Genomic DNA, 72,089 nt, shown 5'->3' with positions numbered 1-72,089 from the left:
ATATATATATATATATAAAATAAATACTTGAATTTCAGTGTTCATTTATTTACACATATACACACACATAACACTCATCTACTCATTGTTGAGTTAAGGGTTGAATTGTCAATCCTTGTTCTATTCTCTGTCACTATTTTTCGAACCATGCTGAACACCCTCTCTGATGATGCATTGCTGTGTGGCACGCACAAAAGTGCTTTCATCAAATGCACTAGATGGCAGTATTGTCCTGTTTAAGAGTGTCACAACATTGCTGTTTACGGCAGACAAACTACTTTGCGGTAGACAAAAACGTGACTGCTGTTGTTGTGTGTTGTTGCCGCGCTGGGAGGACGTTAATGAAACTGCCTAACAATAAACCCACATAAGAAACCAAGAACTCGCCCTCCATCATTCTACAGTTATGACATGATTGGGCAGGTACGCTGTTTATATTGTGGGTTAGAATTTCGGGAGATTTTCGGGACAAAATTTGTCCCGGGAGGTTTTCGGGAGAGGCGCTGAATTTCGGGAGTCTCCCGGAAAATCCTGGAGGGTTGGCAAGTATGACGTAAACAAACTATGATGAGTTCAAGGATCGCTGAAATTAGTAGGACAAAACGGTGCTTGCCAAATATTCTCAGCAGTGAAGCATGTATAACATAAACAGTGGGATTTTTAACAATTAGGAAGGTTGGTGTCATGTTTGTTCTCCTACAGAAAAGTATAATAAAACAAAAAATATATATTTTTCTTCATCTTTTTATATTTTTGCACATCTCTAAAAGAGGTCCAGGGAGCCACTAGGGCGCCGCTAAAGAGCCGCGGGTTGCATTAGAGAAACAAAACAGTTACAACATAAGCTTCCTGCAAACAAAACATAGATAAATAGATAGCCTGAGGGTTGTCTGTAACAAGATCATTCACTCATTACTCATTTTACGATTGCTTTTACTGATGCTACTTTTCATGTTCAAACAAATGGGGCGCCTCCTTCTTGCCACGTCTTGTGTACCCTTTTAAGGCACTAAATCTCATCTTAACTGACACTGTAATTACATCCATCCGTTCAGTTCCTGTCCTCATTAGGGTCACGGGTAAGTGACTTTGGTGAAGGGGAACATGTAGATAAATAACTGCATTACCATTAAGCAGGGACTTATTTTTTCATCTAAAAAGCTGTAATATCTATCTATTTATTACTGGACAATTGCAGGCTTATAATTGTTCATGATTATTAATGATATTACACCATGCCTGTTTATCTGGACAGGATAAGGCAGTGTTTTTCAACCACTGTGCCGCGGCACACTAGTGTGCCGTGAGATACAGTCTGGTGTGCCGTGAGAGATTGTCTAATTTCACCTATTTGGGTTAAAATAATTTTTTTGCAAACCAGTAATTATAGTCTGCAAATGATGTGTTGTTGTTGAGTGTCGGTGCTGTCTAGAGCTCGGCAGAGTAACCGTGTAATACGCTTCCATATCAGTAGGTGGCAGCCGGTGCTAATTGCTTTGTAGATGTGGGAAACAGCGGGAGGCAGTGTGCAGGTAAAAAGGTGTCTAATGCTTTAACCAAAAATAAACAAAAGGTGAGTGCCCCTAAGAAAAGGCATTGAAGCTTAGGGAAGGCTATGCAGAACGAAACTAAGACTGAACTGGCTGCAAAGTAAAGAAAAACAGAATGCTGGACGACAGCAAAGACTTACTGTGGGGCAAAGACGGCGTCTACAATGTACATCCGAACATGACATGACAATCAACAATGTCCCCACAAAGAAGGATAAAAACAACTGAATTATTCTTGATTGCTAAAACAAAGTAGATGCGGGAAATATCGCTCAAACGAAGACATGAAACTGCTACAGGAAAATACCAAAAAAAGAGAAAAAGCCATTAAAATAGGAGCGCAAGACAAGAACTAAAACACTACACACAGGAAAACAGCAAAAAACTCCAAATAAGTCAGGGTGTGATGTGACAGGTGGTGACAGTACACCTACTTTGAGACAAGAGCTATATTGATGCATGCTTGGTTATGCTTTAAAGTCATATCCAACAATTCCAAGAATTACTTTTTACTGTCAATATCGGCTACTGAATTTAATTTTTTTATGTTTTCTGCTGGTGGTGTGCCTCCGCATTTGGTCAATGAAAAAAATGTGCCTTGGCTCAAAAAAGGTTGAAAAACACTGGGATAAGGATTTGTCACATTTAATCAATCTACTTTTATAAAGGGTAGCGTAATCACTTTTGACATAAAATATGTACGTTACAGTGATCTCTTGGACCGACAATAACCTATTTACATTGTCAATGTTAATATATATTGCTAATATAAAACCCAAAACCAGTGAAGTTGGCACGTTGTGTAAATCGTAAATAAAAACAGAATACAATGATTTGCTAATCCTTTTCAACCTATATTCAATTGAATAGACTACAAAAACAAGATATTTAACGTTCGCACTAGAAAACTTTGTTATTTTTTGCAAATATTGGCTCCTTTGGAAATTGATGCCTGCAACATGTTTCGAAAAAGCTGGCACAAGTGGCAAAAACGACTGATAAAGTTGAGGAATGCTCATAAAACACTTATTAAGAACATCCCACAGGTGAACAGGCTAATTGGGAACAGGTGGGTGCCATGATTGGGTATTAAAGCAGCTTCCATGAAATGCTCAGTCATTCACAAACAAGGATGGGGGCGAGGGTCACCACTTTGTGAACAAAAGCGTGATCAAATTGTCAAACAGCTTAAGAACAATATTTCTCAACGAGCTATTGCAAGGAATTTAGGGATTTCACCATCCACGTCCCATAATATCATCAAAAGGTTCAGAGAATCTGGAGAAATCCCTGCATGTAAGCGATGATATTACGGACCTTCGATCCCTCAGGTGGTACTGCATCAAAAACCGACATCAGTGTGTAAAGGATACCACCACATGGGCTCAGGAACACTTCATAAAACCACTGTCAGTAACTACAGTTTGTCGCTACATCTGTAAGTGCAAGTTAAAATTCTACTATGAAAAGCGAAAGCCATTTATCAACAACACCCAGAAACGCCGCCGGCTTCGCTGGGCCTGAGCTCATCTAAGATAGACTGATGCAAAGTAGAAAAGTGTTCTGTGGTCTGACGAGTCCACATTTCAAATAGTTTTAGGAAACTGTGGACGTCTTGTCAACACAGAGGAATAGAACCATCTAGATTGTTATAGGCACAAAGTTCAAAAGCCAGCATCTGTGATGGTATGGGGGTGTATTAGTGCCCAAGGCATGGGTAACTTACACATTTGTGAAGGCACCATTAATGCTGAAAGGTACATACAGATTTTGGAGCAACATATGTTGCCATCCAAGCAACGTTATCATGGACGCCCCTGCTTATTTCAGCAAGACAATGCTAAGCCACGTGTTACAACAGCGTGGCTTCATAGTAAAAGAGTGCGGGTACTCGACTGGCCTGCCTGTAGTCCAGACATGTCTCCCATTGAAAATGTGTGGCTGATTTGAAGCCTAAAATACCACAACGGAGACCCCCGGACTGTTGAACAACTTAAGCTGTACATCAAGCAAGAATGGGAAAGAATTCCACCTGAAAAAAGCTTTAAAAATGTGTTTTCTCAGTTCCCAAACGTTTACTGAGTGTTGTTACAAGGAAAGGCCATGTAACACAGTGGTAAAATTCCTTTCTGCCAACTTTTTGCAATGTATTGCTGCCATTAAATTCTATGTTAATGATTATTTGCAAAAAAAAACAAACATGTTTCTCAGTTCGAACATTAAATAAATTGTCTTTGCAGTCTAATCATTGTATTCTCTTTTTATTTACGAATTACACATCGTGCCAACTTTACTAGTTTTGTAATAATTTACAATATTGCTTTGTTTTTTTTTTATAAATGAATAAAAGAGAATAATAATCAGAAAATTAATTATCATAATATTAATCATACAATCAAAATAAGATTGAAAGGCTCTTTATTGTTTCTTGCTGTCATGACTTGGACTATGGCTTGGTTTGTTCTCCCGTGGTGCAAATGAACTGGACTGGTCAAGGCTTGAAGGTGGGTACATGATTTATTTTAAACTATCAAAAAAGGAATAAACAAAAAGCGCGCACAGTGGCGGAGAATAAAACTAGACTTTAAACACAAAACTTGCACATTGGCAGAAACTATGAACAATTAAACAAAACACTAACTGTGGCTTAACAAACAAAAACTTACTTGGCATGGAACCGGCATGAAAAAAAGAGTAGCAATGGTCATCCGGGTGTGGAGAAAGTGCAGGAGCATAAATGTGGTGATGTCGTCAGAACGAACAACAGAAAATGAATGAACTTAAATACTATGGACATGATTAGTGAAAGCAGGTGCGTGACTCGAAACGTGAAACAGGTGCGTGACGTGACAGGTGAAAACTAATGGTTGCTATGGTGACAAGAGTGCACAATGAGTCCAAACGTGGAACAGGTGCGTGACGTGACAGGTGAAACTAATGGTTGCTATGGTGACAAAACAAAAAGTGCACAAAAAGTCCAAAATTTAAACCGAACATTACTAAAACAAAACATGATCACACAGACATGACACTTGCATTGCCAACACCACTGAACGAGCGAGAGGGCCGGAATCAGCAAGCTCAAAAGCGACATGAAGATGGCGGATCGTAGAGTGTCTTTGACAGACGCAGTAAAGGTGATCATTCATACGATCACCTTTTAAACATATCTGTTTAGTGAGATATGTTTTTATGTAGCAATGTTTTTTTTCATTTATTTTCTAATTAAGGTATCAATCCTAGTCTCAGTAAAAATAAAAAAAAAGGGAAACATACGTACTGTTATGAAATAAAAAATAAAAAAAACAACCGAAAGGTTGATACTACACTAATTACCAATAATAATAGGTTTTTGTCAAATTGTCAATTATGACCCAAAGCTGACACATTTTTTTCATTTATCATGTGTGTCACGGTAAGTTTTTTACATAATAAAACTATATTCAAATGGTTTCCAACATACTTTGACTTCTCAGTATCCGACCCTTGGTGGCTGTAATGTTTTACATCATCATCAGACTTTATTCCGGACACAAACATGGCCCATAATAGACTAAAACGACGGACATCAATAAAACAACACCATCATTTTTTTTTTTAAAAGGACGCAGAAAATGCTCGTCTCCAGTAATGCTGCAACAAGCAAAGGTGCCAGTGTTTCCAAAAACTGGAGAAGTGCCTAACTGAGCTTTGAACAGGGTTGGTCAGAGTGTGTATAATGAGGTGACTGGGGACTGCAGCACAGGTTGGCACAGCACCATTGACAAACAGCTGACTGGCACCACTCCAGCGGGGCATTAAGCGGCATCCTCATGCCATCGGTGTATGCAACCTGAAGTTAATGCATTTTTTGTGTGTGTGTGTGTGTTTCCACCACAAGTGGGCAGTATAATGGGTAGAAACTGCTTTAAAAAAGTGCAGTTTTGACAGGCACTGAGCACATGAAAAACTTAGGAGCAAGCACATTGGCGTGTGCATATTGCATACAACACTGCCTGTACATGTCTCTGGATGCATGGTGTAGTGCAGTGTTTTTCAACCACTGTGTCGCGGTACAATAGCATACCGTGAGATAATGTCAAATTAGTTGTTAGTTGCAGCCCTAATATATATATATATATATATATATATATATATATATATATATATATATATATATATATATATATATATATATATATATATATATATATATATATATACATACATATATATATATATATATATATATGTATATATATATATATATATATACATATATATATATATATATATATATATATAAATATATATATATATATATATATATATATATATATATATATATATATATATATATATATATATATATATATATATATATATATATATAAATATATAAATATATATATATATATATATATATATATATGTATGTGTGGGAAAAAATCACAAGACTATTTCATCTCTACAGTCCTGTTTCATGAGGGGGGGTACCCTCAATCGTCAGGAGATTTTAATGGGAGCATTCGCATACCATGGTTTATATAGGGCACAGAGTGGGTGGGTACAGGCTGGCCTAGGGGCGTGGTGATTGGCTCATGTGTTACCTAGGAGGTGTTTCCGTCTATGGCGGCATGTTGTTACAATTTCGCTGCGCTTGTTGAGGGATGACAGGTCTGGACGGTAAATAATAAACAGTTTGTCTTTCAAGCATAGGTTGCATCTTTTATTACCACTATTGTAAGGTGTGCTGGATGCAAGAATTTGCCATGTTATTGAATATTCAACATCATTGTCTTTGAGGTCCCAAATGTGTTTGCTGAGTTCTGTGGTATTTCGCAGGTTTTTGTTCCTGAAAGAAGCCTTGTGATTGTTCCATCTGGTTTTGAATTCTCCCTCGGTTAATCCTACATAAGTGTCGGATGTGTTAATGTCCTTGCGTATTACCTTAGATTGGTAGACAACTGATGTTTGTAAGCACCCCCCGTTGAGAGGGCAATCAGGTTTCTTTCGACAATTACATCCTTTGTTGGTTTTGGAGTCGTTCTGTCTGAGGGCCGACGGCTCATTTACAATTGTTTTGTTGTGCTTTGAGATGATTTGTCGTATATTGTTCATGCAGCTGTAGCTCAATTTAATGTTGTTCTTGTTGAATACTTTTCTTAGGATGTTGTCTTTGGGAAAGTGTTTGTCAATCAGATTGAGGAATTTGTGTCCAATGTATATATATATATATATATATATATATATATATATATATATATATATATATATATATATATATATATATATATATTAGGGCTGCAACTAACAACTAATTTGTTAATCGATTAATCTGTCGATTATTACTTCGATTGATGGATTAATAATTGGATAAAAGAGACAAACTACATTTCTATTCTTTCCAGTATTTTATTGAAAGAAAACAGCATACTGGCACCATACGTATTTTGATTATTGTTTCTCAGCTGTTTGTAAATGTTGCAGTTTGTAAATTAAGGTTTATAAAAAATTAAAATAAATAAATAAATACAATTTAAAAAAAGCAGCCTCTGCGCATGCGCATAGCATAGATCCAACGAATCGATGACAAAATTAATCGCCAACTATTTATATAATCGATTTTAATCGATTAGTTTTTGCAGCCCTAATATATATATATATATATATATATATATATATATATATATATATATATATATATATATATATATATATATATATATATATATATATATATATATGCATCCATCCATCCATGTTCTACTGCTTGCCCCTTTTGGGGTCGTGGGGGTGCTGGAGCCTATCTCAGCTGCATTTGGGCGGAAGGCGGTGTACACCCTGGACAAGTCGCCACCTCATCGCAGGGCTATATATATATATATATATATATATATATATATATATATATATATATATATATATATATATATATATATATATATATATATATGTATGTGTGGGGGAAAAAAATCACAAGACTATTTCATCTCTACAGGCCTGTTTCATGAGGGGGTTCCCTCAATCATCAGGAGATTTTAATGGGAGCATTCGCATACCATGGTTTATATAGGGCACAGAGTGGGTGGGTACAGGCTGGCGTAGGGGCGTGGTGATTGGCTCATGTGTTACCTTACAAAAATCAGTTGTCTACCAATCTAAGGTAACACGCAAGGACATTAACACATCCGACACATATGTAGGATTAACCGAGGGAGAGTTCAAAACCAGATGGAACAATCACAAGGCTTCTTTCAGGAACCAAAACCTGCGGAAAACCACAGAACTCAGCAAACACATTTGGGACCTCAAAGACAATAATGTTGAATATTCAATAACATGGCAAATTCTTGCATCCAGCACACCTTACAATAGTGGTAATAAAAGATGCCACCTATGCTTGAAAGAGAAACTGTTTATTATTTACCGTCCAGACCTGTCATCCCTCAACAAGCGCAGCGAAATTGTAACAGCATGCCGCCACAGACGGAAACACCTCCTAGGTAACACATGAGCCAATCACCACACCCCTACGCCAGCCTGTACCCACCCACTCTGTGCCCTATATAAACCATGGTATGTGAATGCTCCCATTAAAATCTCCTGATGATTGAGGGAACCCCCTCATGAAACAGGCCTGTAAAGATGAAATAGTCTTGTGATTTTTTTTCCCACACATACATATATTGCGCTCTACTACGGTTTCGAGCACTATTTTTTGGATAACCTTATTAAGACATATATATATATATATATATATATATATATATATATATATATATATATATATATATATATATATATATATATATATATATATATATATATATATATATATATATATATATATACATATATATATATATATATGTATATATATACATATATATATATATATATATATATGTATATATATATATATATATATATATATATATATATATATATATACACACATATATATATATATATATATATATATATATATATATATATATATATATACATACATATATATATATATATATATATATATATATACATACATATATATATATATATATATATATATATATATATATATATATATATATATATATATATATATATATATATAGTACATACATACAAAAAGTTTGGGGACCCCTAACTTAGATTAATCATCCATATAAATATTAAAAATACGAGGCAAAATACTACCTTGCTGCACATCATTGCTAACATAAATGGGAGATGATACAAAGTTTCCCATTTTACACACACAGATTGCTGAGCATACCAAAACACTAAAATTCTCCATATTTTGGAACTTCTTTATTGAGCATGATCTTTTCATAAAGTTGTATTATTTTATTCCTTCAGAAGATCTATAGCCTAAAAACAACTTCGTATGTCCAACTTAAAAAAATACTATTTAGGGGGTTGTGACTTGTATTAAGTTTGTTTCGGTATTTTGACGACACATTAGAAATGTATACTTGTTGAGACTGTGGGTTTTTCCTGTTTATATATTTCGACAGCGGAACCGGAAGTTGCTAACCAAAGTCAAAACTACGAATTTTTTGAATTTAAGAAACATCTGTTTCAGTACCGGTATGTCTTTTTGTGTCTTAAGAATTCTTGACTTAAGACATTATATTCATTTTTTTAAACTTAAAATTGATCTTCAAATTAGCAATTAAACGTTATATTAGCTGTACTTACTACTAGTAATGTGACGTGTCTTATAACAAAACTTGCGATGCTCAAAAGTATATATTTTTTTTATTCCTTCAGAAGATCTATAGCCTAAAAACAACTTCGTATGTCCAACTAAAAAATACTATTTAGGGGGTTGTGACTTGTATTAAGTTTGTTTCGGTATTTTGACGACAAATTAGAAATATATACTTGTTGAGACTGTGTGTTTTTCCTGTTTATATATTCCGACAGCGGAACCGGAAGTTGCTAACCAAAGGCAAAACTACACATTTTTTGAATTTGAGAAACCTTAAAGTTAAATGTTAAAAACTCTACATTAAAACACTCTCTACCTCTTACAACCAAAAAGCTGTGAAACGATGATGCTGTGTTCCAAATTTAAGTTATTTACTGAAATTGAGTGAGCCTATGGCTTTGCACTTTGTTTACTATATATATATATATATATATATATATATATATATATATATATATATATATATATATATATATATATATATATTAGAGATGCGCGGATAGGCAATTATTTCATCCGCAACCGCATCACAAAAGTCGTCAACCATCCGCCATCCACCCGAACTAACATTTAATCAAAACCGCACCCGCCCGCCATCCGCCCGTTGTTATATATCTAATATAGACGATGCAAGGCATTAGTGAGGTTATAAAGCTTTTGCCTGTTAAAGAAAGGAGACTGATCCAATGTAGCAGAGACATTCAATGCGTGCCACGCTGTCACGGCCCAGACGCACACCAGTGCGCAATCATCTGGGAGCCGCGCTGAGCGCACCTCCAAGCGCGCTCGCGCCACTCAAACTGCTGCAGGCAGCTGCGTTCACACATGCATCTGTAAGCTTTGTTTTAACATCCTGTGGCACTCTTCTGGGATCACGGCGGACGAAACTGCTCATGCTCAGGGTGTTTGTGGAGGTTCGGGGTTTTGCACAAATGTGATGCACCATGTTAGATGTCCCGGTTTTGTGACTGTCGTAGACATAAACAGCGTCGCAGCTCTTGCAAATCACGTAGCCAGCATTACTATCATCCTGATTTACAACCTCATAAAAACGAGTCCACGCTGAACTTTTCTGGCCTTTTTTTCCCCTGGTCTTTAGTATTCCCTTTTTTAGTTTGTCGCATACCACGTTTGCTGCCGGCGTTGCCATCTCTTTTTTTTTTCTTCTTCTGTTGTGGCGTGCTGCAGGTGCCTGCTCATTTTTCGTATGTGGGTAACAACATTTAACTATGTATATATATTTCCGAATTGGTTTAACTGCCACCCGCCTGAATCTATTTAAAATCTAATTTTTTTTTATTTCAACCGCCCGACCCGACCCGCGGATAAAATCAAATTTTTTTTTATTTCAACCGCCCGACCCGCGGATAATCTGAGGACTCCGCGGTTGTGTCCGCAAACCGCGCATCTCTAATATATATATATATATATATATATATATATATATATATATATATATATATATATATATATATATATATATATATACAGTATATATATATGTATATATATATATGCACCTGGGGATAAGGTGATTGGCTACACTAAATTGGCCCTAGTGTGTGGATGTGAGTGTGAATGTTGTCTGTCTATCTGTGTTGGCCCTGCGATGAGGTGGAGACTTGTCCAGGGTGTACCCCGCCTTCCGCCCAATTGTAGCTGAGATAGGCTCCAGCGCCCCCCGCGACCCCAAAGGGAATAAGCGGTAGAAAAAAATAGAAAATGTATATATATATATATATATATATATATATATATATATATATTGTATTCTATTTTAGTTACTTTGAATTTACAACCCCCTGGCGCTGCTTTGTACTGTTTGTACTGTTTTTGTATTTACTTTGATTATTATTTTCAACTGTTTGTAAATGTTGAAATTTATACATAAAGGTTTATTAAAAAGAAAAGAAAAAAAAGCGACTATAACATAAATAAATAAAAAGTTTAATGTTAAAGATAAAAGTTAAAGTTAAAAACTAAAGTTAAAGAGAATAATTTCGCCACACATAGTGTGCGTGTGACAATCATTGGTACTTTAACTTTAATTTAACAAACTTGTGATGATCAAAAGTAGTATTTTTGGTATTCCTTCAGAAGATCTATCGCCTAAAAACAACTTCATATGTCTAACTAAAAAAATACTATTTAGGGGGTGACTTGTGTTAAGTTTGTTTCGGTATTTTGACGACACATTAGAAATATATACTGTGGGTTTTTCTTATTTATATATTCCGACAGCGGAACCGGAAGTTGCTAACCAAAGTCAAAACTACGATTTTTTTTTTTTAGAATTTGAGAAACGTCTGTTTCAGTATGTCTTTTCGTGTCTGTTGATTGGTTATTATTAGTATTTTGTGTTATATGAAAAAAAAAATGTTCATTTCGTAAGTGTTGCGTGGAGTCTGCGGTAGCACTGTCGGAACACACGGTGACGGTACTACAATAGTTGCGACTCACGAAGAAGAAGAAGCCGTCGGCTGTCTTCGCCATTTTTCGGGGCCTCTCGGTATTCTTCGACCATTTCCGGATGTGCAGTCGTTCGCTTCCCAAATGAGCCGAGGCTCGGCTGTCGTCGTCCTCCTCTCCGTGTTGTTGTTCTCGGTGACGCGACGGAGGTGTAGCCTGACGCGGTCTCTTACGTGTCGGTCTGAATAAAAGTGGAGCTCCGTAGACCCGGGAGTGACGAAGCGAGTCTGTGTTGGTAAGAGGATACGCTTCCGATCTTTGCTAGACAAGTTAGATGGCTACTCGCAACGGTTTATTTGCGGCTTTTATCCGCACAACGCCAACAAAGAAATCATGGCGGCGGCATTGCAGAGGCTCTCTAAAACGAGTCCGTGCTGCAATGCTCGCAACAAAAAACGGAGACCTAGATGAGACTGGGTTGCATTATTTTTTTCCCCTTTTTAATAGCATTGCCTTGTGAAGTCACAGAAGCAGTTCGGCGTCTACATTTTAAGCCATATGCACATTGTTGGAAATAAAAAAATGGAGGATATAAACTTCAAAGGGGCCACACTTACTGACATTTTCCCTCGCAAATGCCAAAAGCCCGCAACTTTCAGATGAAACGGCAAATTAAGCCATGCTATATTCATCAAATAATGTACTTTTTAATCGGAATATATCACAATTGATACACGAGTGAGAACGCAAGGGGAATTAATTTAAACCAAGTTTTAATTTTAACGCGTTGCTATTAGCCTGTTAGCATGCTAGTGTTAGCCACGGTGGCTAACGACATTCTGCATGTCTACACCAAGCGAGCAAGACTTAAACAAGAGGGTTTTTTTTGCAAATCCAGCTCAACGTGCATGGTTAATTATTTACACTTTTGTTGGAACATTTAACTACAAGCATGCGTGTTAAGGAAAGCCACGCCCAAAAAGTTGCTGAGATGAAGCATCTCCTCTTTGACATTGACTCACAAATGACTTACTATCATGCATATGCGTTCACTTGCTTTCATTGTGCAGAATTTAAATGACAATGGAAGCTTGTGCTGATACACAGCAAAGTGGTGAAACTGGTGTGAAGCAGGAGTCGGAGATTACCTTGGCCCAGGTAACGCACGGCCAGGATGGCTGAACATTTCCTATTGTAAAAGGACACACATAAGTGGGGGGTTGTACCGGTAATGTTTGCAGGCCACCATAGCAGCAGGTCAAGTGTCATCCAGCGGTCCCACAGTAGCCCTGGTCCAGCTGCCCAACGGCCAGACGGTTCAAGTGCACGGAGTGATCCAAGCAGCCCAACCCTCGGTCATCCAACCGCCTCAGGTCCAAGCCGTTCAGGTGTGCACCAAGACACGTGTGCCACGTTATGTTCCTGGAATACAAGTGCATTCAACTTGGGTTTGTTTTTGTCCTTGCAAAGATCTCGACAGTCGGTGAGAGCGAGGACTCCCAGGAGTCTGTCGACAGCGTCACAGATTGTCAGAAGAGGAGAGAGATCCTGTCCAGGCGACCATCATACAGGTCTGTTGTTAACAGTGTTGCCAATTCCTCAGCAAGGATAGTAGCTACTGGCTGTCCTAGAAGTCGCTCGACAAGGGATTTTTAACCTTTTTCACCGCGGTGCCCCGCGTACGATTATCTTTTTCACTAGTAGCACCAGTGCTATTAAATGGAAAAAATAGTAGCACAGAAAAAATGTATGAGCAATACTCTGCAAAAACTGAAATCTAAGTAAGATTAAATATCTCAAATAAGGGTGATATTTGCTTGTTTTCTGTTTGATAAAATACTTCTTCTCACTAAGCAGATTTTATGTTAGTGTTTCACTTGTTTTAAGGGTTTTGGTCCTAAATGATCTCAGTAAGATATATTTTTTTAATTTTTTATTATTATTATTCTTCGGTCAATGGTCAACAAAATAAACAAACAGTTGTACATTCATAGATTGAAAATGAAAATGTTGCAGACCGAAAGGGTTTAGGCTGAAGTTGAACACTTATAGCGCCTAACCCTATAAACAATGTCAAGTATAAGATGAACTTCCGAAAATTATGAAATGTCTTTTGTACAACATATTATAAATACACCGTCCATCCATCCATCCATCCATCTTCTTCCGCTTATCCGAGGTTGGGTCGCGGGGGCAGCAGCCTAAGCAGGGAAGCCCAGACTTCCCTCTCCCCAGCCACTTCGTCCAGCTCCTCCCGGGGGATCCCGAGGCGTTCCCAGGCCAGCCGGGAGACATAGTCTTCCCAACGTGTCCTGGGTCTTCCTCGTGGCCTCCTACCGGTCGGACATGCCCTAAACACCTCCTTAGGGAGGCGCTCGGGTGGCATCCTGACCAGATGCCCGAACCACCTCATCTGGCTCCTCTCGATGCGGAGGAGCAGCGGCTTTACTTTGAGCTCCCCCCGGATGACAGAGCTTCTCACCCTATCTCTAAGGGAGAGCCCCGCCACCCGGCGGAGGAAACTCATTTCGGCCGCTTGTACCCGTGATCTTGTCCTTTCGGTCATAACCCAAAGCTCATGACCATAGGTGAGGATGGGAACGTAGATCGACCGGTAAATTGAGAGCTTTGCCTTCCGGCTCAGCTCCTTCTTCACCACAACGGATCGATACAGCGTCCGCATTACTGAAGACGCCGCACCGATCCGCCTGTCGATCTCACGATCCACTCTTCCCTCACTCGTGAACAAGACTCCGAGGTACTTGAACTCCTCCACTTGGGGCAAGATCTCCTCCCCAACCCGGAGATGGCACTCCACCCTTTTCCGGGCGAGAACCATGGACTCGGACTTGGAGGTGCTGATTCTCATCCCAGTCGCTTCACACTCAGCTGCGAACCGATCCAGTGAGAGCTGAAGATCCTGGCCAGATGAAGCCATCAGGACCAAATCATCTGCAAAAAGTAGAGACCTAATCCTGCAGCCACCAAACCGGATCCCCTCAACGCCTTGACTGCGCCTAGAAATTCTGTCCATAAAAGTTATGAACAGAATCGGTGACAAAGGGCAGCCTTGGCGGAGTCCAACCCTCACCGGAAACGTGTCCGACTTACTGCCGGCAATGCGAACCAAGCTCTGACACTGATCATACAGGGAGCGGACCGCCACAATCAGACAGTCCGAAACCCCATACTCTCTGAGCACTCCCCACAGGACTTCCCGAGGGACACGGTCGAATGCCTTCTCCAAGTCCACAAAGCACATGTAGACTGGTTGGGCAAACTCCCATGCACCCTCAAGGACCCTGCCGAGAGTATAGAGCTGGTCCACAGTTCCACGACCAGGACGAAAACCACACTGTTCCTCCTGAATCCGAGGTTCGACTATCCGGCGTAGCCTCCTCTCCAGTACACCTGAATAGACCTTACCGGGAAGGCTGAGGAGTGTGATCCCACGATAGTTAGAACACACCCTCCGGTTCCCCTTTTTAAAGAGAGGAACCACCACCCCGGTCTGCCAATCCAGAGGTACTGCCCCCGATGTCCACGCGATGCTGCAGAGTCTTGTCAACCAAGACAGCCCTACAGCATCCAGAGCCTTAAGGAACTCCGGGCGGATCTCATCCACCCCCGGGGCCTTGCCACCGAGGAGCTTTTTAACTACCTCAGCAACCTCAGCCCCAGAAATAGGAGAGCCCACCACAGATTCCTCAGGCACTGCTTCCTCATAGGAAGACGTGTTGGTGGGATTGAGGAGGTCTTCGAAGTATTCCCTCCACCGATCCACAACTTCCGCAGTCGAGGTCAGCAGAACACCATCCGCACCATACACGGTGTTGGTAGTGCACTGCTTCCCCTTCCTGAGGCGGTGGATGGTGGTCCAGAATCGCTTCGAAGCCGTCCGGAAGTCGTTTTCCATGGCTTCCCCGAACTCCTCCCATGTCCGAGTTTTTGCCTCCGCGACCGCTGAAGCCGCACACCGCTTGGCCTGTCGGTACCTGTCCGCTGCCTCAGGAGTCCCATGAGCCAAAAGAACCCGATAGGACTCCTTCTTCAGCTTGACGGCATCCCTCATATAAATACACATTATACACAATATGAACACTGTTCAATTATATACACAGTAAAGGCATGTGAAATATCCTTATACGCGTGTTAAACCTCTGTACCAATTTATATACTATATACAAACAATTATACTTCCATTATTATTTATATCCCACATTTAGTATTTTAATTAACATTTATATTACAGCTTGTTGCTGAGATTTTATGACCTATATTGAGTAAAACATGCTTGAAACTAGAATATCAACTGTTGCAAAGCTGTGTCATCAACACTCACAAGTATAAAACTACTTTTTTAAAGTAGTAATTTCTTATTTCAAGCAAGAAAAAAATAAATCATGACTTTGACACAATTGTGTCTCATAATTAAAACGGATGACCGCCAAATGGACTTTGCTGTTTTATTTTCAATGAAACAATAGAAAATACGCACTTATATTGTAGTACAGTTGGCACAGTACAGTAAACGGACAGTTAATATACAAACATTTCACATGTGACATTTCTAACTATTTTGAACAGAAATAGTTCATGCACATTCAGATGAATTCTTCAAAATTACAATTACCCGGTACTTCCGTACCTATAAAAATTTATCATTTCAACATTGGCGGTAACTTATTAAAAACTGAGAAGGGCTGAACAAAAATGGCACCGAAAAGGAAATCATATGCTGCAGGTTACAAGCTGGAAGTAGTAAAATATGCAGCATAAAACGGCAATCGAGCAGCAGAAAGAAAGTTTGGATTAAGCGAGAAACTTGTAAGGGACTGGCGAAAAGCGGAGGCTACTCTTACTGAAATGAAGAAAACTAGTTGTTTAGAAGCGACACAGAGGAAGAAGATTTCATCGGATTTAGTGATAAGGAGTAACAGATTGTTTGGTAAACGTATAGCATGTTCTATTTGTTATAATTATTTGAATGACTCTTACCATAATATGTTACGTTAACATACCATGCACGTTCTCAGTTGGTTATTTATGCGTCATATAACGTACACTTATTCAGCCTGTTGTTCACTATTCTTTATGTATTTTAAATTGCCTTTCAAATGTCTAATCTTGGTGTTGGATTTTATCAAATAAATTCCCCCAAAAATGCGACTTATACTTTAGTGCCACTTATGTATGTTTTTTTCCTTCTTTATTATGCATTTTCGGCTGGTGCGATTTATACTCCGGAGCGACTTATAATCCGAAAAATACGGTACTTGACAACATTTGGAAAAATGTATGCGACTCTGGATAAAACAATTCCCAACACATTCATTTGAGTTATTTACCATGTAAGCCCAAATCAAAACTGCTCTCGACATGGAAGATGTGGAATACACATGATTGTCGCAGACATGTGATGACTTTTGCTACAGTATCGCCTGTCTAAATGCCAAATTTAATTTTCATTGGTGTTTTAGAACAAGACAGTAGCTGACATTTTGTCCATTAATTCTACTGTTTATATTTTGACATTGAATAATCGAATCATTTTGAAATATAAACAACATGACTGCAAGATATTTGTTATTCCATGCTAAAAATCACAAATGCCTATTCAGATAAAGGATGCTAGCTATTTGAATAAACATTGTACTCTTTATGATTTTTGCATTTGGAGCAGTTAGAAGTGGAGAGGGAGTCGAAGAGACAGAAATTTGCAACATAAATCAAGGCAGAATCTACTAAAGCAGAAACAAAAAGGAAAATGCAAGATTTGCCAGGAAGGCTCATGTCAGAGCCATCAAAGCAAAAATGCCAAAGTATTGTGTGAATGAACCAAAGTAATATGTAAATAATGTAAATAACTAGATGAACCGTCTGTGGCTGTGAAGTGAACACTAGTAAGGTTGTCAATACTGTATAGAATAGGCTAAACCATGTGGTTCCTGTGGATGTGAACACAAGTTGTGATTATTGTAGTGACTAAATAACATAGTGACTGAAACAGATATAGTGATACATTTGAATGAATGGGGTATGTATTTATGTAAACTCTGTTAAAGGGGAACATTATCAACAGACCTATGTAAGCGTCAATAAATACCTTGATGTTGCAGAAAAAAGACCATATATTTTTTTAACCGATTTCCGAACTCTAAATGGGTGAATTTTGGCGAATTAAACGCCTTTCTATTATTCGCTCTCGGATCGATGACGTCACAACGTGACGTCACATCGGGAAGCAATCCTCCATTTTCTCAAACACATTACAAACACCAAGTCAAATCAGCTCTGTTATTTTCCGTTTTTTCGACTGTTTTCCGTACGTTGGAGACATCATGCCTCGTCGGTGTGTTGTCGGAGGGTGTAACAACACGAACAGGGACGGATTCAAGTTGCACCAGTGGCCCAAAGATGCAAAAGTGGCAAGAAATTGGACGTTTGTTCCGCACACTTTACTGACGAAAGCTATGTTACGACAGAGATGGCAAGAATTTGTGGATATCCTGCGACACTCAAAGCAGATGCATTTCAATCAATCAATCAATGTTTATTTATATAGCCCTAAATCACAAATGTCTCAAAGGGCTGCACAAGCCACAACGACATCCTCGGTACAAAGCCCACATAAGGGCAAGGAAAAACTCACCCCAGTGGGACGTCGATGTGAATGACTATGAGAAACCTTGGAGAGGACCGCATATGTGGAAGACCGAAAGCAATGGATGTCGAGTGGGTCTGACATAATATTGTGAGAGTCCAGTCCATAGAGGATCCAACATAATAGTAAGAGTCCAGTCCATAGTGGGGCCAGCAGGACACCATCCCGAGGGTAGACGGGTCAGCAGCGCAGAGATGTTCCCAGCCGATGCACAGGCGAGCGGTCCACCCCGGGTCCCGACTCTGGACAGCCAGCACTTCATCCATGGCCACCGGACCTGTGCCTCCCCCCCCTCCACAAGGAAAAGGGGAGCAGAGGTGAAAAGAAAAGAAACGGCAGATCAACTGGTCCAACAGGGGGGCTATTTAAAGGCTAGAGTATACAAATGAGTTTTAAGATGGGACTTAAATGCTTCTACTGAGGTAGCATCTCTAATTGTTACCGGGAGGGCATTCCATAGTACTGGAGCCCGAATAGAAAACGCTCTATAGCCCGCAGACTTTTTTTGGGCTCTGGGAATCACTAATAAGCCGGAGTTCTTTGAACGCAGATTTCTTGCCGGGACATATGGTACAATGCAATCGACAAGATAGGACGGAGCTAGACCGTGTAGTATTTTATACGTAAGTAGTAAAACCTTAAAGTCACATCTTAAGTGCACAGGAAGCCAGTGCAGGTGAGCCAGTATAGGCGTAATATGATCAAACTTTCTTGTTCTTGTCAAAAGTCTAGCAACCGCATTTTGTACCAATTGTAGTCTTTTAATGCTAGACATAGGGAGACCCGAAAATAATACGTTACAGTAGTCGAGACGAGACGTAACGAACGCATGAATAATGATCTCAGCGTCGCTAGTGGATAAAATAGAACGAATTTTAGCGATATTACGAAGATGAAAGAAGGCCGTTTTAGTAACACTCTTAATGTGTGACTCAAAGGAGAGAGTTGGGTCGAAAATAATACCCAGATTCTTTACTGATTCGCCTTGTGTAATTGTTTGGTTGTCAAATGTTAAGGTGGTATTATTAAATAAATGTCGGTGTTTAGCAGGACCGATAATCAGCATTTCCGTTTTCCAACGATAAAGTCAAAGAAATCTGCCGCCAGACCCCCAGGAAAAGAGTGCGGATGAGGGTATGTCTACAGAATATATTAATTGATGAAAACTGGGCTGTCTGCACTCTCAAAGTGCAAGTTGTTGCCAAATGTATTTCATATGCTGTAAACCTAGTTCATAGTTGTTAGTTTCCTTTAATGCCAAACAAACACATACCAATTGTTGGTTAGAAGGCGATCGCCGAATTCGTCCTCGCTTTCTCCCGTGTCGCTGGCTGTCGTGTCGTTTTCGTCGGTTCCGCTTGCATACGGTTCAAACCGATATGGCTCAATAGCTTCAGTTTCTTCTTCAATTTCGTTTTCGCTACCTGCCTCCACACTACAACCATCCGTTTCAATACATGCGTAATCTGTTGAATCGCTTAAACCGCTGAAATCCGAGTCTGAATCCGAGCTAATGTCGCTATAAACTTGCTGTTCTATCCGCCATGTTTGTTTGTATTGGCATCACTGTGTGACGTCACAGGAAAATGGACGGGTGTATATAACGATGGTTAAAATCAGGCACTTTGAAGCTTTTTTTAGGGATATTGCGTGATGGGTAAAATTTTGAAAAAAACTTCTGAAACCCTTCTGAAATTGTGATAATGTTCCCCTTTAATAATTTTTCAGTTCTTTAAACACCAAAACATCTTTAAATGGTGCTTTTTTTTCATATTTTTGCATGTTCAATCAGCTTATTTTCAGTCTTAAAATCACAAGCCTTTCTCTAGAACACCCTCGTACTGAAATAAATATCAAAATACAGTTTTTAAAGACTAAATGAAAATGTACTTAAAAGTCAAATAAAACTGTACTGTTAAGTAAAAAAAATACTCCACTTGTACTTGAAAAGAAATCAAAACAGGCTATGCATAAATGTAGTTCTTGCCATTGTTGTGTGTTGATTGGCTGGGAGGCTGGGAAACGGCAGACTTAAGCGGAGAATGTGGAGAACATTCAGTTCCCACGTGTGTTGAGTGATACAAATGACAGTTCTGTTTGTGTATTGTCATACTTGCCAACCCTCCCGAATTTTCCGGGAGACTCCCGAAATTCAGCGCCTCTCCCGAAAACCTCCCGGGACAAATATTCTCCGGAAAATCTCCCGATTTTCAGCCGGAGATGGAGGCCACGCCCCCTCCAGCTCCATGCGGACCTGAATGGGGACAGCATTTTGTCATGTCTGCTTTCCCACGATATAAACAGCGTGCCTGCCCAATCACGTTATTCCATACGAGGCTTCCGGCATACCGCCGATGAGCATGGTGCAGATGGAGAAGATCTTCTCAGCGTCTGTGTTGGCGCACACGTTGCCAAAGCCGACGCTGGTCAGGCTGCTGAGGGTGAAGTAGAGGGCGGCGACCGCGTTGTTGACACAGGGCATCTCCAGGCGTTTGCCCAGCTCATGGAGCCATCCTTGGGGAAGAGACAACAGGGTGACAAGAACTAAATCATCCAGACTACAGATAAATTATATTATTATGTTTATCTTACCTAAAAATAAATATATTTATTAATTAAAAAAAAAAAAAAAACTAAATACATTTTTACTATATTTTGTTAAAAACATCAAAATTAATTGTATTTTTATTTGTATTTTTTCTGACTCCTTATTACATCCAGCCATAGAATTATACATTAAAATAAACATAATTGAAATAATTAATTTTAAATGATCATAATAATTCATTTAAAATGACCATATTTAATTATTAAAATAATTGCTTGTTTATCAACAACTTTAGCATTTTATTTATTACATTTTGAAGCTCTCAGAAGCCAAGTTATGTTCCTTAAGATTTATTTATGCAAGTTTGAAGTATCAATTATCTAAACACAATTTTGTTTGCATATTTTCAGGATGTATATATATATATATATATATATATATATATATATATATATATATGAAATACTTGACTTCGTGAATTCAAGCTGTAAATATACTCCTCCCCTCGTAACCACGCCCCCTGCCCCACCCCCGACCACACCCCCCACCTCCCGAAATCGTAGGTCTCATGGTTGGCAAGTATGGTATTGTTTACTTTGGCGTCGACTACAACCTACAGTAGTCACATTGTAACGACTGCCATTAAAAATTGATAAACCTTTTGATAACGGCTCGAGTCACATCATTACAATATTTAAGTGATTCTTTGGCCTACCACTAGAAGGAGCCCGTGTACCACAAACGGTACACATACTAGAATTTGAAAATCACCTTGCCAGAGTATCAAATTTGATCAAAAGAAAAGAGGGTTGTTTTATTCACAAACGAACCGGATCTATTGACTTGCTCATTAACATGAACAGTCATTTTATTTTAGCATGACACGACAGTGAAGAAAATTTTCGTTTCTTTATTTTACACATACCTGCCAACTACTCCGGTTTTCCCGTAATTAGTACGGTTTTCATCAACCTATTCCGGGTTACGGTTGCAGTGATAAAAAATACGGTTTTTCATTAATTACATTTTTTTTTTTTTTTAAGTTTTATTCACGAAATCGCGTAAAAACAATGACAATCGACACTGCTTCCCGTAACTTCCTATCGAGCCATTCCGAATGCCATGCGCGAGGCTATTTATAAAGGGTTTATACTTTTTATACTTTCAATTAACAAATTGAAGTCTTGTGAAAGGTTGACAGGATAACTGGCATTAACTGTCAAAATAATTTCAAACTATTGAAGTTAGCTTACAGAATAAACATGTCAATCAACCCATATGATTTTTGCTGTAATATTTTTGTTTTGAAAAGTCACTGTGACTGATAGAAAAGTGATGGTTTTAGCAACATTTTAACCTGTCTGAATGCAATCAATCATTTTGCGTCGGGGGGCCTGAACCCCCCACCAGGACTTTGTCCTGGACCTACCGGGGCCTGCGGCCCCTGGACCCTGGCTACTAGGTTTTTCTGATTTCAAAAGTTGGCAGGTATGTTTACATCATGCACTGTAAACCAAGGTGGAAACAATGGCAGCTGTCACTACTCAATGAAGACATTCACTGCAGAGTGAGATATGCTTTCATGTCTCTAAAAAAACACCCGGAAAAAGTAATTAGATTTGTTGCTAGTCGCTTTTGAGGAAAAAAAGTTGCTGAGAGGAGTTCGAAAGTCAGCAGATTTGGTGAGAAAGTCGCCGAGTTGGCAACACTGGTTGTTTAATGATTTACACATGCGTATGTCTTGCATGCATGAAACACTTGACAATAAAGAATGTTTGAAATCTTTGAATCCTTTTAAGACTTTGGAAGTGCAGTAGTACTTCAGTTTTTGTTTTTCGTTGGCGCTACTTTTCAAATGATTCAGTTATCGCCAAATATATTTGCTTTGGTTGTCGTTTACGGTCTCGGTTATACAGCTAAACATTAAACAAACTAGTCCGTTTTGCCAAATCGAGTGCCCGAACAAAGAATACCACATTTTGGTTTTTTTCTTTTTTTATATATAATTGAGTAAAACTGCAAAATGAGACACCAGAGTACAAAGAAAGTTGCATGTGCCAGCACTTTGATAAAGAAGGTGAGGAACATTATTAACCCATCTGGGGACATAGAATTTAAAAAGTGCTTAAAGGGGCTGTTTGCGACTGGTTCACAGTTACATTGTTTGAAAACTAAGAAATAATATATTTGGACTAGCTTCTAACTTGTGTTACCGTTAGTGGTTTAACAGATCATGTATGTATTTTCAAATGTCTATATTTTTCACAAATACTAATTATACTGTATACAAACGTCGGCCTGAGAAATTTGGTGTTTAGCCAGCTTGTCACTCCCCTGTCTCGTCAACACGTTGACGCAGTCCAAGAGAAGGAACCATTTGTTGTGTTATGATAAAATAAAGTAACAATGATACCTTTCATTGGCTATCCAAATTGTTGTCATTAGCTAACAACTAACACGTTTCTTGTAGTGTGCGTCATTATGTCATAAAGGGCGCCAGTGGGTGGGATATAAGGCTTAAAATACATTGGAAAGTGAGCGTAGTCCGGTGGAGCTGTGTAGAGGTTGCAAACAGCCCTTTCAGGTTTTTGAAGAGTGTAGAACATTTTAGATTATTTATTGTTTTTGCTCAATTTTCTTAATAAACTTCAGTTCTGAACAAAAATATCAAACATGTTCCGGTAACGTTTTTAACATTTAACAAGGCCTTTTGATCAGATAATTCAAATGAATGAAATTACTCATGTTGTGCAAATGTGTACTAATTGAAAACTGAAATCATTAAATAAATTAAAGTATCTTTGTTTTTGACTGGAGTCAATTGAGAGATTTGAGCAAAAAAAGTTCAAAATGTTTTTTTGCACTTTGAAAAATAAAGGGCTTTTATGTCCTTATTAGCTATGGGGTACTGTGAAATAACTGCCAGTGTATCGTACACCTGCAAAAAATTGGACATTAAAATTAAAAAAATTGACATAAAAAGAAATATGTGTACTGGAATAGAGATGTAACAATTATGATAACATTTCTGATGTTTAGTATTGCTGTTTTAAATATCCTAAAATGGTGATTGATTACAACACTTTGAAAACTCAAGGTGATACAGCCACATTTCCAATAGAAGCAGCTAGTTTAGATGTGATTATAAATAGGTCTAGGTTTATTTATTTTATAGCACAATTTAAAACAGCCACCACTGCCACAAAGTGTTGTACAAAATAAAAACAAAGCCAAAAGATTTACAAAACAATAATAGTAATAATAATGATAATACAAATCACAATAAGTACAGAACATTCTATATATAAAACACAAACACTAAACAAACCAGACAATATGGCAAAATCTAAATAAGCACGACACAAAAACAACTAAAAGGCACTAAAAGCAAAATGTGCATGAGGAATATTCATAAACATTGTAAAACATAGAGAAAAAAACAAGACAGATTAACGTTTAAAAACAAAACTTATTTAAAAGATTTCAGTGTGTGTGTATGCTGTAAGTACTTTTTGAATACATTCAATACTCTAGTGCTGATAATGAACCGTGGTAATTTTAGTCACAATAACAGTGATATACATTTCTTATACCGTTATATCCCAACAAATGGCCATCATAGCTAAAATGTACGGAAAGGACAAAAAGTCAGCCTTATGTCCCTTGAGGGTTAGATTCAAGAACTCATATTAAGACTTAGACTTCCTTTTTATTGTCATTCAAATTTGAACTTTACAGCACATATAAGAATGACATTTCGTTACATAAGCTCATGGTAGTGCAGGATAAAAAAGCAATAAGGTACATATATAAATATATATACATATAAATAATATATAAATATATATCTAAAATAAAAAAATATATATAAGTAAATAAATAGATTACTGTACAGATAAATATATTTCACTTTTTCACATGCGTCCACGTTTATGGATGTATGTTATATTGTCTTTTTTTATTCCAGCGAGTTAATCCATTTTGGGAGGAGTTGAGGGGATAATTTAATTATGATGCGTTCAAGAGTCTTACGGCCTGAGGGAAGAAGCTGTTACAGAACCTGGAGGTTCTGCTTCGGAGGCTGCAAAACCTCTTTCTAGAGTCTAGCAGTGAAAACAGTCCTTGGTGGGGGTGGGAGAAGTCTTTGCAGATTTTCTGAGCCCTGGTCAGGCAGCGGCTTTTTGCGACTTTAAAGTATTAAAATGGCATCCGCGTGGCTCTCCTCGTCCCTCTCTGCTCATTGCCATTTAACAAAGGTAAAAGTGACATTAAATGTTCTTTTTATATGGATTCTGCATTGTTTTCTGCATGTAAAATATAATTATTCTCTATGAAAGGTTGTCATACAATTTGGTCTTCGTCAGACCTTTTGGAAGGGATTATCAATGAAAACCGAGATACATCACTTTTTCAAAATTGATCGTTTATCTGTAGCTAATTTTTGTGCGCTTTTTTAATTGCAGGAAAATCCTAAACGACTTATCATCTGACGCTCCAGCCGTTCCGTGTATTGAGGAAGAAAAATCCGAAGACGACACAGCCCCGGCCATCACCACAGTTACCATGCCTACGCCAATCTACCAGACCAGCACCGGCCAGTACAGTACGAATGGCGCCCGCTGTCGTTATTGCAATGTGGATTTTGAGAGAATGTAAAGCATACTTCCCATCATAATCTCCCTTCTGCAGTCGCCATCACCCAAGGAGGTGCGATTCAGTTGGCCAATAACGGCACAGATGGCATTCAGGGCCTGCAAACGCTCACCATGGCCAACGCTGGCGGGGCGCAACCTGGCGCCACCATTCTGCAGTACGCCCAGACCAGTGATGGCCAGCAGATCTTGTTACCTAGCAACCAGGTGGTTGTACAAGGTAAGGGGAGCACGTATGTTGGAAGTTAGCACCGTTGTTTGGGATTTTTTCTTCTCAATTAAAATGTTTACCCCCTCCATTCAGCGGCCTCTGGAGATGTCCAGGCCTATCAGATCCGCACAACGCCGACCAGCGCCATCACCTCAGGGGTTGTCATGGCGACCTCGCCTGCATTGGGCACCGGGACGGGCACCGAGGAAGTCACGCGTAAAAGGGAAGTGCGCCTCATGAAAAACAGGTAATGATATTCCCTTCAAACATCACAATACAGTACTAGCTCTTAAATTAAAACACTTGTACCTCTAATCAACATTTATTGAAATGCATTGAAATCTATATAATTGGTGCTTGCCATTTTAACATGCAACATGCCTTAAAAATTAAAATAAAAATTTGATTAGAAATATTGCATGAAAAGAAATACGACATAATTTACATCAGGGTTTCCCCTAGATTGCCAATGACATTGTATAATTTGCTAAAATAATATGATTTCCTTTAAAAAAGCGAAATATATTTTTGCATACATTTAAATGCATTAAACAATGTAACTTTACCATGAATTGATTAACGTGAACCCCGACTTAAAAACAAGTTGAAAAACTTATTCGGGTGTTACCATTTAGTAGTCAATTGTACGGAATATGTACTGTACTGTGCAATCTGCTAATACAAGTTTCAATCAGTCAATCAAAATCAAGGTTTTCCAAAATAAGAGAACAACTTCAACTCCAGCTATGGAAAAAAATGCCAACATGGCACTGCCATATTTATTATTGAAGTCACAAAGTGCATTATTTTTTTTAACATGCCTCAAAACAGCAGCTTGGAATTTGGGACATGCTCTCCCTGAGATAATCCTGATACCCATTACAACTATGGGAAATACTATACTTTGACTTTCACAAAGTGCATTATTTAAAAAAAAAATTAAACATGCCTCAAAACAACAGCTACAAAAACAAATGAAGGCACACAGCTTCAGTCCAGAGTATACTAGAGCATACTTGCCAACCTTGAGACCTCCGAATTCGGGAGATGGGGGGGGGGGGTTGAGGTGGTAGCGGGGTGTGTATATTGAAGCGTTAGTGCTGCAAGGGGTTCTGGGTATTTGTTCTGTTGTGTTACGGTGCGGATGTTCTCCCAAAATGTGTTTGTCATTCTTGTTTGGTGTGGGTTCACAGTGTGGCGCATATTTGTAACAGTGTTAAAGTTGTTTATACGGCCACCCTCAGTGTGACCTGTATGGCTGTTGATCAAATATGCCTTGCATTCACTTATGTGTGTGTAAAAGCCGCATATATTATGTGACTGGGCCGGCACGCTGTTTGTATGGAGGAAAAGCGGACGTGACGACAGGTTGTAGAGGACGCTAAAGGCAGTGCCTTTAAAGCACGCCCCCAATATTGTTGTCCGGGTGGAAATCGGGAGAATGGTTGCCCCTGGAGATTTTCGGGAGGGGCACTGAAATTCGGGAGTCTCCCGGGAAAATCAGGAGGGTTGGCAAGTATGCCCTACGTCCGTGTTTGACCGGATATGTACCGCTCCGTACAGCAGCGTTTTAAAAAGTCATTAATTTTACTTTTTGAAACCGATACCGACACTTTCCGATATTACATTTTAAAGCATTTATCGGCCGATATTATCGGACATCTCTAAGTGCAAACACACTGTCCGTGCCTGAAAGGTGATTGGCGGAAAATGAGGAAGTGTTGTTGTTTGGACTCTGGAGAAGCGTGGACTCACGACACGAAAGGTAAAACCTTGGAATCGTGCTGTTGTGTGTTATCATAAGATTGGTAATAAAAGTAAAAAATAGCTTTGGATTTTGTGTGATTTATTTTTGGGGCTACTACTTTATTTCGTTTTTCAATTTTTAAAAAAGCCCTTATTTTCAAGGTGTGTGCAAAAATGCGGTGGCGGCACGCCACATTCAGTTACATCAAAGGGAAACCCCGCATTTACTAAAGAGGAATTCCATTCGTAATTCTATTACTTCTTTGGTAAAGTAACTATAATTAATTAAATGTAATAATCATGTACAGCAGTGATTCGGGATCTATCTAGTGCCTATGTGTCAAAGTCAAGGCCTGCGTGCCAGATCCGGCCCGCGGATGAATTATCTATGGATGATATTTGATTAGTATTGGAACCGGCCCGCAGGCCACGGCTACCTGCTGCTGTTTTGCACGCACCAATTCTCCATCAGTGTAGTACTAGGAATTTTAATTTTTTTTTAACCCTTTTGAAAACAGATGATAAATATATGCATTATCCTGTTATACTGTATTTCACATTCTATATTGTGTTTTGGAAAAAGTTTGTCATAAATGTTACTAAATTCATTAACAAAAATTAAACAAAATAAAACCAATTGTTATGCATATTTACATTTATTCAGTTATAAACATTCATTCACTTTCTTCATTCCTTCATGGATCTAAACTTTACCGCTGCCCGGATTGTTTTCTATATTTTTATTGTACTATTTTCAGAATGTCTTTGTTCTATCATTGGCCAAAGTAAGACAAAGGAAACAATCTGAAGTTGTCTTTAATTTTTAGTTTTAATGCCATGATTTCAATAGTCCGGCCCGCGTGTGCACAGATTTTCCTCCACGCGGCCCCTGAGCTAAAAATTAGTTTGACACCCCTGATCTAGTGGTACACACAATGTCAGTCAATCACATTATCAGCTGCTTTTCCATGTTTTCATGGATAAATGTCCGTTTAGATATTATTTTAATTTCCTTAGATGGTATTCATTATGGTGGAGAATAGCATTGATACACTCGCTTTGCCAAGTCATGTTTTGATGATTTCTTTTTTGATTCAATGAAGACAAACAGTATAAAAAGGAAGGATGGATATGATCTAGGGCTGGGCGATATATCGAATATACTCGATATATCGCGGGTTTGTCTGTGCGATATAGAAAATGACTATATCGTGATATTCGAGTATACGTTCCCACGCAGTTGCTTTTAGCTGCGGGCATTACACTACAGGCTTTTTTCACTCTTTCTTGTCTCTCCTTCTCACAGAGACTTAAAACAAGCGCACCTTCTTACATACGTCACATACTGTCACGGCATACGCCCTCGCTGAGCAGAGAGGTAGGAGCATAGGTACCATTAGCAGTGGTGGTAACGGAGCGGTGTGAGTGACAATACGAGAGAAAGAAGGTGCAAATCTGGTAACAAATGAAGGAAGAATGAATTTCCAAGAAAAACAGCACGGGGTCCATCGTCTAGCGGTGGTTTGGCTTCAAGCGGGAAGATGTCGAACAAGTATGCGGCAAAAGCGTTGCTACAAAAAGTAGCACCTACTGCTAATTTGTAGCATCATTTGAAAAGTCACCCGCTAGAGAATGAAGAGTGCTTGAAACTCCGCATGTCAACATCTCCGTTCGGTGCCATACCCACAAAATGCTGAAGCAACCATTTCCAGATCAACGTCATATGAAAAAATTAGTCAACAACAACAGGAGATAACGTCCGCAGGAACCTACCACATAGCGAAGGACATAAACCATTTGATTTCATATTATGCAGCTCATTTTTATTTGACAGTTATTGAAATATCTTGTGTGACATCATGCACAAAAGTGGACTTTAATTTAGTGTTGTTTTGATATGTCATCTTAGTGACATCATGCACAAAAGTGCACTAATAGCTTGTTTTAAAATGTCTCTGACAATCTTGCACTTTCTGTTTTGAAATGACATGAATGTTTGTGCCACTGCTTAATAACTGTTTAATAAATACACTTTTGGTCAATTGACTTAATTGTGGTTTCCCTCTCTGCATGAAAGTTTAAAATGAGCATATATTAATGCAGTAGGAAGAAGAATGTTTTAATGTAGACACATAGAATCATACTGCTGTGATTATATGCATCAGGTGTTAATTCAAGGCTAAAGCAAAATATCGAGATATATATCGTGTATTGTGACATGGCTTAAAAATATCGAGATATTAATAAAAGGCCATATCGCCCAGCCCTAATATGATCTGTTCTTTCTTCTTAGCACTGTCCTTGAAACTCACTTTCTTCTTTCCCATGGTTGGAAAAGAAACGTATGACGCTCTCCAACTATAAGCTAATGCTTTGACATCACTTTGATATTTGCTATACCAACTAATTGTGGGGATGCTTGTAACTCAAAATTTTGCTTGCATCTTAAAGCATAACAATTACCGTATTTTTCGGACTATAAGTCGCAGTTTTTTTCATAGTGCGACTTCTACTCAGGAGCGACTTATGTGTGAAATTATTAACACATTACCGTAAAATATCAAATAATATTATTTAGCTCATTCACGTAAGAGACTAGACGTATAAGATTTCATGGGATTTAGCGATTAGGAGTGACAGATTGTTTGGTAAACGTAAAGCATGTTCTATATGATATAGTTATTTGAATGACTCTTACATTATATGTTACGTTAACATACCAGGCACGTTCTCAGTTGGTTATTTATGCCTCATATGATTGGCAACACTAAATTGGCCCTGGTGTGTGAATGTGAGTGTGAATGTTGTCTGTCTATCTGTGTTGGCCCTGCGATGAGGTGGCGACTTGTCCAGGGTGTACACCGCCTTCCGCCCGATTGTAGCTGAGATAGGCTCCAGCGACCCCGGAGGGAATAAGCGGTAGAAAATGGATGGATGGATGGATAACGTACACTTATTCAGCCTGTTGTTCACTATTCTTTATTTGTTTTAAATTGCCTTTCAAATGTCTATTCTTGGTGTTGGCTTTTATCAAATAAATTTCCCCCAAAAATGCGACTTATACCGTATTTTCCGCACCCTAAGGCGCCCTGGGTTAAAAGCCGCGCCTTCAATGAACGGCATATTTCAAAACTTTGTCCACCTATAAGCCGCCCGGTGTTGTAAGCCGCATCTAACTGCGCTAAAGGAATGTCAAAAAAACAGTCAGATAGGTCAGTCAAACTTTAATAATATATTAAAAACCAGCGTTCTAACAACTCTGTTCACTCCCAAAATGTACGCAAATGTGCAATCACAAACATACGTATATCAACATGGACAGAGCTGCGTGAAAAAAGCCACCCGGCCTCTTCGCGTAAACTTAAACTTACCTTAACCACTCGCTCATCTTTTCTTCAACCATCCCTTCGAGTTAGCTTTTATGATGACGCCGGCTGGAAAGTTCTCTTTTGGCAAGGTCTTCCTTTTGAATATCACCATGGGTGGAAGTTTCTGGCCATTAGCATGGCAAGCTAGAACCACAGTGAAGGATGACTTCTCATTCCCTGTGGTGCGAATATTCACCGTACATGCTCCCGTTCCACAGTGCGGTTCACAGGAATATCAGTTGCTGTGAAATACGGTAGTAATCCGTGTGCGGATGGAGAGATTGCGTCTTTTCATGAACCGGATCCTTGTCGCTTTGTAGGAGCCATTTTGTGGTCTTTACAGATGTAAACACACAAAGGAAATGAAACGTACGGTGATATCCGCGCGCTTTTTCTTCTTCTACGCGGGCGGGTGGTTGCTTACAGTAGAAGAAGAAGCGCTTCCTGTTCTATGGGGGTGGGTGCTTACCTTGGCGGTTGCTTGCGTAGAAGAAGAAGCGCTTCCTGTTCTACCGGGAAAAAAGATGGCGGCTGTTTACCGAAGTTGCGAGATCGAAACTTTATGAAAATGAATCTTAATATTTATCCATATATAAAGCGCACCGGGTTAAAAGCCGCACTGTCAGCTTTTGAGTAAATTTGTGGTTTTTAGGTGCGGCTAATAGTGCGGAAAATACGGTACTCCAGTGTGACTTATATGTTTTTTCCTTCTTTATTATCTATTTCCGGCAGGTGCGACTTATACTCCGGTGCGACTTATACTCCGAAAAATACGGTATATCGTGTATCGTGACATGGCCTAAAAATATCGAGATATTAATAAAAGGCCATATCGCCCAGCCCTAATATGATCTGTTCTTTCTTCTTAGCACTGTCCTTGAAACTCACTTTCTTCTTTCCCATGGTTGGAAAAGAAACGTATGACGCTCTCCAACTATAAGCTAATTCTTTGACATCACTTTGATATTTGCTATACCAACTAATTGTGGGGATGCTTGTAACTCAAAATTTTGCTTGCAACTTAAAGCATAACAATTACCATATTTTTCTGAGTACAAGTCGCTCTGGTGTATAAGTCGCACCGGCCGAAAATGCATATTAAAGAAGGAAAAAAACGTATATAAGCCGCTCTGGAGTAGGGATGTCCCGATCCGATATTTGGATCGGATCGGCCGCCGATATTTGCAAAAAAATGCGTATCGGCAAGGCATGGGAAAATGCCGATCCAGATCCAGTTTAAAAAAAACTCCGGTCCGTGTTTTCCAACGCACCGATTTAAATAATACATTCCACTTTTCTGCTGCCCCCTAATTTCCGTTCCGCATTTTCCAGCACACCTTCAACACATCCACAGGTCTGTGGATTCTCACGCAGTTGCTTTCAGCTGCTGGCATTACACGACAGGCTCTTCTCACTCTTTCCTGTGTCTCCCTCTCACAGACAGCAAGGGCACCTTCTTACACACGTCACATACTGTCACGTCATACGTCACATACTGTCACGTCATACGTCACATACGTATACGCCCTCCCCGAGCAGAGAGGTAGCGGCATGGCTAACGTTAGCTGTGATGCTAGCGCAGCCGCTAAGGTGCGCGCCTGCTCAAGCGTCCTCTGCGCACGGCAAATCTATGCCACGCACAAAATCAAATAAAAAAATAAGCGCATAACAATTTTCGACACACGGACACGACAGAGAAAACAGTTTTCGTCATCATTGTTCAAATATTGTAACGTCTGTCGAGACGCCTATCTCCGTTCGGTGCCACACGTCCACACCATCAAAATGCAGAGGCAAACATTTCCAGATCAACAGCGTATGAAAAAAATACTGATTTTTTTTTAGTTGTGATTTCCCTCTCTGCATGAAAGTTTAAAAGTAGCCTATATTAATGCAGTATGAAGAAGAATGTTTTAATGTAGACACATAGAATCATCATACTGCTGTGATTATATGCATCAAGTGTTCATTCAAGGCTAAGGCAAAATATCGAGATATATATCGTGTATCGCAATATGGCCTTAAAATATCGCAATATTAAAAAAAGGCCATATCGCCCAGCCCTAGTTCAATGATGCCATTTCTGTTTGTCATGTATAATTTTGTCTATTTTGTGTTTATCCTTGAATAAACAGGTCAGTTTCTTGTTACCAACCATTGTGTATTATTCAAACTCCCCTAATTCAGCTGGCTAGTTGTTATCAAGAGTACTAAAACCCTTTTCAACATGATTCTGACAACTAAGTAGGCTAAATAACTTTAAACTTTAATACATGCTCGGATAGGCCAGTATCGGTATCGGTCAGTATCGGTATCGGATCGGAAGTGCAAAAACAATGTCGGTATCTGATCGGAAGTGCAAAAACCTGGATCGGGACAGCCCTACACTGGAGTATAAGTCGCATTTTTTGGGGAAATGTATTTGATAAAACCCAACACCAAGAATAGAGATTTGAAAGGCAATTTAAAATAAATAAAGAATAGTGAACAACAGGCTGAATAAGTGTACGTTATATGAGGCATAAATAACCAACGGGTATGTCAACGTAACATATTATGGTAAGAGTCATTCAAATAACTATAACATATAGAACATGCTATACGTTTACCAAACAATCTGTCACTCCTAATCGCTAAATCCCATGAAATCTTATACGTCTAGTCTCTTACGTGAATGAGCTAAATAATATTAATTGATATTTTACGGTAATGTGTTAATAATTTCACACATAAGTCGCTCCGGAGTTTAAGTCGCACCCCCGGCCAATCTATGAAAAAAACTGCGACTTATAGTCCGAAAAATACGGTAGTATTATCTCAAAACATTGTCATATTGAGGTACCGCTGTAATCCCCAACTTCTAAAAACCTAATGAACATTGTTTTCCCCCCGCAGAGAGGCTGCCCGTGAGTGTCGCAGGAAGAAGAAGGAGTATGTGAAGTGTTTGGAGAACCGAGTGGCTGTGCTGGAGAACCAGAACAAAACCCTCATTGAGGAACTTAAAGCCCTAAAAGACTTGTACTGCCACAAATCTGAGTAAAGCACTCGTCGCCCAACAGCCCCCATGTACAGAGACTCCGCAAAGAGCCATGCACATGGATGCTGGTCTCCCTTTTTCTACTTGTTTTGCTTTCTGTTTTTAAAAAAAACTGAAAGTAATCATGTGACCCATTAGGAAAAAAAAACCAACCTCCCGCTCTTAAGTTAGCATTCTGTTCCCGTGGCAACTTTAGGGATTTGTCCTCTAAGGAGCACGTATCAACACACATGATCCATGTGGTGGCGTGGCCAAAGGGAAGCATCCTGTCACCGATTCTGGTTTGAACTTGGAGCTGTGGATGAAGATGTCACGGAGCTAACGAGTAAACGGTTACCACCCAACCAAAACCCCCGCCGTCGAGGCGCACGGCACACTTGGAGATTTCACGTCATCCAAACTTGGCTTTAACACGAGCTGCGTCACAGGGTGTCGACAATGCATTCTGGAACTTTTTATCTTTAAACTGTGTTTGTGTTCCTCAAATGCCATTTCACCTGTTCACTATCTTTTGCAACAACAAAATTATTAACCTTTTAAATTTGGGTTGCCATGTTTAACGCAACAGAAAAACACGAGCTATCTTTTTTAACTGGCGCGGCGTCTCCAACCTTATTACTGCAGGGCCATTATTTTTTGTTTTGTTTTTCTAGTTATCACCAATTTAAAAAAAAAATAAAAAATTCAGAAAAACCGGAACTGCACACACATTCGCAATAAACAAGGTCCTGTCTTGGCCCTAGGAGTGAAGAGATGGGAAATAACATGAGGAAAATGAACAGCCACAAAGTGGTTAGCGTGTGTGAGATCCAAGTATATTGTGAGGAATAAAAACTTTTTGTATGGTGGCTTTTAATCCAATCCGTCACTGCTGATGCCATTATTTTTACAAATAAAAACCAAAAATAATGAGCCCTGCTTACAACTTGTTATGCAATAGAAGAAATACACGCTGACAGACCGCCTGTTGTGACGTATTTCAACTTTTAAGACTTTTTCGCAAAGTTTGTAACGTTCTAATAAGATGAGGTGATTGTGCACTTTTCCTTGCTGAAACAATCCAGATACATTTCACGTTATTTACGAGCTAAGTCTCAGGCAGCAGCTGATTATTACATGTTTTTGGGAATGCTTCTGCTTTTTCACAATTGTGGCATTTTTGCAAAAAGGATTGTAAAAGTGCAGCCAAAGCAAGGAGACTTGATGGGATGCCATATTGTATTTTTAGGTATTGTGTAAAGTCATTATTTTTATGTTATGTGGGCTTTTTATTCATTTCCAGTGAGAAAATGTATGTCAGCGCCAAGCTATATGATGCATTGTTACAGCTGTTACATTTTACCAGCTGGTAATAAATGTGTTTCTGCTAATATTGGATTCCAAAAAAAATTATGTAGCCAGGGAATCACAAACCGCTCCTGGATGGTTGTTTCCTGGCTTTATATATATAAATATCCCTTTCTTTGTCGTAGTAGACCTCCGTGACAGTGAAGCGTTGCCTCAGCATGCCCAAGAAGTTGGTATCTCGCTCGTAGCGGATCTTGCACGCCAGCAACACGACGGTGGTGTCCGCACACAGGTGCTGCAGTGTCTCCATCAGTGGCACAAACGTGTCCTCCAGGTAAACTATGTCGGCTCCGAGCACCAGGTCGTATCCCTCTGCTGGGTAGCGGTCGAGGTCGTCCCCCCAAGACAGCTCGGAGACCACCGCCGACTCTTGGAGGTCAGGGGGAAGGTTGCTTTTCACGTTGGCAGACAGGAAGTCCAGGGCGGGCTTCCTGTCTGTGATTGTCACCTTGGCACCTGTGAAGACCAGAATGACCAACATTAAAGTACAGTAGCGCAGTAGGCCTAAGTATTTACTAAAAACAAGGCAGGATTAATTAAACAGGTACATATTAATATTGTTGGCCAATTACACACAGTTCGAACAGTAGCACTGTGAATATTTAGTTGATTCTTTGGCATACCACGAGATAGAGCCCGGTGAACCCTGCAAGAGCCTCCCACAACAGCTGGTCTTACTCACTAGCACAGGGGTCGGCAACCCGCGGCTCCGGAGCCGCATGCGGCTATTTGATCACTCTGATGCGGCTCAGCAGCTTACTTGCTGAACCCCCCAATTTTCCCGTGAGACTTCCCGATTTCAGTGCCTCTCACAGAAAACTCCCGGGATTAATATTCACCGATTTTCACCCTTACGGCTATAATAAGGGCGTGCCATGATGGTACAACATTTGGCGCCCTCTAAAATCTGTATTAACAGCGTGCCTGCCCAACACTTGTTATACAATATACATCTTCTGCCTGCACACGTAAGTGACAGCAAGGCACACTTAGTCAACAGCCACACAGGTTACACTGACGGTGGTCATATAAAACAAGTTTAACACTCTTACTAATAATGCGCCACACTTTGAACCAAAACCAAACAAGAATGACAAACACATTTCGGGAGAACATCTGCACCTTAACACAATAGAACAAACACCCAGAATCCCATGCAGCCCTGACTCTTCCGGGCTACATTATACACCCCGGCTACCACCAAACCCCAACCCTGCTCCCTCACACCTCTGTGCGTCGGTTGAGGTGGGCGGGGATTGGTAGCGCGGGGGAGGTGTATAATGTATCCCGGAAGAGTTAGGGCTGCATGGGATTCTGGGTATTTGTCCTGTTGTGTTACGGTGCAGATGTTCTCCCGAAATGTGTTTGTCATTCTTGTTTGGTGTGGGTTCACAGTGTGGCGCATTATTAGTAAGAGTGTTAAAAGTTTTTTGTTTTTTTTATACTGTCACCGTCAGTGTAACCTGTGTGGTTGTTGACCACGTATGCCTTGCTGTCACCTACTGAGGAAGCGGAAGCCCCTTACATCGTGTGGCCGATCAGACACGCTAGCTGTAGTGGGTGCTATATGCTGTACCATCACGGCACGCATGACGCTGAGCCATTCATTTAAAACCCGCGTGCCGCACCAGCTTTCAAATTCCACATAAATGTGTGGGCAGCGTGTCTGAGACCCCTGGTTTATACATAGCACAAAGCAAAAAAAACAACTAAGAATGCAGTGTTTTTTCATTTAAAATTCCCCAAAAATTTTGCGGCTCCCATTGTTTTCTATAATTTGTGAAACTGGTCAAAATGGCTCTTTGACTGGTAAAGGTTGCCGACCCCTGCACTAGCATAAGCTCATTGCTAAAAAAAAATTGACATAACTTTGTTTTCCTAAGGAAGGAATAAAGTGAGTGTGAAGGACAGTGCTGAGAAGAAGAAACAGGCGATATAATCAAAAACATGACTCGGCACTGCTAGTTTGTACCATACTGATGCAGAACGAGTCCAACACCGGCCAGTAATTGTGCAAATAACATCTAAACGGCGGACATTTGTCGATTAAAAGATGTAAAAGCTGCTGATGGTGTGTTTGACGGGAAAAGCAGCTGGATGGAGATACCGTAGAATTCCTCTCTATACATTATTATTACATTACTTAATAAAGCTACTGTAGTTGTTTGTAGTTTATTCTATTGTTTTAATAGAATATTTTTTATCTAATTTTCTTTTCATAAGGCACGTTGATTTTTAAAAAGTACCAATGATTGTCACACACACACTAGGTGGAAATTTGTCCTCTGCATTTGACCCATCCCCTTGTTCACCTCCCGGGAGGTGAGGGGAGCAATGGGCAGCAGCGGTGGCCGTGCCCGGGAATCACTTTTGGTGATTTAACCCCCAATTCCAACCCTTGATGCCAAGCAGGGAGGTAATGGGTCCCATTTTTATAGTCTTTGGTATGACTCGGCCGGGGTTTGAACTCACAACCTACCGATCTCAGGGCAGACACTCTAACCACTAGGCCACTGAGTAGGCTACTATTTTTTTTTCAGACTATAAGCGCACTGCACTTCAAATTAAAAAGCCAATTTTATTTTGTACATGGTGTAGAGATAAGTTTGACCAGCAGATGGCAGTCACACAAGAGGCACGCGTGGAATGCGGGTTGACGCCAGTTAAAAAAATAACGCCAACAAGTACCCGTAAGCAAGCGACACCAAAATGTTGATGTTTCATTGAGAATATACAGGTAAAAGCCAGTAAATTAGAATATTTTGAAAAACTTGATTTATTTCAGTAATTGCATTCAAAAGGTGTAACTTGTACATTATATTTATTCATTGCACACAGACTGATGCATTCAAATGTTTATTTCATTTAATTTTGATGATTTGAAGTGGCAACAAATGAAAATCCAAAATTCCGTGTGTCACAAAATTAGAATATTACTTAAGGCTAATACAAAAAAGGGATTTTTAGAAATGTTGGCCAACTGAAAAGTATGAAAATGAAAAATATGAGCATGTACAATACTCAATACTTGGTTGGAGCTCCTTTTGCCTCAATTACTGCGTTAATGCGGCGTGGCATGGAGTCGATGAGTTTCTGGCACTGCTCAGGTGTTATGAGAGCCCAGGTTGCTCTGATAGTGGCCTTCAACTCTTCTGCGTTTTTGGGTCTGGCATTCTGCATCTTCCTTTTCACAATACCCCACAGATTTTCTATGGGGCTAAGGTCAGGGGAGTTGGCGGGCCAATTTAGAACAGAAATACCATGATCCGTAAACCAGGCACGGGTAGATTTTGCGCTGTGTGCAGGCGCCAAGTCCTGTTGAAACTTGAAATCTCCATCTCCATAGAGCAGGTCAGCAGCAGGAAGCATGAAGTGCTCTAAAACTTGCTGGTAGACGGCTGCGTTGACCCTGGATCTCAGGAAACAGAGTGGACCGACACCAGCAGATGACATGGCACCCCAAACCATCACTGATGGTGGAAACTTTACACTAGACTTCAGGCAACGTGGATCCTGTGCCTCTCCTGTCTTCCTCCAGACTCTGGGACCTCGATTTCCAAAGGAAATGCAAAATTTGCATGGTTGGGTGATGGTTTGGGGTGCCATGTCATCTGCTGGTGTCGGTCCACTCTGTTTCCTGAGATCCAGGGTCAACGCAGCCGTCTACCAGCAAGTTTTAGAGCACTTCATGCTTCCTGCTGCTGACCTGCTCTATGGAGATGGAGATTTCAAGTTCCAACAGGACTTGGCGCCTGCACACAGCGCAAAATCTACCCGTGCCTGGTTTACGGACTATGGTATTTCTGTTCTAAATTGGCCCGCCAACTCCCCTGACCTTAGCCCCATAGAAAATCTGTGGGGTATTGTGAAAAGGAAGATGCAGAATGCCAGACCCAAAAACACAGAAGAGTTGAAGGCCACTATCAGAGCAACCTGGGCTCTCATAACACCTGAGCAGTGCCAGAAACTCATCGACTCCATGCCACGCCGCATTAACGCAGTAATTGAGGCAAAAGGAGCTCCAACCAAGTATTGAGTATTGTACATGCTCATTTTTTTCATTTTCATACTTTTCAGTTGGCCAACATTTCTAAAAATCCCTTTTTTGTATTAGCCTTAAGTAATATTCTAATTTTGTGACACACGGAATTTTGGATTTTCATTTGTTGCCACTTCAAATCATCAAAATTAAATGAAATAAACATTTGAATGCATCAGTCTGTGTGCAATGAATAAATATAATGTACAAGTTACACCTTTTGAATGCAATTACTGAAATAAATCAAGTTTTTCAAAATATTCTAATTTACTGGCTTTTACCTGTAGAATACCCAAAGCGCTCAAAATCTACCAAAATGTTTTTAATAAGACTTTGGTAAACTACCAATTGATTGTCGGAGCATTACGCCTACCATAGTCAGACGTACTGTGCTTCAACATACTGGTTTTAATATGGTGTGTGTAAGGACCCAAATGGCACCTAGTAGGAGACATTATCTAGCATTTTGTTTTGCAATATTATTCAAAAACAAAATTTCTTACCTGTTGGTACATGCTGATGTGTATTTTGGATTTGCATAAATCCTGAATAATTGGCATTGTAGTCCGTGCCTTAGGTGTATATAAGCTTGGATTTATATATTTATACAAGCCCAAATAAGCTTTTTTTTTTTTTTAATTCTCCACTGTTGCCATTTCTAAAATAAAGTAGTGTACAGTTCTAATGTATATCTGCCAGTAGACTCGCTACGGAAGCGCTAAAAATGGCGGGGAGAAGACGTTAGCCACGTAAATAAGACCGCCCACAAAATGGCGCATCCTGACGAGATAGTCAGAAAGCGGCTTAAAGATGGTCTTTTAAAAAAAATTAAATTTGGCGGGAAAAAATCATAATGTGACACCTTTTTTGCGCTTAATAATACGGTGCGCCTTTTGTATGAAAATAGACCCGCTAATTTGGTGTGCCCTGTGGTCCGAAAAATACCGCAAGCTTGTAAATTAAGGTACTACTGTTTTTTTCAACATTTTTGAATGAATTTAGACACTTTGATTGATTGATTGATTGAAACTTTTATTAGTAGATTGCACAGTACAGTACATATTCTGTACAATTGACCACTAAATTGGTAACACCCGAATAAGTTTTTCAACTTGTTTAAGTCATGGTAAAGGTTGGAATTGGCGGTTAAATCGCCAAAATGATTCCCTGAGCGTGGTCACCGCTGCTGCTCACTGCTCCCCTCACCTCCCAGGGGGGTGGAACAAGGGGATGGGGTCAAATGCAGAGGATAATTTCACCACACCTCGTGTGTGTGCGTGTGTGTGTGTGTGTGTGTGTGTGTGTGTGTGTGTGTGTGTGTGTGTGTGTGTGTGTGTGTGTGTGTGTGTGTGTGTGTGCGTGTGTGTGTGACTATCAGTGGTACTTTAACTTAAAAACAGTATTCGTCCAAGGACTTATTTTTTTTGAGTTTGTAAACAATTTACAAGTTCAGCAGTACCTCGGTTTTTTGTACACCCCACTTTTTGTATGATCCAGATTGCTGTCTCGGTATCAGTGTCGATATGGTATCAGTGATATTTACCCAGCAAGGCTGCAACGATGCCCACCAGTCCGGTTCCAGCTCCCAGCTCAATGGCCACCTTCCCCCGGAGCTCCACCTGGCTCAGCTCTAAGTACACACACATTACAACTGCCTTGGGGGGGGGGGAACACACTAAGGGTGAATATCGGCCTTTTTCGACGCTTAAAGGTCGATACGGTCTGACTCACCGCGTCCCATACAACCGCTGCAACTCCAAGCTTCCTCCAGTCCTGGGCCAGGCAAATGTCACGGTTGGCAAAATGAAAACACGCGGATGAATTCTGAAGTTTGGCAAGCGCAGGTACCGCGTTCTCTACATAAGGAACCAGTGCCATGTTGTGAAATAAAAACATACAAATATTTAAAGAATAGGTTGTTTTTTTTCCGATTCCTAACACCCTGTACTTCCGCTGAAAGCAACCTTGCTTTGTTTGCGATGCTGCCCCCTGCTGGTGGGAATTATCTACTGCGGTGCGCTTTTTTTTTAAATTATTTTTCTCGCTCTGCTAAATGTCGGACGACGTGTACGTTGTTAAAAACAAACCAAAATATCGTCCGTACCGCAATATGTTCATGGCAAAAACCGCAAGTGTGTAATTTAGGACATATTGCGATGAATTCAAGCCAATTAAATGGCAGCTATGATGACCAATGACAAAGTTCAGGGGGCGGAACCGTTGTGCTTTTCAAAATAAATTTCAAATGCGGTTTTTTCATTCATTCATTTTCATTCATTTTTTTTTATGTATCTCCTACATTCAGTGCCGGCCCAAGCCTCCATGGGGCCCTAAGCAAAATTTGATTTTGGGGCCCTCTATTTCTGCCAATAATATATAAATAATATATAAACTCATTGCGGCTCTGGCAGTGTTCTTTACATGATCCTATTGTCAGCCTGGCATGTCTTTACAAATGACATGTCATTTATAAAGATATGTGGGTGGCCCAGTTAAGAACATAAATAATACCAATGAATGAACGAATGATGTCCAGAGTGCCACATATGGTTCCTAATCTTAAAATGTAGAAAACATTCAGCTACAAGAGTGGCCTGGGGTTGAACAGTCCAAGTGATAAAGCTTTGTATTTACAGTAAAAGTGTCATCTTGTCTCATCAGTCTTTAATTACTAGTTTATATTTTTAGTTAATTGTTCATATTTAATGTTTACTTTGTACAAAGAGAGCGCAGTCTACTGAAGTTAAATTCCATGTGTGTTAAACATAACTGGACAATAAAGCTGATTCTGATTCACTTTATTATTTTTGGTGACAAAAACCTGAAACAGCAATGTGCAAAAATGTTGACCTAAAATTGTGTTTTTGTACAATAATATATCTTTGATCATTTAGAAATCATCAGTCAGACTCGTACATGCAAAAAATAAAAAATAAAATTTTTTTGTTAATTGCTTTTGGCGGCCCCCTGGTGGCCGCGGGGCCCTAAGCAAGCGCTTAGTACGCTTATGCCTTGGGCCGGCTCTGCCTACATTGATGTGCACCTTTGATCGATAGACAATTAAACTCCAGAAACTAAACACATATTTACACACCAATGCCTGAGAAGGAACAGGATGAAGAAAAATCTTATATTTTCCTGCCCCCTTCAACATAATACGTAGTCTTATTTAATGGATATCATACAAACCAAACACATATATCAAATATAATGAAAACAAACAAAAAACACAACAAGTGCAAAACTTCATGAAGTACAAACCGAACAAAAAAAAGTAATATACACCTCACCGGATGATACAAAACAAATACAAAACCAGACAAAAAAACAAGTAAAATAATCAATATAAAGCAACATGTAAACACTAATGGCTGTCCATATGATCTTATTGTTATGTATTTATATATTTTTTTCAATTGGAATATATTTTTACAGTCCTGTATCTCATTGTAAAGACAATTCCGAAGTTCCGCTCGGGATGGTGTCCTGCTGGCCCCACTATGGACTGGACTCTTACTATTATGTTGGATCCACTATGGACTGGACTCTCACAATATTATGTCAGATCCACTCGACATCCATTGCTTTCGGTCTCCCCTAGAGGGGGGGGTTACCCACATATATGCGGTCCTCTCCAAGGTTTCTCATAGTCATTCACATCGACGTCCCACTGGGGTGAGTTTTTCCTTGCCCTTATGTGGGCTTTGTACCGAGGATGTCGTTGTGGCTTGTGCAGCCCTTTGAGACACTTGTGATTTAGGGCTATATAAATAAACATTGATTGATTGATTGATAGTTTAACCCCCATCACTGATATACACATTTGTTTTAAAGTTGTCCTTGAATACTGATGTTTGAAATGACCTTTTCTTCTACGCTCTTCATTCTCAGAAGTGATGACAAACAATTTTTTTTGTAAATTTGCTGGTAATGTTTCACTTTTAGCCTTAACACATAATGTCTGTAACTTTACGAGCTCCTGTGGTTTCATCCATCCATCCATCCATTTTCTACCGCTTATTCCCTTTGGGGTCGCGGGGGGCGCTGGAGCCTATCTCAGCTACAATCGGGCGGAAGGCGGGGTACACCCTGGACAAGTCGCCACCTCATCGCAGGGCCAACACAGATAGACAGACAACATTCACACACTAGGGCCAATTTAGTGTTGCCAATCAACTTATCCCCAGGTGCATGTCTTTGGAGGTGGGAGGAAGCCGGAGTACCCGGAGGGAACCCACGCAGTCACGGGGAGAACATGCAAACTCCACACAGAAAGATCCCGAGCCCGGGATTGAACCCAAGACTACTCAGGACCTTCGTATTGTGAGGCAGATGCACTAACCCCTCTGCCACCGTGAAGCCCCCTGTGGTTTCAATCAACCAGAATTAATAAATAATATATTAGTGTGTTCTAAGTAATCTACTTTATGAATAATCCTTATAGCTCTTTTCTGTAGTTGATACAATGCCTTTATGTTACTCTTATGTGTGTTCCCCCACACTTCCACACAGTAGCTGATATATGGCAATGTAACTGCACAATACAATATATTACGTTTAGACTTAGATTTAGACTTCCTTTTTATTGTCATTCAAATTTGAACTTTACAGCATAGATAAGAACAACATTTCGTTACATAAGCTCATGGTAGTGCAGGATAAAAAAGCAATAAGGTGCATGTATAAATAAATAAATATATATATATATATAAAATAAATAAATATATATAAATAAATAAATAGATTACCGTACAGATAAATACATTGCACTTTTTCACATGCATCCACGTTTATGGATGTATGTTATATTGTCTTTTTTATTCCAGCGAGTTAATCCATTTTGGGGGGAGTTGAGGGGATAATTTAATTATGATGCGTTCAAGAGTCTTATGGCCTGAGGGAAGAAGCCGTTACAGAACCTGGAGGTTCTGCTTCGGAGGCTGCGGAACCTCTTTCTAGAGTCCAGCAGTGAAAACAGTCCTTGGTGGGGGTGGTAGGAGTCTTTGCAGATTTTCTGAGCCCTGGTCAGGCAGCGGATTTTTGCGGTCTCCTGGATAGGAGGAAGAGGAGTCCTGATGATCTTTTCCGCCGTCCTCACCACTCTCTGGAGAGACTTCCAGTCTGAGGCATTGCAGGCTCCAGTCCAGACAGAGATGCTGTTGGTCAGCAGGCTCTCTATAGTGCCTCTGTAGAATGTGCTGAGAATGGGGGGAGGGAGCTGTGCTCTTTTCATCCGACGCAAAAAGTGCATGCGCTGCTGAGCTCTTTTTACTGAGGTGTGTAGGGACCAGGTTATATTGTCAGTTATCTGCACCCCCAGGAACTTAGTTATAATATAACTAAAGTTTTTATATATATATATATATATATATATATATATCATACTTGCCAACCTTGAGACCTCCGATTTCGGGAGGTGGAGGGTGGGGGGTGGGGTTGGGTGCGGTTGGGGGCGTGGTTAAGAGGGGGGGAGTATATTGACAGCTAGAATTCACCAAGTCAAGTATTTCATATATATATATATATATATATATATATACATCCTGAAAATATGCAAACAAAACGGTGTTTGGATAATTGATACTTCAAACTTGCATAAATAAATCTTAAGGAATATAACATAACTTGGCTTCTGAGAGCTTCAAAATGTAATGAATAAAATGCTAAAGTTGTTGATACACAAGCAATCATTTTAATAATTAAATATGGTCATTTTAAATTACTTATGCTCATTTAAAATTAATTATTTCAAATATGTTTATTTTAATTCTATGGCTGGATGTAATAAGGAGTCAGAAAAAAAAAAAATACAATTAATTTTGATGTTTTAGCAAAATATAATACAAATGTTAGTTGTTTTTTTTTTAAATTAATAAATATATTTATTTTTAGGTAAGATAAACAAAATAATACAATTTGTCTCTAGTCTGGATGATTTAGTTCTTGTCACCCTGTTGTCCTCCCGTCGTGAAAAAAGGCTGTCCTCACTCATGTCCGCATGGAGCTGGAGGGGGCGTGGCCTCCAGCTCCAGCTGAAAATCGGGAGATTTTCGGGAGAATATTTCTCCCGGGATGTTTTCGGGTGAGGCGCTGAATTTCGGGAGTCTCCCGGAAAATTCGGGAGGGTTGGCAAGTATGATATATATATATATATATACATATATATACCTATGAACCCACGCCAGGAAACCAGCCAAAAAAGAACAGAAAACGAAACAACATCATCTGGTACAACCCCCCCATACAGCAAAAACGTCTCAACTAACATTGGACACAAATTCCTCAATCTGATTGACAAACACTTTCCCAAAGACAACACCCTAAGAAAAGTATTCAACAAGAACAACATTAAATTGAGCTACAGCTGCATGAACAATATACGACAAATCATCTCAAACCACAACAAAACAATTGCAAATGAGCCGTCGGCCCCCAGACAGAGCGACTCCAAAGGCTGTAACTGTCGAAAGAAACCTGATTGCCCTCTCAACGGGGGGTGCTTACAAACATCAGTTGTCTACCAATCTAAGGTAATACGCAAGGACATTAACACATCCGACACATATGTAGGATTAACCGAGGGAGAATTCAAAACCAGATGGAACAATCACAAGGCTTCTTTCAGGAACAAAAACCTGCGAAATACCACAGAACTCAGCAAACACATTTGGGACCTCAAAGACAATAATGTTGAATATTCAATAACATGGCAAATTCTTGCATCCAGCACACCTTACAATAGTGGTAATAAAAGATGCAACCTATGCTTGAAAGAGAAACTGTTTATTATTTACCGTCCAGACCTGTCATCCCTCAACAAGCGCAGCGAAATTGTCACAGCATGCCGCCATAGACGGAAACACCTCCTAGGTAACACATGAGCCAATCACCACGCCCCTAGGCCAGCCCGTACCCACCCACTCTGTGCCCTATATAAACCATGGTATGCGAATGCTCCCATTAAAATCTCCTGACGATTGAGGGTACCCCCCCTCATGAAACAGGCCTGTAGAGATGAAATAGTCTTGTGATTTTTTTTCCCCACACATACATATATATATATATATATATATATATATATATATATATATATATATATCTATATATATATATATATATATATATATATATATATATATATACATATATATCATACTTGCCAACCTTGAGACCTCCGATTTCGGGAGGTGGAGGGTGGGGGGCGTGGTCGGGGGTGGAGTGGGGTGCGGTTGGGGGCGTGGTTAAGAGGGGGGGAGTATATTGACAGCTAGAATTCACCAAGTCAAGTATTTCATATATATATATATATATATATATATATATATATATATATATATATACATCCTGAAAATATGCAAACAAAACGGTGTTTGGATAATTGATACTTCAAACTTGCATAAATAAATCTTAAGGAATATAACATAACTTGGCTTCTGAGAGCTTCAAAATGTAATGAATAAAATGCTAAAGTTGTTGATAAACAAGCAATCATTTTAATAATTAAATATGGTCATTTTAAATTACTTATGCTCATTTAAAATTAATTATTTCAAATATGTTTATTTTAATTCTATGGCTGGATGTAATAAGGAGTCAGAAAAATTTATTAATTTTTTTTAAATTAATAAATATATTTATTTTTAGGTAAGATAAACAAAATAATACAATTTGTCTCTAGTCTGGATGATTTAGTTCTTGTCACCCTGTTGTCCTCCCGTCGTGAAAAAAGGCTGTCCTCACTCATGTCCGCATGGAGCTGGAGGGGGCGTGGCCTCCAGCTCCGGCTGAAAATCGGGAGATTTTCGGGAGAATATTTCTCCCGGGATGTTTTCGGGTGAGGCGCTGAATTTCGGGAGTCTCCCGGAAAATTCGGGAGGGTTGGCAAGTATGATATATATATATATATATATATATATATATAACTTTAGTTATATTAGTTAAGACTGTCTAATCATTATCGCCCAAACTTAATTATTTTTTAGTGTGAATTATGCTAGTTGAATACTCTCATCGAAGATTATACACAAAATAACTACGACTAAATCAATTAGAAAGTTTACGTTGAAAATCATTGACCGGATGTGACGTAGCTTCAAAGATTTGTCAGGCACTCAGGCTGGCAGTTGTCTCATAGTAAGCCAAACGATGACAGCTAATGGCCGTTTTTACTTAAACTGTCCAACTCTGTTGTCTACCCCTTCACTTCTGTGTACCTGAGTTGTTTTTCGGGTTATTTTTGTGTTGTAACCGGTGAACCTACATGCTACGGTGTCTTCCAATTGGGGCAAACTTTTTAGCTCCAGCGAAAGGGAAGTCGACTGCGATGCGGAAGCTAGCCAGGCAGCAGCTAGCCAACATGGGCGAAGATAGGGACTCTCTATTCATCTCCGCGGACTGTTGGCTTTTTCTACATTTTGCACACGCAATGGGTCAATAGTTGGATCGCTCACTAACATTCAGACCTCTTGCAATGCTGTATATTATGCAGGCTGCACCTTAAAAGTATTGGGCCAGTGAAAACCTGCAAGGTTGCAGACACCCTTGCAGCCTCTTATAGATTTGTTTTTTCGGTTGTATGGGGGAGTAAGCAATGGGAGGCTCTGTGTCCTGCTGCATTTCCCCGGGAGAGAGTCCCAAGATCCACAGGAGAGATGTGGAGTTGGAGGAATGTCCTTTCACTGCAGAGGATGTGAGTGAGGACACCGGCACTTACCTGCAGCACATCAGTGACAGGGAGCTCCCTGATGGTGAGAGAGGAGAGCAATTATTTGCATAACAACACTACAATTATTGTTATAAAATACCGCTAACTTTCCTCTTTTTTTCAGAGCTGGCCCAAGAAGCCAACCCATCCGACCACCCCAAAGCCAGCACCCTCTTCCTCAACAAGTCTCAAACAGACGGTCAGCCTTTTGCTGTCTTTTTTCTTTCCTTTCATTCACTTGAAGCGCACCTAATTGTTATGTTTCGCCATTCCAATTTAGTACGAGAGAAAAGAAAAAGCACCTACACGAACCATGTGAGTCTGCCGGTTCCTGGCAATCAGTACAAGTACTGTACAGTGGTACCTTAACTCTGTGTTTTTCAACCTTTTTTGAGGCAAGGCACATTTTTTTTCATCATAAAAAAATACGGAGGCACACCACCAGCAGTAAACGTTAAAAAATGAAACTCCACCAGGTCGTCGTGCCTTATTTTGAGTTTGTTGGTGTTTTCCTGTGTGTAGTGTTTTACAAACCCCGTTTCCATATGAGTTGGGAAATTGTGTTAGATGTGAAAATAAACGGAATGCAAATCCTTTTCGACCCATATTCAATTGAATGCACTACAAAAACAAGATATTTGATGTTCAAACTGTTTTTTTGTTTTTTTTTGCAATTAATAATTAACTTAGAATTTCATGACTGCAACACGTGCCAACGTAGTTGGGAAAGGGCATGTTCACCACTGTGTTACATGGCCTTTCCTTTTGACAACACTCAGTAAACATTTGGGAACTGAGGAGAGACATTTTTTAAGCTTCTCAGGTAGAATTCTTTCCCATTCTTGCTTGATGTACAGCTTAAGTTGTTCAACAGTCCGGGGGTCTCCGTTGTGGTATTTTAGGCTTCATAATGCGCCACACATTTTCAATGGGAGACAGATCTGGATTACAGGCAGGCCAGTCTAGTACCCGCACTCTTTTACTAAAGTTAAAGTTAAAGTTAAAGTACCAATGATTGTCACACACACACTAGGTGTGGCGAAATTATTCTCTGCATTTAGCCCATCACCCTTGATCACCCCCTGGGAGGTGAGGGGAGCAGTGGGCAGCAGCGGTGGCCGCGCCCGGGAATCATTTTTGGTGATTTAACCCCCAATTCCAACCCTTGATACTGAGTGCCAAGTAGGGAGGTAATGGGTCCCATTTTTATAGTCTTTGGTATGACTCGGCCGGGGTTTGAACCCACAACCTACCGATCTCAGGGCGGACACTTTAACCACTAGGCCACTGAGTGGTTAGAGGTACTATGAAGCCACGTTGATGTAACACGTGGCTTGGTATTGTCTTGCTGAAATAAGCAGGGGCGTCCATGGTAACGTTGCTTGGATGGCAACATATGTTTCTCCAAAACCTGTATGTACCTTTCAGCATTAATGGCGCCTTTACAGATGTGTAAGTTACCCATGTCTTGGGCACTAATACACCCCCATACCGTCACAGATGCTGGCTTTTACACTTTGCGCCGATAACAATCCGGATGGTTTTCCTCTTTGTTCCGGAGGACACGACGTCCACAGTTTCCAAAAACAATTTGAAATGTGGACTCGTCAGACCACAGAACACTTTTCCACTTCGTATCAGTCCATCTTAGATGAGCTCAGGCCCAGCAAAGCCGACGGCGTTTCTGGGTGTTGTTGATAAACGGTTTTCGCCTTGCATAGTAGAGTTTTAAATTGCACTTACAGATGTAGCGACCAACTGTAGTTACTGACAGTGGGTTTCTGAAGTGTTTCTGAGCCCATGTGGTGATATCCTTTACACACTGATGTCGCTTGTTGATGCAGTACAGCCTGAGGGATCGAAGGTCACGGGCTTAGCTGCTTACGTGCAGTGATTTCTCCAGATTCTCTGAACCCTTTGATGATATTACGGACCGTAGATGGTGAAATCCTTAAATTCTTTGCAATAGCTGGTTGAGAAGCTGTTTTTCTTAAACTGTTCAACAATTTGCTCACGCATTTGTTGACAAAGTGGTGGCCCTCGCCCCATCCTTGTTTGTGAATGACTGAGCATTTCATGGAATCTACTTTTATACCCAATCATGGCACCCACCTGTTCCCAATTTGCCTGTTCACCTGTGAGATGTTCCAAATAAGTGTTTGATGAGCATTCCTCAACTTTATCAGTATTTATTGCCACCTTTCCCAACTTCTTTGTCACGTGTTGCTGGCATCAAATTCTAAAGTTAATGATTTTTTGCAAAAAAAAAAAAGTTTATCAGTTTGAACATCAAATATGTTGTCTTTGTAGCATATTCAACTGAATATGGGTTGAAAATGATTTGCAAATCATTGTATTCCGTTTATATTTACATCTAACAATTTCCCAACTCATATGGAAACAGGGTTTGTAGTTCTTGTCTTGCGCTGTTATTTTGGTGGCCCTTCCTGTTTTGTTGGCGTTTTCCTGTGGCAGTTTCAAGTCTTCCTTTGAGCGCTATTCCCCGCACCTGCTTTGTGTTATCAAGCAAGACTATTTAAGTAGTTGCTATCCTTCTATGTGTGGACATTGTTGCTTGTCATGTCCTGTACGGATGTACTTTGTGGACGCCGTAGGTTTTTGCTGTCGTCCAGCATTTTGTTTCTGTTTACTTTGTAGCCAGTTCAGTTTTACTTTCGCTTTGCATAGCCATTGCCTTTTCCTTTCCCTTTCGCTCATTTTTGTTTTAAGCATTGCATACCTTTTTACCTGCACGCTGCCTCCCGCTGTGCTCTGCATATTGGGAACACAACAAACCATCCTCGTCTCACCCGACACATTCCGACTTTTACAAAGCAATTAACTACCTGCTGCCACCTACTGACATGGAGTATTACGTGGTTACCCTGCCGAGTTCTACACAGCACAGACACCAAGCAACGGCACATTATTTGCAGATTATAATTATTGATTTGCAAAAAAATATTTTTTGAAGTTGCGTAATTTCCCTCGGCACACCAGACAATATCTCACGGCACACTAGTGTGCCGAGGCACAGTGGTTTAAAAACACTGCCTTAACTGACGAGTATTTTGAGATACGAGCTGTCGCTCTGCTTTTTAGTTGGCATAGCTCACGGATCCATCATCCATCCATCCATCGTTTTCCGCTTATCCGAGGTCGGGTCACGGGCCCAGACTTCCCTCTCCCAAGCCACTTCGTCCAGCTCCTCCCGGGGGATCTCAAGGCGTTCCCAGGCCAAATGGGAGACATAGTCTTCCCAACGTGTCCTGGGTCTTCCCCGTGGCCTCCTACCGGTCGGACGTGCTCTAAACACCTCCCTGGGGAGGCGTTCGGGTGGCATCCTGACCAGATGCCCGAACCACCTCATCTGGCTCCTCTCGATGTGGAGGAGCAGCGGCTTTACTTTTGAGTTCCTCCCGGATGGTAGAGCTTCTCACCCTATCTCTAAGGGAGAGCCCCGCCACCCGGCGGAGGAAACTCATTTCGGCCGCTTGTACCCGGGATCTTGTCCTTTCGGTCATAACCCAAAGCTCATGACCATAGGTGAGGATGGGAATGTAGATCGACCGGTAAATTGAGAGCTTTGCCTTCCGGCTCAGCTCCTTCTTCACCACAACTGATCGATATAGCGTCCGCATTACTGAAGACGCCGCACCGATCCGCCTGTCGATTTCACGATCCACTCTTCCCTCACTCGTGAACAAGACTCCGAGGTACTTGAACTCCCCAACCCGGAGATGGCATTCCACCCTTTTTCGGGCGAGAAACATGGACTCGGAGGTGCTGATTGTCATCCCAGTAGCTTCACACTCTGCTACGAACCGATCCAGTGAGAGCTGAAGATCCTGGCCAGTGGGTGTGTATATTGTAGCGTCCCGGAAGAGTTAGTGCTGCAAGGGGTTCTGGGTATTTGTTCTGTTGTGTTTATGTTGTGTTACGGTGCGGATGTTCTCCCGAAATGTGTTTGTCATTCTTGTTTGGTGTGGGTTCACAGTGTGGCGCATATCCTTGCTCCTGATGGCTGCTGGTTAGCGCCTTGCATGGCAGCTCCCGCCATCAGTGTGTGAATGTGTGTGTGAATGGGTGAATGTGGTAATACTGTCAAATCGCTTTGAGTACCTTGAAGGTAGAAAAGCGCTATACAAGTATAACCCATTTATCATTTATTTATATTTGTAATGGTGTTAAAGTTGTTTATATGGCCACCCTCAGTGTGACCTGTATGGCTGTTGATCAAGTATGCCTTGCATTCAATTGTGAGTGTGTCAAAAACCGTAGATATTATGTGACTGGGCCGGCACGCGAAGGCAGTGCCTTCAAGGTTTATTGGCGCTCTGTACTTCTTCCTACGTCCGTGTACATAGCGGCATTTAAAAAGTCATAAATTTTACTTTTTGAAACCGATACCGATAATTATGATACCGAAAATTTCCGATATTACATTTTAAAGCATTTATTGGCCGATAATATCGGCAGTCCGATATTATCGGACAGCCCTAGTTCCGAGTTCCGAACTCGATTGTGGAACGCTTTGAGCTCGTAATTTGAGGTACCACTGTACTACAGAAATCTCTCAGGGTGCGATCACTACAGTAATCCCTGACCATGAACCTTACTGTTTCCGGCAGATGTCCCCTGCCCTCCTGACAAAGAAGTACAGCTCCTGCTCCACAATCTTCCTGGACGACAGCACAGTCAGCCAGCCCAACCTCAAGAACAACATCAAATGGTACTTTGCTTGGCAGGTACATACAGTAATCCCTAAAATAACCAACATTTCAGCAACAGACCCAAGAGGCCCTCCAGATGTGAGTTCCAATCAATTGTCATAGTTGCAATAATACAATTGATCCTACATGTATGTATGTATGTATGTATGTATGTATGTATGTATATATGTATATATGTATATATGTGTATATATGTATATATATATATATATATACACCGTATTTTCCGCACTATAAGCCGCCCCGGGTTATTAGCCGCACCTTCAATGAATGGCATATTTCAAAACTTTGTCCACCTATAAGCCGCCCCGGACTATAAGCCGCGCCTACGCTGCGCTAAAGGGAATGTCAAAAAAACAGTCAGATAGGTCAGTCAAACTTTAATAATATATTAAAAACCAGCGTTCTAACAACTCTGTTCACTCCCAAAATGTACGCAAATGTGCAATTACAAACATAGTAAAATTCAAAATAGTGCAGAGCAATAGCAACATAATGTTGCTCGAACGTTAATGTCACAACACACAAAATAAACATAGCGCTCACTTTCTGAAGTTATTCTTCATTCGTAAATCCTTCGAATTCTTCGTCTTCGGTGTCCGAATTGAAAAGTGTGTGTATAAGGTAAGACATATTATCTGGCACTTTGTTTCGCAATATTATGCAAACACAACTTTTCTTACCTTCTGGTACCTGCTGATCTGTATTTGGGATCTCTATAAATCCTGAAAAATTGTGCGAGTCCGCCTTTGTAGTCCGTGACGACACCGTAGTCTATAAGCGTCTTTTCATGAACCGGAAACACCAAGAAGCACCACCTTTAAAATCATCCAGGTGAAGTTCGCTTGCTAGCGTTGTTGCCTTCATTGGAATAGTGATGGTGCTGACACTTCTGCTTGCTGCTCTCTGCTCAACAACCCACTGTTCGAGTTTGTCCTCCAACAGTTGCCATCTTGCTTTGTTCCCTCGGAAACTCTGTTTTGTCTTCTTTACCTGGCGCAGGTCATCTTCTTGCTTCCTCCACCTACGCACCATTGATTCATTTATGTTATATTCTCTTGCTGCTGCTCTATTTCCGTGTTCTTCGGCATGACTTATTGCCTTAAGTTTAAATTCTGCGTTATACGCGTGTCGCTTAGTAGGAGCCATTTTGTGGTCTGGTCTTTACAGATGTAAACACACAAAGGAAATGAAACGAAAATCCGCGCGCTTCTTCTTCTTCCGGGGGCGGGTGGTTGCTTACAGTAGAAGAAGAAGCGCTTCCTGTTCTATGGGGGCGGGTGCTTACCTTGGCGGTTGCTTGCGTAGAAGAAGAAGCGCTTCCTGTTCTACCGGGAAAAAAGATGGCGGCTGTTTACCTAAGTTGCGAGATCGAAACTTTATGAAAATGAATCTTAATATGTATCCATATATAAAGCGCACCGGGTTAAAAGCCGCACTGTCAGCTTTTGAGTAAATTTGTGTTTTTTAGGTGCGGCTAATGGTGCGGAAAATACGGTATATATATATATATATATATATATATATATATATATATATATATATATATATATATATATATATATATATATATATATATACATATATATATATATATATATATATATACATATATATATATATATATATATACATATATATATATATATATATATATATATATATATATATACATATATATATATATATATATATATATATATATATATATATATATATATATATATATATATATATATATATATATATATATATATATATATATATAATGCAGCCCGTAAGAGTTAGGGCTGCATGGGATTCTGGGTATTTGTCCTGTTGTGTTTATGTTGTGTTACAGTGCAGATGTTCTTCCGAAATGTGTTTGTCATTCTTGTTTGGTGTGGGTTCACAGTGTGGCGCATTATTATTAAGAGTGTTAAAGTTTTTTTTTATACCGACACCGTCAGTGTAACCTGTGTGGTTGTTGAGTAAGTATGCCTTGCTGTCACCTACGTGAGCAAGCGGAAGCCCCATACAACATGTGGCTGATCAGGCACGCTGGTTGTAGTGGGTGCTATATGCTGTACCATCACGGCACGCATGACGCTGTCAAGCCATTCTTATGAAACCCGCGTGCCGCACCATCATTCAAATTTAATATTAAGGTAAGCGCAGCGTGTCTGAGACCCCTGGTTTATACATAGCACAAAGCAAAAAAAAACTTATTTTGCATTATTTCATTTTAAATTTAAAAAATTTTTTGTGGCTCCCATTGTTATCTTTAATTTGTGAATCTGGTCAAAATGGCTCTTTGACTGGTAAAGATTGCCGACCCCTGGTCTAGTCTCTTACGTGAATGAGCTAAATAATATTATTTGATATCCCGCGACCCCAAAGGGAATAAGCGGTAGAAAAATGGATGGATGGATTTTATGCTAATGTGTTAATCATTTCACACATAAGTCGCTCCTGAGTATAAGTCGCACCCCCAGCCAAACTATGAAAAAAATTCCAACTTATAGTCCGAAAAATACGGTACTTATATACAGGTAAAAGCCAGTAAATTAGAATATTTTGAAAAACTTGATTTATTTCAGTAATTGCATTCAAAAGGTGTAACTTGTACATTATATTTATTCATTGCACACAGACTGATGCATTCAAATGTTTATTTCATTTAATTTTGATGATTTGAAGTGGCAACAAATGAAAATCCAAAATTCCGTGTGTCACAAAATTAGAATATTACTTAAGGCTAATACAAAAAAGGGATTTTTAGAAATGTTGGCCAACTGAAAAGTATGAAAATGAAAAATATGAGCATGTACAATACTCAATACTTGGTTGGAGCTCCTTTTGCCTCAATTACTGCGTTAATGCGGCGTGGCATGGAGTCGATGAGTTTCTGGCACTGCTCAGGTGTTATGAGAGCCCAGGTTGCTCTGATAGTGGCCTTCAACTCTTCTGCGTTTTTGGGTCTGGCATTCTGCATCTTCCTTTTCACAATATCCCACAGATTTTCTATGGGGCTAAGGTCAGGGGAGTTGGCGGGCCAATTTAGAACAGAAATACCATGGTCCGTAAACCAGGCACGGGTAGATTTTGCGCTGTGTGCAGGCGCCAAGTCCTGTTGGAACTTGAAATCTCCATCTCCATAGAGCAGGTCAGCAGCAGGAAGCATGAAGTGCTCTAAAACTTGCTGGTAGACGGCTGCGTTGACCCTGGATCTCAGGAAACAGAGTGGACCGACACCAGCAGATGACATGGCACCCCAAACCATCACCCAACCATGCAAATTTTGCATTTCCTTTGGAAATCGAGGTCCCAGAGTCTGGAGGAAGACAGGAGAGGCACAGGATCCACGTTGCCTGAAGTCTAGTGTAAAGTTTCCACCATCAGTGATGGTTTGGGGTGCCATGTCATCTGCTGGTGTCGGTCCACTCTGTTTCCTGAGATCCAGGGTCAACGCAGCCGTCTACCAGCAAGTTTTAGAGCACTTCATGCTTCCTGCTGCTGACCTGCTCTATGGAGATGGAGATTTCAAGTTCCAACAGGACTTGGCGCCTGCACACAGCGCAAAATCTACCCGTGCCTGGTTTACGGACCATGGTATTTCTGTTCTAAATTGGCCCGCCAACTCCCCTGACCTTAGCCCCATAGAAAATCTGTGGGGTATTGTGAAAAGGAAGATGCAGAATGCCAGACCCAAAAACGCAGAAGAGTTGAAGGCCACTATCAGAGCAACCTGGGCTCTCATAACACCTGAGCAGTGCCAGAAACTCATCGACTCCATGCCACGCCGCATTAACGCAGTAATTGAGGCAAAAGGAGCTCCAACCAAGTATTGAGTATTGTACATGCTCATATTTTTCATTTTCATACTTTTCAGTTGGCCAACATTTCTAAAAATCCCTTTTTTGTATTAGCCTTAAGTAATATTCTAATTTTGTGACACACGGAATTTTGGATTTTCATTTGTTGCCACTTCAAATCATCAAAATTAAATGAAATAAACATTTGAATGCATCAGTCTGTGTGCAATGAATAAATATAATGTACAAGTTACACCTTTTGAATGCAATTACTGAAATAAATCAAGTTTTTCAAAATATTCTAATTTACTGGCTTTTACCTGTATATTATCTTAATGGGTCTTTTAAAATACCATTTTGGTACTTGAAGACATCGCCATGTCTTCTGAATAGTGCTTCACTGCCAAAACTAGTCAGCACGGTGGTACAGGGATTAGTGTTTGTGCCTCACAATACGAAGGTCCTTGGTTCGATCCTGGGCTTGTGTGGAGTTTGCATGTTCTCCTGTGACTGCGTGGGTTCCCTCTGGGTACTCTGGCTTCCTCCCACCTCCAAAGACATGCACTTGGGGATAAAATGATTGGCAACACTAAATTGGCCCTTGTGTGTGAATGTTGTCTGTCTATCTGTGTTGGCCCTGCAATGAGGTGGCGACTTGTCCAGGGTGTACACCGCCTTCCGCCCGAATGCAGCTGAGATAGGCTCCAGCACCTCCCGCGACCCCGAACGGGACAAGCGGTAGAAAATGGATGGATGCTGAAACTAATGGCTTTTTTTCTGTTTCAGCGTTGCCTTGGCAATATACTACCACATAAAAAACAGGTAAAGGTACTTTGCTTATTTGCTTAGTGACGCTGTTAAAGGCAATACACGAGCAAAGTCTTGTTTTGTTAAATTTAGCTGGAGTTATGTTTATTTTCGCTTGATGTAATTTGTTAGTCAATCAGAAAGCAAACTAATGTGAAATAGTACATTTCTGCTGAAGAGGTAGTAAAGGTTTAATGTTTAGGTAAATTTGTACCTGTTAAAAATAACCACATTCTTGTCTGCTGCAGAGATTCAAATCGCTCACTGGAAATATTTGATGAAAAGAAACATCCACTGTCGGTGAGTTAAAATGGTTGAGATTTGTAATAGTTCCTCTGCTTTGGCTCATGACTGATCTGTGTCATTGCTCTTTCTCCGTCAGCGTGAGAAAGTTGCAGATGACTACTCTGTGGTGGACCCCGAGCACAGGCTGATCTACCGCTTCATACGCACTCTTTTTGGCTCGGCTCAGCTCACCGCAGAGTGCGCCATTGTGACATTGGTTAGTGTTTTTTGCCACATGTAAACACCTAGATTACAGTTGGTCGTCAACGTTTTCCGGGCCATGGATCCCAAACTACCCACTAATACCGCCTTGATATTGTGCAATGCTAAGATATTACGATTAAGCCTGCAACAATTATTTGAGTATTTCAATTAGAAAAAAATCTTTAGTTCGAAATCTGTTGTTTCCATTAATTGTTTGAGTGTAACTAATAAAGTTAATGAAATCCGTATCGTATGAAGAGCCTGGGACTTAAAGTAAATGAACATAGTTTCTGCAAGAGGGCAATGGTCTGTGGCGGCAAACAGTGGAGAGTTTAAAAAAAAAAAAAATTGTATAAATGCAAACATGTTAGCAGTGCAGTTATATGTTATATGATGCAGTTATATGATGGGCAATTATTAGAATTTTGTTTGAGAATATTCAAGTTTATTTGTAGAGCACAATTTGTACACAAGGCAATTCAAAGTGCTTTACAGAAAATTAAAAGAAGCAAAAATGAAAATATTTCAAATTAAAATCAGACAATACAATCATAACTATCAGACTTAATTAAAATTAGAATCAATCAAAGAATGTAGATAAAGTACTTTCAGTTGTCATTTGTACAATTAAATAAAAGTGTTTTCAGCCTGGATTTGAACATTGCCTTCAAGAAGACCATTCCAGTTTTACGTGTGTGTGTGTGTGTGTGTGTGTGTGTGTGTGTGTGTGTGTGTGTGTGTGTGTGTGTGTGTGTGTGTGTGTGTGTGTGTGTGTGTGTGTGTGTGTGTGTGTGTGTGTGTGTGTGTGTGTGTGTGTGTGTGTGTGTGTGTGTGTGTGTGTGTGTGTGTGTACACATTTACATTTATATATATATATATACATACATATATATATATATATATATATATATATGTATATATATACATATATATATATATACATACATACACATGGGGACGGCGTGGCGAAGTTGGTAGAGTGGCCGTGCCAGCAATCGGAGGGTTGCTGGTTACTTCTACCATCCTAGTCACACTTCACCCTTGCTCCTGATGGGTGCCGGTTAGCGCCTTGCATGGCAGCTCCCGCCATCAGTGTGTGAATGGGTGAATGTGGAAATACTGTCAAAGCACTTTGAGTACCTTGAAGGTAGAAAAGCGCTATACAAGTATAACCCATTTATCATTTATTTATCATGGAAACATATATATGTATGTATGTATATGTGTGTGTATATATACACACATATATATATGTGTGTGTATATATATATATATATATATATATATATATATATATATATATATATATATATATATATATATATATATATATATATATATATATATATATATATATACACACACACACATATATACATATGTATGTATGTATGTATGTATATATGTGTGTGTATATATATATATATATATATATACACACACACACACATATATATATATATATATATATATATATATATATATATATATATATATATATATATATATATATATATATATATATACTGCTTAAAATAAAGTGAACGCCATAATAACACATCCTCGATTTGATGAATGGAATATTATTAAATAAGTTGTTCTTTACATAGTTGAATGTGCTGACAACAAAATCGCACAAAAATGATCAATAGAAATCAAATGTATTAACCTATTGAGGTCTGAATTTGGAGTCACACTCAGAATTAAAGTAGAAAAACACACTACTGAACATGTGAAATTGGTTGTCATTCGTTGTTGCTCGTTGGAGTTTACTTTGTTCCCTTTGATTTTTTTGAGCAGTGTATATACTTTATATATAATTTATACATACATTAGTTCAAAATGGTGTGCGTCCCACAGAAAGTGGGGTTAAAGGCATGCTGTCGTTTAAAACTGTTGAAAAATTAGCATTTAAAACAACGCTGCTAACATTTGACAGAAATGTAATTTTTACATGTTTGTGTTTCCTCACTTGGAATCTGCCAGAGTTGAGATTTTTTTGCATATGACCTGTTAAGACATCCGTTTATACTGTAGTGTTTACAGGTAAAAGCCAGTAAATTAGAATATTTTGAAAAACTTGATTTATTTCAGTAATTGCATTCAAAAGGTGTAACTTGTACATTATATTTATTCATTGCACACAGACTGATGCATTCAAATGTTTATTTCATTTAATTTTGATGATTTGAAGTGGCAACAAATGAAAATCCAAAATTCCGTGTGTCACAAAATTAGAATATTACTTAAGGCTAATACAAAAAAGGGATTTTTAGAAATGTTGGCCAACTGAAAAGTATGAAAATGAAAAATATGAGCATGTACAATACTCAATACTTGGTTGGAGCTCCTTTTGCCTCAATTACTGCGTTAATGCGGCGTGGCATGGAGTCGATGAGTTTCTGGCACTGCTCAGGTGTTATGAGAGCCCAGGTTGCTCTGATAGTGGCCTTCAACTCTTCTGCGTTTTTGGGTCTGGCATTCTGCATCTTCCTTTTCACAATACCCCACAGATTTTCTATGGGGCTAAAATCAGGGGAGTTGGCGGGCCAATTTAGAACAGAAATACCATGGTCCGTAAACCAGGCACGGGTAGATTTTGCGCTGTGTGCAGGCGCCAAGTCCTGTTGGAACTTGAAATCTCCATCTCCATAGAGCAGGTCAGCAGCAGGAAGCATGAAGTGCTCTAAAACTTGCTGGTAGACGGCTGCGTTGACCCTGGATCTCAGGAAACCGAGTGGACCGACACCAGCAGATGACATGGCACCCCAAACCATCACTGATGGTGGAAACTTGACACTAGACTTCAGGCAACGTGGATCCTGTGCCTCTCCTGTCTTCCTCCAGACTCTGGGACCTCGATTTCCAAAGGAAATGCAAAATTTGCATGGTTGGGTGATGGTTTGGGGTGCCATGTCATCTGCTGGTGTCGGTCCACTCTGTTTCCTGAGATCCAGGGTCAACGCAGCCGTCTACCAGCAAGTTTTAGAGCACTTCATGCTTCCTGCTGCTGACCTGCACCCATTTGCAGGAAATGTAGTCTTGATTTTCAAAATTTTTTAAAACATTCTTCTTCATACTGCATTAATATATGCTACTTTTAAACTTTCATGCAGAGAAGGAAATCACAACTAAAAAAATCACAAATTTTTTCATACGGTGTTGATGTGGAAATTTTTGTCTCGGCATTTTGATGGTGTGGACGTGTGGCACCGAATGGAGATAAGCGTCTCGACAGACGTTACAATATTTGAACAATGATGACGAAAACTGTTTTCTCTGTCTTGTCCGTGTGTCGAAAATTGTTATGCGCTTATTTTTTTATTTGATTTTGTGCGTGGCATAGATTTGCTATGCGCAGAGGACGCTTAAACAGTGCGCAATTGCACAGGCGAGCACCTTAGAGGGAGCGTTGCTCGCACGGCTGCGCTAGCATCACAGCTAACGTTAGCCATGCTGCTACCTCTCTGCTCGGGGAGGACGTATACGTATGTGACGTATGAGGTGACAGTATGTGACGTATGTCGTGACAGTATGTGACGTGTGTAAGAAGGTGCGCTTGCTGTCTGTGAGAGGGAGACACAGGAAAGAGTGAGAAGAGCCTGTCGTGTACTGCCAGCAGCTAAAAGCAACTGCGTGAGAATTCACAGACCTGTGGATGTGTTGAAGGTGTGCTGGAAAATGCGGAACGGAAATTACGGAGCAGCAGAAAAGTGGAATGTATTATTTAAATCGGTGCGTTGGAAAACACGGACCGGAGTTTTTTTTCCAACTGGATCTGGATCGGCATTTTTCCATGCCTTGCCGATACGCAATTTTTGGCAAATATCGGCAGCCGATCCGATCCAAATATCGGATCGGGACATCCCTAGTGAACACTGACCTTAGGTTATTGTCATGGCGTTTCCAGACCCACACCTCCCGCCACCTGAACAGTTTTTTCCCCTCGGCCATCAGGCACACGAACAATAACTCCTAACAGTAGCTCCTTGAATTCCTTCTAAGTCTATAACAAGATCTGATAGCTCAGTTACAGCTCTTGTTATTACCAAATCTGTGTTATATGTGTTTTTTTGTTGCACGATTGCACCAAGAAAAATTCCTTGTTTGTGAACCCGTTCTCAAACAATGGCAATAAAACTATTCTGATTCTGAATCTAGTGGAACTTGCAGGACGTCGGTGGTTGAGGCCTGGGTCGGATTTGGGGAAAAAAACCCTGAATTGTACTGTTCACACAAACATGGAAAAAATCAGATACCAGTCACATATGGACAAAAAAAATCAGATTTGATTTGCTGTGTGAAAATAGCCAGATTCTTTTATCTTTCATCTTGGCTCTTGTTTCACTGGGAGTTTTTTGTATGAGACAGCCAACGTTTTACCGTGCAGAAGTGGCTTAAAGCACACTCAGACATTCATCTTCTCTTGCAGGTGTACTTGGAGCGGCTGCTAACTTACGCAGAGATTGACATTTGCCCTTGCAACTGGAAACGGATCGTTCTAGGTGCAATCCTGCTGGCTTCTAAGGTGTGGGACGACCAGGCAGTATGGAATGTGGACTACTGCCAGATCCTCAAAGACATCGCTGTGGATGACATGTACGTGTTGCTTGTACTCACCTGTTGAGGTCTGACACGATCTCTGATGGTAGCTTTTTGGTTTTTCAGGAACGATATGGAGCGACACTTCCTTGAGTTGCTCCAGTTCAACATCAACGTGCCGGCCAGTGTCTATGCCAAGTATTACTTTGACCTGCGTTCGCTCGCCGATGACAACAACCTTGGCTTCCCTTTGGAGCCACTAAGCAACAAGAGGGCCCAAAAACTAGAGGTGAGTGGATCAGATGCTGAACTTGACCTCATGTCTCTTTCCTGGCGGCTCAGGTTGTGACATTGACTTTCAATATTGTCTTCAGGCGATCTCCAGGCTTTGTGAGGACCGGTACAAGTACCTGAACAAATCCACTTTGAAGAGGTCTCTCAGTGCAGACAACCTAGTTGGGACTAAGAACTCAAAGGCAGTACTGTCCTAATTGTACAGCAGCCGTGTTGGATCCCATAAGGTAGTGAAGCACCATCATGGACGTTTAAAGTAGGAGTTGTTTTAAAATTATGGTAAAGTGGTGAAGGCAACCAGCATGAAGCCACACAAGTTGATGATTTGCTGGCTTTTCTTTTAGTCTTCACAAACTGTCAGATGCAACAGTGATGATGTTCCCTACTTGGGAACACAAGTGAACTCTGCCTTGCTTACCGTGTAGGCAATTATGGCTGTACAATGTATCAAATGAATGAACATTGGAGAACCAGGCGTCAAACTGTGATTTGTTCCAAAAACATCTGTCACAGATGTGGCTAGAAGAGATTAGCAGTGGCGTAGGTCATTAGCTCCCAAAAAACAAAACATCTTCCCGTTTTCGATACACTATTCATCCTAAAAAACACTTTCGCGTTGACGTTTTCAAGAAAAAACGGTAAAGAGAAACTGTCGCGGTTTCCTGCTGGGTATCTGGTAAGTTGCCATACATGAGGCCTTTTTCCATCAAAGTTCAGGAACATTAAGGTCCTGGACCCTTTAGTTCCTCAAACTATAGGTTTCTCTAGAAGTGTGTGGTTTGTGTTTCCATCGCATTTCACAGTTCTGGGTAATTTATACAGATCAGGCTGATGATGTATAGAGGAGTGGTACAGTATATTTTTACATTGATAACTTGTAAATAAACAGACAATAATAGGTCTCTTATTTTTACTAAAGTGTAAGTAAATAAAATACAAAGCAATAGGATATCAGGGTTTTTCCTGGCTCAAATTGAGGCAGATGTGGTACAATCCTGACCATGCGCCAGAATTTTAACGCAAAAAAAATATGCTGTAAAGAACACCGTACACATACTTGCCAACCCTCCCGAATTTTCCGGGAGACTCCCGAAATCCAGCGCCTCTCCCGAAACCCTCCCGGGACAAATATTCTCCTGAAAATCTCCCGATTTTCAGCCGGAGCTGGAGGCCACGCCCCCTCCAGCTCCATGCGGACCTGAGTGAGGACAGCCTTTTTTTCATGACGGGAGGACAACAGGGTGACAAGAACTAAATCATCCAGACTAGAGATAAATTGTATTATTATGCTTATCTCACCTAAAAATAAATATATTTATTAATTACAAAAAAAACTAAATACATTTTTACTATATTTTGCGAAAAACATCAAAATTAATTGTGTTTTTATTTGTATTTTTTCTGACTCCTTATTACATCCAGCCATAGAATTATACATTAAAATAAACATATTTAAAATAATTAATTATAAATTATCATAATTCATTTAAAATGACCATATTTAATTATTAAAATAATTGCTTGTTTATCAACAACTTTAGCATTTTATTCATTACATTTTGAAGCTCTCAGAAGCCAAGTTATGTTATGCAGGTCAGCAGCAGGAAGCATGAAGTGCTCTAAAACTTGCTGGTAGACGGCTGCGTTGACCCTGGATCTCAGGAAACAGAGTGGACCGACACCAGCAGATGACATGGCACCCCAAACCATCACCCAACCATGCAAATTTTGCATTTCCTTTGGAAATCGAGGTCCCAGAGTCTGGAGGAAGACAGGAGAGGCACAGGATCCACGTTGCCTGAAGTTTAGTGTAAAGTTTCCACCATCAGTGATGGTTTGGGGTGCCATGTCATCTGCTGGTGTCGGTCCACTCTGTTTCCTGAGATCCAGGGTCAACGCAGCCGTCTACCAGCAAGTTTTAGAGCACTTCATGCTTCCTGCTGCTGACCTGCTCTATGGAGATGGAGATTTCAAGTTCCAACAGGACTTGGCGCCTGCACACAGCGCAAAATCTACCCGTGCCTGGTTTAAGGACCATGGTATTTCTGTTCTAAATTGGCCCGCCAACTCCCCTGACCTTAGCCCCATAGAAAATCTGTGGGGTATTGTGAAAAGGAAGATGCAGAATGCCAGACCCAAAAACGCAGAAGAGTTGAAGGCCACTATCAGAGCAACCTGGGCTCTCATAACACCTGAGCAGTGCCAGAAACTCATCGACTCCATGCCACGCCGCATTAACGCAGTAATTGAGGCAAAAGGAGCTCCAACCAAGTATTGAGTATTGTACATGCTCATATTTTTCATTTTCATACTTTTCAGTTGGCCAACATTTCTAAAAATCCCTTTTTTGTATTAGCCTTAAGTAATATTCTAATTTTGTGACACACGGAATTTTGGATTTTCATTTGTTGCCACTTCAAATCATCAAAATTAAATGAAATAAACATTTGAATGCATCAGTCTGTGTGCAATGAATAAATATAATGTACAAGTTACACCTTTTGAATGCAATTACTGAAATAAATCAAGTTTTTCAAAATATTCTAATTTACTGGCTTTTACCTGTATATGTCTGAAAAGCTGCAACGGTAAGACGAAGTTCCTTTAAATTATGGGGACATACTGGTGTGTTGCTAGGTAACAGGCTCAAAGGTGTAATCACGTAATTGTTTCAATTTTAAATTAGACAAGGAAGTAATTTCAAAATATGTGGTCTCTACGGGAAACACAGTTGGATAGCTCATTCACAAAGAATAACCCCTGTGGTTATGATTTCCACATCCTTCCTTAAGTAGCTATATAAGAATGACCAGCATCGATTTTCCATTTCACGTACCAGAAGCATGTGTACCTGGGATTTAGCTTTTACGGACACAACTGTTGTCCTGTTTCTTTTTGGGTTTGTTGCCTTGGTGCTTTTTTCTCTGGCGGCAAATGGATTTCTCTTTATTCTGTCTGTGAGATACAGACAGCTTCTATGGCAACCCCAGTACATCTTTCTGAAAAATGTGTCCGCTTCTAACTTGGGGCTGACTTTGGTGATCGCCGTCATCACGTCGGCGTCTTTGGTGCGCCAGCGAACGCCGGTGTTTGATTGTTGGTGCATTGCCCAGTTCTGTGCCTTGAGGTGCTTCTTCTTGACATCCCAAGGCACCCTGGCCCTCATGGCCGTCGAGCGCTACGTCTTCATCTGCCACGCCATCCACTACCTCAGGATCATCAGCACTCGCAGCGTGTACTTCAGCGTGGCGCTTCTGTGGCTGATCAACGGTACCATCAGCGCACACGGCGGCTTTACGCTGCGCGGCCTCCTACGTGAACATACTCGGCAGTCATTCAGCGGGCTTTTGTGCGATGCTGCTACAATTAAGGAGCACGTGATATTCTCCTCGGAAGAAAATCTGCTTGTGTTCGGACCCCCGGCTGTCGTCATCACATTGTGCGTGCTGACCATCTGTTTCTGCTACACCTGCATGTACCTGACGGCACTCGGCGTCACCCTGACCCTGAGACGCAACAACCATCAGGCCAACCGTACCGTGGGTCTGTACTTTGTAATGTTCCTTCTACAGCTGGCGCCCAATATCGTCTTCATCGTCCTCACCATGACGAGAAAGGGAGGTGCGTCCTGCAGCCAGACCACGAGTACCCTGTTGACTCCGTTGCTCCTGACCACTCCTCTTTGCATCAATGCCATCTGTCTGACCATCCGCAACCGCCAGATAAAGCAGCTGATCTCCAGCGCGTGCAACTGTTGCTCCTCTCCCAGAAGAAGACCGCCAGTTCAGATGCTCGAGTCCACTGTGCAGGCGCGCGACTCGGGAGAATACGCTTTGCAGACTGAGCGCGGAAGACAGAAGGAAGCAAAGCCCACCCCAACATCTCCACATCTGCTCCCTGGCTATGTTTCTCAGTCGTGTGAGGAGTGAGTTTTGTTTACTTGTGGTTCTTGTGGAGAATGCATATATGTTTAAGAGTTCTTTCTTTATTCATAGTCATGTTTAAATTAGCTAGTGTTTTTCCATTTGTACTCTTTCTATTTTTTAGGAATATGTCCGCAAGTAAACTGTGTTGGAGTACTCCCTTATATCTTATCTGTAGTAGAACAATGAGCCTGTGTTCCTTTCTGGAGCGGGTGGGGGCTGTTTGCGTATTCAAGAAGTTGTCTCTTCCTGTTTGAATGGTAGACCGTCCCGAGATGACGGTATGACTGTATTGATGTGGGCTGGTCTCCTGAAGCTTCAGTAAAACATGATGATAACCCACACCTGCTGTTTGTGGGTTGGGCTCTCTGGGTGGCTGGAGCCATACTCTGGCTCCCACACACACTGGGAGTCAAATATATTGTCGGAGGCAGATATTTACATATATCCGTATTTAAGTGTTACTTCTTTACTTTCATAATCATATTACAAAACAGCTAGTGTTCTTCTTCCAATTGTGGTCTTTTGGTTGTCTGCAAGTACTGTGTGCTAACCTTAACTTTGGAATGTAAGGACGACAGATACTCCTTTTCCTTATCTGTTCCTTTGCCCAGCTGAGGAGGACAATGGGCATGTGTTTGGGCTGGAAAGAGAGACAAGACAACGAGGGTGGGAGGGAGAGACACTTTATAGAAGAAAAGGTTTCCATATTTTAGATCAGACCATCTTAACTGCGCGATTGAATGTTCTATGCTGTACTGGTCTTATTATATTTCCAAAGCTTTGGAGATAAAATTACAAAATACCTATTCTGTCTCTGGTGGTTATTCTACTCAGCTTTAAGTGTCATAGAAAGAGCTTGGGACCGACCAGCAACTTGAATTCCCTGGGAGGAACAACTGGTCCAAACGCAACAATACAAATACACATATACTCACATACATACCGTTATTCATACATACATAGATACCTACGCTCCCACATACATACACAAATACAGTACATACCTACATACTCAAAGTTCGTACAGCCACACGCACATTCACTGTACAATCATACATATACACATACTGTACATATACATTCACTGTACAAACATACATATACACATTCTGTACATATACATTCACTGTACAAACCTACATATACACATACTGTACATATACATTCACTGTACAAATATACATATACACATACTGTACATATACATTCACTGTACAAACATACATATACACATACTGTACATATACATTCACTGTACAAACATACATATACACATTCTGTACCTATACAAGTACATATGCATACATGCACTCATGCACATAATCACGTTTCATCAAACATATATTAACGTTGTTGCCCTAGGGGAAACTGGGCAACACATGGCACACTGACAAAGCTTAACCTATTGTTACTATAACAATCTACAAGGTTAATATAGGTTGCTTCTATTTCTTCCCCTCCATTTTTCTGCATTCTTGTGTATCTCTAGTTATTATGTATATGTATTGTTGCATTTGAACATCTGTATTGTTGATATTAGAGGTAAATTATTGGTATTGTTCATTATCAATAGCGCTATTTCTATTGGTATTTGTATTGCTCCTTTTGTAGTGTAATGCTCATTGTCATTTCTGTATTATTATGTATTTTGCTAATTGCTTCTTTGCTATCACTTTTACCATCATATTGTACATATCGTATTTGCTGATGTTGCTCTATTGTTGTTGTTGTGTTTGCTGTTGTTGTTTTTGTCTCTGTCTAATCCCCCTCTTGTCCCCACAATTCCCCCCTCTGTCTTCTTTTTTTCTCTTTCTATTCCCTCCGGCCCGGCTCCATCAAATGATAATATAAATACATTTTAAAAAAACAACAACAAAAAAACATGATAATATTCCGACTCTGTCTTGATGGTCCTTCTTACTCGGCATATATGTCATCTGAAAGAATTTGGGATTGACCAGTGACTTTAATTCCCTGAGAGGTAGACGGGTCAGACGCAACATTCTTCATACAGTTTTGGTGTATTATTACGTGTCTATACTGTTTGGATATTACGTTTATAAGATGTTTTTTTTTTCTTGCGTGTGTATCGTTTTTTTAATTTTTTTTAATGCGGCTGAAATAAACCATCAAAATCTTTCAAAGTGTTATAATCTATATTTAACTCACTACAGTGCGTTACTTTTTCCACATTTTATGTTACAGCTGAGGTAAAGTATACCGTTGACAATTTTCTTATATGAATGTGAAGTAGCATGTATTTGGTCACAGAATCCTTTCGAGGATTATTCTACTTTTCCAGCACAAGCACTCCAGAGAGTGGGGGCATTTTGTCGCCCCCGGGACATTGAAGAATTTAAAGGACAGCAGCAGTTGGATTTTCGGAGGAAGTGCAAACACAATAACGACATCTGGTAAGAAAAAAAGATAACCCGGAAGCACAGTCGATGCTCACCACATGAACATGAAGTTTAGGTCTTTGTTTATCAACCATTATTAGTCATTATTTACTTACATTTAATTATAAACATGTCAAGTTACCTTTTACTTTATTGTGTAAAAATTATCCGATTCATGTAAGATTATCATCAATGGATAATAATCATAAAATACCTAGTTATTATTAATGCCTCCTCTGTCTTTATAATATACTGGCACCTTTGTTTGGAACTTTAATCAAGGGTCCTTGAAAACAACAGTTCCGTGCAATAAGATGCAAAAGTGAAACGTAAACGATGCTTCCACTAATATACAGGTAAAAGCCAGTAAATTAGAATATTTTGAAAAACTTGATTTATTTCAGTAATTGCATTCAAAAGGTGTAACTTGTACATTATATTTATTCATTGCACACAGACTGATGCATTCAAATGTTTATTTCATTTAATTTTGATGATTTGAAGTGGCAACAAATGAAAATCCAAAACTCCGTGTGTCACAAAATTAGAATATTACTTAAGGCTAATACAAAAAAGGGATTTTTAGAAATGTTGGCCAACTGAAAAGTATGAAAATGAAAAATATGAGCATGTACAATACTCAATACTTGGTTGGAGCTCATTTTGCCTCAATTACTGCGTTAATGCGGCGTGGCATGGAGTCGATGAGTTTCTGGCACTGCTCAGGTGTTATGAGAGCCCAGGTTGCTCTGATAGTGGCCTTCAACTCTTCTGCATTTTTGGGTCTGGCATTCTGCATCTTCCTTTTCACAATACCCCACAGATTTTCTATGGGGCTAAGGTCAGGGGAGTTGGCGGGCCAATTTAGAACAGAAATACCATGGTCCGTAAACCAGGCACGGGTAGATTTTGCGCTGTGTGCAGGCGCCAAGTCCTGTTGGAACTTGAAATCTCCATCTCCATAGAGCAGGTCAGCAGCAGGAAGCATGAAGTGCTCTAAAACTTGCTGGTAGACGGCTGCGTTGACCCTGGATCTCAGGAAACAGAGTGGACCGACACCAGCAGATGACATGGCACCCCAAACCATCACCCAACCATGCAAATTTTGCATTTCCTTTGGAAATCGAGGTCCCAGAGTCTGGAGGAAGACAGGAGAGGCACAGGATCCACGTTGCCTGAAGTCTAGTGTAAAGTTTCCACCATCAGTGATGGTTTGGGGTGCCATGTCATCTGCTGGTGTCGGTCCACTCTGTTTCCTGAGATCCAGGGTCAACGCAGCCGTCTACCAGCAAGTTTTAGAGCACTTCATGCTTCCTGCTGCTGACCTGCTCTATGGAGATGGAGATTTAAAGTTCCAACAGGACTTGGCGCCTGCACACAGCGCAAAATCTACCCGTGCCTGGTTTACGGACCATGGTATTTCTGTTCTAAATTGGCCCGCCAACTCCCCTGACCTTAGCCCCATAGAAAATCTGTGGGGTATTGTGAAAAGGAAGATGCAGAATGCCAGACCCAAAAACGCAGAAGAGTTGAAGGCCACTATCAGAGCAACCTGGGCTCTCATAACACCTGAGCAGTGCCAGAAACTCATCGACTCCATGCCACGCCGCATTAACGCAGTAATTGAGGCAAAAGGAGCTCCAACCAAGTATTGAGTATTGTACATGCTCATATTTTTAATTTTCATACTTTTCAGTTGGCCAACATTTCTAAAAATCCCTTTTTTGTATTAGCCTTAAGTAATATTCTAATTTTGTGACACACGGAATTTTGGATTTTCATTTGTTGCCACTTCAAATCATCAAAATTAAATGAAATAAACATTTGAATGCATCAGTCTGTGTGCAATGAATAAATATAATGTACAAGTTACACCTTTTGAATGCAATTACTGAAATAAATCACGTTTTTCCAAAATATTCTAATTTACTGGCTTTTACCTGTATTTACTATATTTTTACTTATCTTCTATCACCTAACGCCACATAAGACATAAGGCCAATATTTGGGAACCAGGATTGGTTGGAAGTGTAGCGCCACCTGTCTGAATGCATTCACTTTTAAAGGGGAACATTATCATCAGACCTATGTAAGCGTCAATATATACCTTGATGTTGCAGAAAAAAAGACCATATATTTTTTTAACCGATTTCCGAACTCTAAATGGGTTAATTTTGGCGAATTAAACGCCTTTCTATTATTCGCTCTCGGAGCGATGACGTCACATCGGGAAGCAATCCGCCATTTTCTCACTTTCGTCGGTGTGTTGTCGGAGGGTGTAACAACACGAACAGGGACGGATTCAAGTTGCACCAGTGGCCCAAAGATGCGAAAGTGGCAAGAAATTGGACGAAATTTGTTCAAAATACGAGGGTGTGGGGAAAGCCGACGAACTGGTCAGTCGTTTGTTCCGCACACTTTACCGACGAAAGCTATGCTACGACAGAGATGGCAAGAATGTGTGGATATCCTGCGACACTCAAAGCAGATGCTGACATCAACTCCAAAACTGGAGAGATCAGCTTTCAGGAAAAGAGAGCGGATGAGGGTATGTCTACAGAATATATTAATTGATGAAAACTTTATTCATTACTCGCGGTTTTACGTAAATTATTATACATAAACTGTGTTTACCAATAATTTAGCTTAAAAACATTTATTTTTTTCAATCATTCGAGTACATTCGGGTAGTCTTGTGTAATGCAGTATTGTGTGTCTATTAGAGATGCGCGGATAGGCAATTTATTTCATCCGCAACCGCGTCAGAAAGTCGTCAACCATCCGCCATCCACCCGATGTAACGTTTGATCAGAACTGCACCCGCCCGCCATCCGCCCGTTGTTATATATCTAATATTAATTAAAAAAAAAAAAAAAAGGGTGAAAACTACGCGAATTGCACCTTGTGCAGACAAGATTTTTCGATCGGACACGGAGGAATTAGCGATGTAAAAGACCACGTTGGGACAAAAAAACACAAGTCTAATGCCGTTGCTAGCGATACAAGTGGAAAACTTTCAACGTTTTTCGTCGCCCAAACAGATTCTTTGGATGTGATAAATGCCGAAGTTTTATTTACGGAGGCAATAATTGAGCATGGACTTCCAATCGCACTGGCTGATCACATGGGAC

At 40.1% G+C, this 72,089-nt stretch overlaps 4 protein-coding genes across 6 annotated transcripts; 2 read left to right on the top strand and 2 right to left on the bottom strand.

Annotated features, from left to right (window-relative positions):
* The first annotated feature begins 11,806 nt into the window (after positions 1-11,806).
* On the top strand, positions 11,807-35,186 carry LOC133622500 (cyclic AMP-responsive element-binding protein 1-like). Its single transcript, XM_061985309.2, has 8 exons — positions 11,807-11,953; positions 12,729-12,816; positions 12,900-13,046; positions 13,129-13,229; positions 25,334-25,473; positions 25,560-25,742; positions 25,827-25,980; positions 33,743-35,186. Exons 2-8 carry the CDS (start codon positions 12,736-12,738, stop codon positions 33,885-33,887), a joined length of 951 nt encoding a protein of 316 aa, XP_061841293.1. The 5' UTR covers positions 11,807-11,953; positions 12,729-12,735; the 3' UTR covers positions 33,888-35,186.
* LOC133622503 (voltage-gated delayed rectifier potassium channel KCNH4-like) lies at positions 13,021-30,012 on the bottom strand. Of its 2 annotated transcripts, XR_009817784.1 has the most exons (4): positions 29,253-30,012; positions 20,672-20,836; positions 20,436-20,576; positions 13,021-13,080 (listed from the first exon to the last, which is right to left on the bottom strand). XR_009817784.1 is itself a non-coding variant. In XM_061985313.2 (3 exons), the coding sequence occupies exons 1-3, from the start codon at positions 29,284-29,286 to the stop codon at positions 20,533-20,535; spliced, it is 243 nt and encodes an 80-aa protein (XP_061841297.1). In that variant the 5' UTR covers positions 29,287-30,012; the 3' UTR covers positions 19,347-20,532. The 2 variants fall into 2 exon arrangements, 1 of the variants encoding a protein (XP_061841297.1); XM_061985313.2 differs by lacking the exon at positions 13,021-13,080 and having other exon boundaries at positions 19,347-20,576.
* An 85-nt stretch (positions 35,187-35,271) lies between the features above and the next one.
* mettl21a (methyltransferase 21A, HSPA lysine) lies at positions 35,272-41,372 on the bottom strand. Of its 2 annotated transcripts, none has more exons than XM_061985310.2 (3): positions 41,002-41,372; positions 40,814-40,925; positions 35,272-35,687 (listed from the first exon to the last, which is right to left on the bottom strand). In XM_061985310.2, exons 1-3 carry the CDS (start codon positions 41,164-41,166, stop codon positions 35,290-35,292), a joined length of 675 nt encoding a protein of 224 aa, XP_061841294.1. In that variant the 5' UTR covers positions 41,167-41,372; the 3' UTR covers positions 35,272-35,289. The 2 variants fall into 2 exon arrangements, with proteins under 2 accessions (XP_061841294.1, XP_061841295.1); XM_061985311.2 differs by having other exon boundaries at positions 40,814-40,921.
* A 5,989-nt stretch (positions 41,373-47,361) lies between these two features.
* On the top strand, positions 47,362-63,103 carry LOC133622504 (cyclin-Y-like protein 1). Its single transcript, XM_061985314.1, has 10 exons — positions 47,362-48,017; positions 48,099-48,173; positions 48,255-48,289; positions 52,606-52,706; positions 57,288-57,323; positions 57,557-57,608; positions 57,691-57,810; positions 62,230-62,396; positions 62,466-62,628; positions 62,714-63,103. Exons 1-10 carry the CDS (start codon positions 47,861-47,863, stop codon positions 62,828-62,830), a joined length of 1,023 nt encoding a protein of 340 aa, XP_061841298.1. The 5' UTR covers positions 47,362-47,860; the 3' UTR covers positions 62,831-63,103.
* Positions 63,104-72,089: the final 8,986 nt, after the last annotated feature.

The sequence above is a fragment of the Nerophis lumbriciformis genome, linkage group LG23 (genome assembly GCF_033978685.3).
Source record: "Nerophis lumbriciformis linkage group LG23, RoL_Nlum_v2.1, whole genome shotgun sequence".
Lineage (NCBI taxonomy): Eukaryota > Metazoa > Chordata > Actinopteri > Syngnathiformes > Syngnathidae > Nerophis > Nerophis lumbriciformis.
This window is presented reverse-complemented; position numbering and strand designations above follow the sequence as displayed.

Excerpts from the sequence above, each read along its gene's own strand:
- LOC133622503 (XM_061985313.2), bottom strand. The coding sequence starts at position 29,286 with ATGAAATCAAATGGTTTATGTCCTTCGCTATGTG. Across the intron at positions 20,837-29,252 it reads TTTATGTCCTTCGCTATGTG|GATGGCTCCATGAGCTGGGC; the intron begins GTAGGTTCCTGC and ends CTCTTCCCCAAG. Across the intron at positions 20,577-20,671 it reads CTGCACCATGCTCATCGGCG|GTCCGCATGGAGCTGGAGGG; the intron begins GTATGCCGGAAG and ends GTCCCCATTCAG.
- mettl21a (XM_061985310.2), bottom strand. The coding sequence starts at position 41,166 with ATGTTTTTATTTCACAACATGGCACTGGTTCCTTATGTAGAGAACGCG. Across the intron at positions 40,926-41,001 it reads CAGCGGTTGTATGGGACGCG|GCAGTTGTAATGTGTGTGTA; the intron begins GTGAGTCAGACC and ends CCCCCCCCCAAG. Across the intron at positions 35,688-40,813 it reads CATCGTTGCAGCCTTGCTGG|GTGCCAAGGTGACAATCACA; the intron begins GTAAATATCACT and ends TGGTCTTCACAG.
- LOC133622504 (XM_061985314.1), top strand. The coding sequence starts at position 47,861 with ATGGGAGGCTCTGTGTCCTGCTGCATTTCCCCGGGAGAGAGTCCCAAG. Across the intron at positions 57,324-57,556 it reads TACTACCACATAAAAAACAG|AGATTCAAATCGCTCACTGG; the intron begins GTAAAGGTACTT and ends TGTCTGCTGCAG. Across the intron at positions 57,609-57,690 it reads AAAAGAAACATCCACTGTCG|CGTGAGAAAGTTGCAGATGA; the intron begins GTGAGTTAAAAT and ends TTTCTCCGTCAG.
- LOC133622500 (XM_061985309.2), top strand. The coding sequence starts at position 12,736 with ATGACAATGGAAGCTTGTGCTGATACACAGCAAAGTGGTGAAACTGGT. Across the intron at positions 12,817-12,899 it reads CGGAGATTACCTTGGCCCAG|GCCACCATAGCAGCAGGTCA; the intron begins GTAACGCACGGC and ends TAATGTTTGCAG. Across the intron at positions 25,474-25,559 it reads GACCAGCACCGGCCAGTACA|TCGCCATCACCCAAGGAGGT; the intron begins GTACGAATGGCG and ends TCCCTTCTGCAG.